General features: G+C 42.1%; 1 protein-coding gene across 3 annotated transcripts; it reads left to right on the top strand.

The window, feature by feature from the left end:
- Positions 1–28,489: 28,489 nt before the first annotated feature.
- On the top strand, positions 28,490–49,087 carry CYP24A1 (cytochrome P450 family 24 subfamily A member 1). 3 transcript variants are annotated; one of them, XM_055104799.2, is made up of 12 exons: positions 28,490–29,157; positions 29,382–29,572; positions 30,812–30,905; positions 32,788–32,884; positions 36,690–36,781; positions 37,957–38,068; positions 39,659–39,804; positions 43,399–43,565; positions 44,358–44,436; positions 44,936–45,133; positions 45,230–45,350; positions 47,576–49,087. In XM_055104799.2, exons 1-11 carry the CDS (start codon positions 28,900–28,902, stop codon positions 45,338–45,340), a joined length of 1,545 nt encoding a protein of 514 aa, XP_054960774.1. In that variant the 5' UTR covers positions 28,490–28,899; the 3' UTR covers positions 45,341–45,350; positions 47,576–49,087. The 3 variants fall into 3 exon arrangements, with proteins under 3 accessions (XP_054960774.1, XP_063457088.1, XP_054960775.1); XM_063601018.1 differs by lacking the exon at positions 44,936–45,133; XM_055104800.2 differs by lacking the exon at positions 44,936–45,133 and having other exon boundaries at positions 45,230–49,087.
- Positions 49,088–72,089: the final 23,002 nt, after the last annotated feature.

Raw genomic sequence — 72,089 nt, 5'->3', positions numbered from 1 at the left:
ATGGAGAGTAGGATGGTTACCAGAGGCTGAAAAGGGTACTAGGGGAGGGGGAAGTGGGAATGGTTAATGGGTATAAAAATTAGTCATCTAGAATGAATGAGATCTAGTATTTGATAGCACAACAGGGTGACTACAGTCAACAATAATTTATTGTACATTTTAAAATAACTAAAAGAGTGTAACCGAGTTGTTTATAACACAAAGGATAAATGCCTGAGGTGATGGATGCACGATTTACCCCGATGTGATTTTTTTTTTTTTTTGAGACGGAGTTTTGCTCTTGTTGCTCAGGCTGGAGTGCAATGGCGTGATCTTGGCTCACCACAACCTCCACCTCCCGGGTTCAAGGGATTCTCCTGCCTCAGCCTCCCGAGTAGCTGAGATTACAGGCTTGCGCCACCACACCCAGCGAATTTTGTATTTTTAGTAGAAGCGGGGTTTTGCCATGTTGGTCAGGCTGGTCTCAAACTCCCAACCTCAGCTGATCCATCCGCCTTGGCCTCCCAAAGTGCTGGGATTACAGGTGTGAGCCATGGTACCCGGCCCCTGATGTGATTATTACACATTGTATGCCCATATCAAAATATCTCAGGTACCCCATAAATATTTATGCCTACTGTGTACCCACAACATTAAAAATAAATACATAAATGTAAATAACAATAATAAAATAAAATCAGATTGGTCCAAATGCTAATACATGTGCTGCCAAGAAACCCTGAGAAGCCTGCCTCATGCAGGGCCCACTTATTCATCACCATGCTTCCTTAATGTCCAAGTGCCTGGTTAGCTAGTCACTGAGCTGAGAAATTGCACCAGGAGACAGGGGCTCCAGAGACAGAAGGGCTAGGGGGCACTGTCTCCTCTAACAGGTGATATGGAGGTAGGGGCTGGATCCCTTTGACTGGGCTCAAAGAAGCCATGGCTCCAATCGGATGCTCTATGAGGCTTTGGCTGCTCCATCATTATCATGAGATGGTGCACGCTTCTCCAAGCATTAGTTCCCCACACAGACCATACAAAAGCAGAGAGAAAAGGCACTGGGCAGAGAGTCTGCAGGCACAGGGCAGTGTCATTGAATCTGGACAGAGGACAGTGGCGGCTCCTGGCAGTCTTGGTGCTGACTCAGCTGCCTCTGATGCCCCTGGCTTCCCCTTGCTTTAGAGGTTTTCCTTCTCATTGTATTTCTCACCATTCTTGTCCCTCTCCTGTCCCCAGACCTTGCTATCCTTTGAGCTAATCTCTCTCCTAGCAGAAAAACTCTTCTGCAAGTCCGCATGGTACAGGGACTTTCAAGTCTTCTGCTGAGCATCTTCTCATTTCCTGATGTGGAGCATTTCCGACCTTTGTTTCTGGTCCTTTCTCCAGCTGGGGACTGTCCCTGGCTCTCCAGGGAGAAGCATAGGGTACAAGTGGAAGCATTTGGATCCTGCAGGTCAGGGAGGAGAATCAACAATGACCATTTGGAAAGACTTTCCCTTATGCCAGGTTGAAAACTGGCCTCCCACTGACTGGATCCAGGCTATGTTTTCTTTGACCCATGTGGTATTTTTCTTTAGTGGAACCAATATTTGAGATTTTTAGTTTTGCTTGAGCTGGTACAATCAGCATCCCGGTGACATTGCACCTGTGTTTCTGCATGATGGGCAGCTGCTGGTGCTGCTTCGGCCTGGCACATTCGGCCAGCAGGCTTTCTCCTGGGCCTGGCAGACCCCCCCTGCCCCCACACTCACAGAGCACACACAGGTACATGTAGGGCACCTGCCCATCCGTGTGCTCACCTGTCAGGCCCTCCAGGTATATGAACTTGTAACTCCCAGCCTTCTGTTTTAACATACCTAAATGGAGCATTTATGCGTGTGTTTGTTTGAAATTTGTACCATGCTAGGTGCTATTGCAAGCAGAAAAATAAAGCAGACAAGGTGCTTGGCATCATGAAGCTTATGGTTGGCAAACATATGACCAAAGTCACAGCGCCAGAAGCTGCAACCCTGGGGCGAGTCCAGGGGAGAAAGAGCTTGAATCTTGCTGGAGTGGTCCCTGAGGACTGTGGAATCAGTGGGATGTTGCTTGGACCAAGAAGGGCAGGTGCTCAGCATTGAGGGCATAACACTGAAAAAACAGACAAAACTCTTTGTCCTCATGTAGCTTACATTCTATCGATAGGAAAAAGATCATAACCAAAACATATAAGTAAATTATACAGTATGTTAGAAAGTTTTATTAGTATAAATGCTATTAATCGCTCCAACAAGAACTCATAAAATTATAATAAAAGACTGTGTGACTACCATCATGAACACTCCGTGAGGAAGATATAAGGACAGAAATGGTCAGTATGTTGACTGGAAAATGAAGAGAAAAAAAAAAAAACCTGTTTGAATTGGTATGTAAGCTACAAAAATTGTCCAGACATGTCCCAGTTTAATTTAGATTTTGTCACAAAGCGAGAATGAGGTTATCACATCATTTCCTGGCAGTACGCACCTGGGTGCCCTCCAAAACCTGCAACACCTGCTCCAGGCTCCTGGTTCTAAAATTTAAAAAGGAAACCTTGATCAGATTCCTCTTCCATGCTGGCCATGAGGAGTGAGAGGCAAGAAGGAGCAAATCCCCAGGATCACGCAGCAATTTGGTTTGGTGCCTGCAGAGGGCACCCGAGGAACATGACAGTGTTCCCCAGACTTGAATCATTCAAATCCACCTTCTGAATATTTTGCACTTCTTTTGAATCTTTAAGTACTGTCAGTTTGTATTTAGCTAAACAGTTTTGCAAATGGTTTTTCCATAACCCTGTTTGAAACGTTTCATTGTTTTCCCATTGCACTTAAATTTCTTACCAGGGCCTAGCCTCCCTCCTTGACCTTGTTTTGGACCATCTTTCCCCTCACTCACTGTGCTTCACCCTCTTGGGCCTCCATTCTGTGAATGCTACACGCTCCCTCCTGCCTCAGGGCCTTTGCACTTGCTTTTCCTGCTGCCTGTGATGCCTTTCTCCTATTGTTCAGCCAGCTACATTCTACCCTCTGCCTATCCTTAAGACTCAGCGTCTATATTACTCCATCAAGGAAGCTGCTATGATTTGAATGTGTCCTCCAGAGTTCATAGCTGAAATTTAATGGCCAATGTGGTTTTACTATGAGGCGGGGGACTTTAAGTCTGAGGACAGAGCCCTCAAGAATGGGATTGGGTCCCTTATAGAAGGGCTTGAGGGAATGAGTTTGTGTTGGTCCATTCTCCCACTGCTATAAAGAACTGCCCAACACTGGGTAATTTAGAAAGGAAAGAGGTTTAATTGACTCACAGTTCCACATGGCTGGGGAGGCCTCAGGAACCTTACAATCATGGCGGGAGGTGAAGGGAAAGCAAGGCACCTTCTTCACAGGGCGGCAAGATCAAGAATAAATGCAGGAAGAACTACCAAACACATAAAACCATCAGACCTCGTGAGAACTCACTCACTATCACGAAAACAGAGTAGGCGAAACCGCCCCCTTGATTCAATTACCTCCACCTGGTCTTTCCCTTGACACACTGGAGATTATGGGGATTACAATTCAAGATGAGATTTTGGGTGAGGACACAGCCAAACCATATCAGAGTTCATTCTCTTCTGTTCTTCTACCGTTTAAGGACATAGCATTCTGCCCTGCAGAGGACACAGCAACAAGTTGGCATCTTAGAAGGAGAGGCTGGACCTCTCACCAGCCATTAAACCTACAGGTGCCTTGATCTTGGATTTCCCAGCCTCCAGAACTGTCAGGAATAAATCTCTATTATTTATAAATTACCTAGACTCAGGACTTTAGTTGTAGCAGCATAGACTGACTAAGACACAAGCTTTCCTCAAACGCACCCATCTCCGGGACAAGAGCAGCATCCGCTGCCCCCTAAAGCAGCTTTCTACGCCTCCCTGGTATATTCCCTTTTGAATTCTGTGTCCCTGTTAAACTGAGAGCACCAAAGGAAACAGATCATGCCCGTTTTCTTCATCTCTGTTGTTGCGGCACTAACAGGAAAGTAGGTGCTTAACAAATGTTAACTAATGAATAAATCAATGCATGAATAAATAAGTGATAATGTATTTAGAGATTAATACAGTAATATATAATACAGCGTAAGCTGTTGAGGAATTCACTCCATTACAATGTACAAGAGTCCATAACTTATTGCATTCTTTTTGTTTTGTTTTGTTTTGTTTTTTGGCTAGGCCTAGTACTTACGCAAATTGTGATCATGTGGACTCATTGTTCGAGCAACACTCCTTTCTTCAGCAGATGGCACTGTGACCCCAAAATCTGGCATGTTATTTTTCTCTCTGCAACTCCTGAAGAATTGGCTACACGCTGCAAAGCAAGATGACACAAACCCAGGAAACCACTGCCTTTGGGCCAAAGTAGAATCATCTTTTGCTAGTTTGAATTCTTAACCGAATTTGTACCTGGCTAAAAGTACAGCATTTTTAAAAGCCCTTCAACGTATACAATGTTTTTAGACCTTTATAAAACAGACCATTAGTTAACCAACCCTATAAAGGAGGTAGTATTATCATTATTACACACAGATGGCATAACTGAGGCAAGAGTACGGGACACAATGTGCTCGAGGACACAGAGCTAGAAACAGTAGAGCTAGAGTTGAAACTGGCACCTCTTGCATTCCATGCTCTTAACCTTACATTACATTGCAGCAGAAATGGAAAGAAAGGGAAGGGTGGGACAGAGATTGCAATGGAGGAATGAACATAACTTGGGAACTCCTAAGTTATGAGTTTTTCGCAAGGTACAGAGAATAAAAAATAACACAAGAATTTTACTTCTTGTGAAAAGAACAAATTACAGAAGCTATTTTTGACAATAGTGAGTTTTTTTAGCTTATCCTTAAAGTAAACAAAAGTTTAGAGTTAATCATAACATATGTATACTATTATTTTTTAAGTTGTTCCTGCATCCAATGGTGACATAAACACATTGGCTCCAATAACAGAGTGAGATTTCATTTCCAGGTAAAGATGCTACCTCGAGGCAAATTGAATGCTCAAATCTTTCTACAGGTAAAATCTTGTTTTAATAAAAGGCACTTCCACGTTTGTGTTTACACAATGAGCCTCTTCCCATATTCGGTCAGGTGTTATCTGAGCATACTGAAGGAGAGCTGAGGTCCTGGCTACAATGAATTCCATTTGACCTAATAAATGTTGAATTGCCAATGTAATCACTGATTCTTGTAGCAGTGTAGGACATGGATCCTAGGAGAAGATTTCAGTACTTTGCGAGCTGCCACTTGCTAAGCTCCGGAAAAGCTGTCTGCGAAGACATGAGGAGGAGGGGCAGTCCCTAAATTGTCAATGGCCTTAAAAAGAGGCTGTATTTCTCTTAAGCATTTAATATATACTTTGGGTTCTTAAACTAATTTTGCAAATTAATTCAGTTCAAACTATAGGTATAATTTTCATTTTGTAGGTGGTGAAAGGAGGCTCAGGACAATTGGGTAATGTCTCTAAGTTTCTATACCTTATATAACTGTTATCTGATAAAATAAGGATACAAATCGTAGTTATTCTCATCTACACTGTATTTTCCCATACCCATAAAAATTAAATATTATACTTCTCAAAAAGAATCCTGCCTCACTTCCTTTAGAACTAACTTAGTTCAAACAAATTTCAGTACCACCCAAGTAATTATGCTATCTAGTTATGTTTGTGAAACAAGTCTACATGTATTTTTTGCATAATTTGACAAGATATATAGGACAATATAGCAATGAAAACTTTTCTCCTTTTTATTTTAAGATCCCACTCCCCAAAGGGGGGGAATTGTATTAAAAGCACTTGAATAATGCATACATAGGGAATTAGTCTATATAATGCATTACTTTAATAGGTTTATATCCAACTGTAACTCATCATTACAGACTTTATTTTGTAATAATCTCTTTGCTGATGGGGAATGGGAAGCAAAATTGTATTTATCAGACTCCACATTTGATTGGCTGCCCAAGAAGAATTACTTCTCCTGAACATGTGGTGCTTGCCTCCCAACACCCATTTCGTGCTCTTCTAGCAATAGCCCTGATTTCAATGTGAGGACCCTCCCCTTCCTCCCTATCAGTCCATGTGATCTGGGTGGACTCTCATACCACCTTAGTGGTGGAGCCTAAGAACAGCCGTCAGCCATTCAGCAACTCATGGTGACATGACTGTTCAGGAATAAGCACAGAACCAAACTGAGGCCAATCAGAGCCTCAACTTCTGATTCCAATGGGAGCCAGAAGCCCTCTCTTCCTATTTGCTGTGAAGCTGTAGAAATGGCAGTTCTAGCATAGTGGCTGGTATCTTGCCATATCAGGAGTGAACTCATTTAAAAACGGAACCAACACAGAAGTGAAACTGAGGAACAGGGAGAGATAAAACAGGGCCTGATAAAAAGCATTCCCCTAGTCACACTGAGAACTAAGCTAGCTCTCCCCTTGAACTTTTCAATGACTTGAGTCACTGAATTCATTTGCTTAGGAAAGTTTGGTTTAGTTATCTGTCACTTAAAATCAAAAGAGTGCTCACTGATACATCACGGCTATATTAACATCTGGACAGAGCCTGAGACAAGGGCTTGCTGCAGGGAGTTCATGGTGGGAAGGGATCCTGGGGAAGCTGGAGGAAAAGTGAAAAAGGTGAAGATAGGAAGCTGTTCCAAGGGCTGCCACTGGGCTGATGACCCTGTGGGCCGCTGGAGCTTGTTCCTCCTGCAAACCCTCTGGTCTCCAGCACCTGTCCCTCAGAATTGTCCTCACTACAGAGACAGCATTTATCCACCCAGCCCCATTCAGCCAAGGGTTGCCCCGGTAGGTGTTACCTCTCCTGCACTTTCAAGTTTGGTCTTGCGCTAGATGGCTGCAGGTGCTGCCTGTGGCCAGTAGAAAAGCCCCAGGACATGAGGTACTACTGAGGTCAGGTTCACCTGGCCACAGCTGTTTGTCAACTTAATGCCAGAGCAACAAGATAGGTCAGGAGGACATAAGACAAGGCATCAAAGATGTCCAATGCTATTAAAATTCATTAGCATCACTGCACATTTGTTCCCTAAGATTAGACTTTATACATTTTGATAAAACTGGACAAGAACAGGGTTGAATCTGATGAAGCCCAACCAGGACTTAAATATTGATGTCTTTCACACACGATACTTAGGACCAAATAAGTCCTCTTAAGGGAATTTTCTGCATCAAAGTCTTGGTGAATTGTCCTGCTGCAGAACCGGGTCAGACCAGCTGCACGTGGGGAGGAGAGTTTTCCCTTGAAGTAAACGGATGGCCCCTGCTGTTACTCATTGCTGGAAAAATCAGCCTGAAAACAGCAAATGAGAGCAAGAGAGACGAACCTTCGATTCCGGTAAAGGAACACTCTCACCTTGACCCAGAGTTTAAGGGTAGGGTAGAAACATAATCCTGGCCTTGGCCTCTGACTCATTCATGCAACACATAGTTACTGAATGTCATCAGGAGCAACCACAGACTGTGAGGCCCAGTGCAGAATGAAAACCCAAGGCCCCTTGTTCAAACACTATTAACAATTTCAGGATGGCAACAGTAGAGCACTGAGTCATGTGCGGGGATCTTCTGAGTGCAGGACCCTGTGTGACCACACGGGCTGCATGCCTGCAAAGTCCGTCCTGTCATCTAGGTGTCACTTACTGTGCTAGGTTCTGGGCATACACTGGCAAACAAAACAGATATGGCACCCACACTCAAAAAGCTTAGAGTCTAGCCTGGGGTGTATACGGTTCCCTCCATCAGTCTCTTTCCCAGATATCTTTCACAGCATGAGCACTCGCTATAGCGAGTTTGATTCACTATATGTATATATATATTTATATATGTAATGTATACATAAATATCTAAAATATATATTTATTATATACATGTATACACATATAATATTTATATATATTCCATTTGTTTATATATATAAATATAGATATTTATTATATATTTGTTCCATCCTTATTCTCTCTGGGGGCACTCATCCATGCTATGCCCTCTGTCCTCTATAACTATATAAACTAATGTTTATACATTTATATTATATAAATATATGTAGATAAAATAATATATAATTATATATTATATAAATATATGTAGATGATATATATATAATTATATATTATATACACATAAAATTTTTCATGCAACTTATTCCCTAAGGCTCTGGAGTGCAGCTGAAGAATCAGTGATTACATTGGCTATTCTAATGCAGGGGTTATTGGCTATTCTAACGCAGAGCTATTCAAATGTTATCTGGCGATTTTGAAGAATGTCAGAAGTGTCTCCAGGAAGCAGGTGGATCTCTGAGGAGCAGCTTCCTATGGGATTGTCTAGTATAAATTTAACTATCAGCATTAACTGGGATGTCCAAGAGAGACACCAAAAAAGTTAGATTTACCCACCTGTTTGGGAAAGAAAAATTTCTAAGCAATTTGAGCATTAAGAAATTGAAAGCAAGAATGTTGTTCAAATAACCCACAGGTATTTGAATGATACTGGCTGAATATCACTCTGTTTGGGTCTATTTTTTATAAACCAAACAACCATTCACTGAGGTTAACTTACTTCAATGTTGAATGTTAATGTACTCTTCCCTCCACAGGTTTTTACCTGTCATATCTAGAGTTGTCTAGGATGCCACACCATGTATTCCAGAATAAGTCTTTCTGCTTCATTGGCTCCAGGTTTTGTCGTGGTGTCCTTCACCACCTGTGCCACTTTGGCAAAAACTTCCTATAAGACCTCAGAGACAAGGCTTGGCTGATGGGAGAATTAAAGGGCAGTTCAACCAGAGAGTAACTTACAGATACTGAGCAAGCTTAGACTTGACCTCAAGCCATGGAAGAGGCATGTTTCTTGATTGTTTCGTGATCTTCCACCTCAGCAATAGGAATCTCCACCTCTAGCCCCAGAAGCTTTTCCAGGGTCTTTGTGCCAAACTGACTTCCAAAATCCATTGAGTTTTCACTTATTATCTGGAGATTGGTCTATTGCTAAAATGATTACCCGTGGGAATGTGTAGGGTTTACGGTTTGGATCTGAGACCATAGGTCAATCACACTGTAATTCATATCAATCATTTTCTCAAAGTATAGTTGTCCAATTTTAATAAATGTCATATGGAAGGTTGTATTCTAGGTACTTTTAAATCTCTTCTTTCAAGGAACTCAATGTCTTGGAATCCAATGCTTCCGTTGGGTGTCTTTGCCTGCAAGAAATTGAAACTAATTTGAACTACTTTAAACAATGAATGGTGATTTGCTAAGCAATATATGGGGTGTCTTATGGAACCTTTAGCAACCAGGATTCTAGTTTTAGGAAATCAAGTAGATTCCTTCGTGTTGAGGCAATTGTACTTTTAAAACATTTCTGCAAATTCTTTGATATCCTCCCATCAAAAGCCTACTTCCCTTCCTTTGAATATGGACTTATCTGGTGAGTCCCCTCTAACCAAAAAAGTGCAGCAGAAGCAGAAGGTGCCATATGACTTCCAAGGTTGGGCTAGAAGAGGTCATCTAGTTTTACCTTGTTCTCTCTGGGGGCACTAACCCTTGGTGCCCACCTTTTGTGCTGCAAGGAAGTCCAGGCACCCAGAAGTGTTCCAATCAATGGTCCCTGCTGAGACCCCAGCTCTCAGCCAGTATCAACTGCCAGACTTGAGTGAGGAAGCCTTAAGGTGAATCTAGCCCCGGTCACCAACTCTCTGCAACTGCACAGGAAACCTCAGTGAGGAGATGAGAGTCATCTCCCAGCATGATGAGGTATGATAATAATAAAAGACTGTTGTTTCACACCACCAAGTCTGGAGTGTGATATATAACCAGAGCACCCTGGTAGCAATCAGGACCCCAGTATCAACTACAGAAGTGGAAGGGCACTAACTCGCTCTTCCCACTGCCAGCAGCCAGAGGGTGGGTAGATGACCTGGCATCGATGGATCCGCGGCTCTTAATTCTTCACAGCAGGATCCTCTGGTGGGGGGTTCTGGCCATGCATCAGTGGTGGGTTTCCGTTTTGGAATCCTCCCCACATCCCAAGCTTGATCATCCAGCCACACTTTTGCAAGCCTTTGCCAAATGCAATACAATCTTTATGGATGAGGATAGCCGGGCCAGTTTCTGTTGCTTACAACTAAAAAAAGTCCAAATTGCTACTTGATCAGAAAGTGCCTTTGGAAGAGATTGCAAATGGAAACCATTAGGACATCAGACCTTTGCCTCATTTCTCCTCTTTGCTGTCTGCTCAACTGCTTCAATCCTCTTTACCTCTGCAAACCACCTTCCTCTATTGGCTTTAGTTATGTGTGGAGCACAAATGGTCTCCCCTAGCTTCTGAGATTAAGAGGCCAGATCAGACGGATGAGCTGGATTTTTCTCAAATCCCAAAACAGTGCTTAGGAGTAAAAGTCTGATTTTTTGTAAAATTTTTCTCAAATCCCAAATCAGTGCTTAGGAGTAAAAGGCTGATTTTTTGTATTTTTAGTAGAGATGGGGTTTCACTGTGTTAGCCAGGATGGTCTCGATCTGCTGACCTCGTGACCTGCCCGCCTTGGCCTCCCAAAGTGCTGGGATTACAGGCGTGAGCCACCGCGCCCAGCCCATTTAGCATATCATAATCAATGCACGTTTAATCCCTTCCTGCTTTTCTAGAGCTTCCATAAGTTACTTACTTCATGTGAAGCATTTCTGCTGCCTTTCACATCTGGCTTTTCACGCTCACTTGCTTGTCTTTCCTTGTGGGATTCTTTGAGCCGTGATTCCATTCTGGGGAAGTTCTGTGTTGGAGTCTGTAATTACTGTCTTATACCTGGCATGCCCCCTGTGTGTACTTCACAAGATTGGCATGCAGCAGAGGCCACCATCTTATAAATGTCACGAATGATAGTTTCTTGAAAGTTGGTTGACAAATAAAATAGTAGAGGATAGAACAACTGGGATTGGTCTCTTGTGCCTTCATTTATTGTCCTAGTTATAAATTTCCTGGAGCCAAACATGGTGGCTCACGTCTGGAATCTCAACGCTTTGGGAGGCCAAGGTGGGACGGATTGCTTAGGCCAAGAGTTCAAGACCAACATCGGCAACATAGGGAAACCCCATCTCTACCAAAAATACATATATTTTTAAAATTAGCAAGCATGGTGGCACACCCCTATAGTCCCAGCTACTCCGTTGGCTGAGGCAGGAGGATTGCTTGAACTCAGGTGTTCGAGGCTGCAGTGAGCTATGATCATGCCACTGCACTGCAGCCTGGGCAACAGAGCAAGACTTTGTCTTTAAAAAATTAAAATTAAATATCCTTGTTCATTTTACCTGATTAGAGAAAAAGAATTGGTCTATTTTTTTTTTCTGAGACAGAGTCTCGCACTGTTGCCCGAGCTGGAGTGCAGTGGCGCAGTCTCAGCTCACTGCAACCTCCACCTTCCAGGTTGAAGCAATTCTCCTGCCTCAGCCTCCCAGGTAGCTGGGATTACAGGCATGTGCCACCACGCCCAGCTAATTTTTGTATTTTTAGTAGAGACGGGGTTTCACTATGTTGGTCAGGCTGGTGTCGAACGCCTGACCTCGTGATCCACCCACCTTGGCCTCCCAAAATGCTGGGATTACAGACGTGAGCCACCGCGCCCGGCCAAGAATTGGTCTATTTCTATCCCTTAGGCTATACCCATTAAGAGAGCAGAGGCTCATAGAAGGATGCTGTAGTTGGGAATATGGTTGCAGCAACTTCAAAGAGTTGCCAACTTTTTACTTTGCTAAGGAAGTGAATGAAATCAAAGAAGCCTAAATCTAAAATTAACAACATAAAAGCAAAGACTTTATACCATAAAAGAAAAGGGCAAGAATAGAATAAAAAACAATCATTTCCAATAAAGTTGTATGGATCAACTTTTCCAACTTTTCAAATCCCAGGCCACTGAAGCAGGAGAAAGCCCAGTGACCCTTTCCAGTGGGCCTGACTTTGGGATTCACTCCAGGACGCCATCTACTTTTCCAGAGTGTGGAGTTTTAAATGGGGCCAAAGAACATATGGATTCCATTAGAATTCTTTCCTCCTGCAATCAAAGAAGGGAGAACCCCTTCTGGTTTCCTGCAGAAGACAGAACATGTTCTCACATCTAAGAACCATGTCCTCCTGTGCCAGGAAGTTTGGCCAGAAGTGAAGCAGAGTCTTATATTACCTACATATATGTGCCAGGCACTCTGCTAAGTAGGAATACACGCAACAACATTTCAAGACTGGTAATATTCTCTTTTTTTTCTTTCACCAATAAGAAAGCCAAGACTGGGAAAGGTAATGCCACCTGCTCATAGTTATAGAGGCTGATACAATCTGGAGCTATGATTTGAATCCAAGATTCAATTGCTTAAGTCCACTCTCCAAACCATTGCTTTTCTCCTTAAAGATTTAAATAAGGATTTTGACAACCAGGTGACATACACATTTTCATTTTAGAGAAAAATTATTCTATAAAAGATGCTAGTTTTATTTTGGACCCTAGACTTGAGACTTCAGAAAATATAAACGGCCCTTTTACCTGAGTCATGGTAATAGTCTTATTGAATAACACAATATCTGAGTCACTTGGATTCATGTAGGAAAAAAACACATGGGAAGTTTTATTTCTGACTTACTGGTTTTCAAATCAAGTCACAAGTTTGGGCATGAGGATAATATTGTTTTTCTTGGCGAGATGAACCGATTGTGAGTGTAATATAAGTAAAAGTGATGGGGTTGACACTCCCAGGGACATTTTCAAAGGTGAAACTATGGACTCATTCATCACAAGTCTTCAGAACTTGTAAAGAAAACTTCTTCCTGTGGCATTCCATAAAATGACGATTTATCTGAAAGATAAAAGATAATTTCCCTTTGCTATCATCTCTTCAGATACTTTTCAACATCTGAGTTTTATTTCTCTACATCCATATGCAGCCTTGGCCTTGGGTAGGTGGAGGTCTCATTGAGTTCCATGAATACTGAGACTCCTCTTCCCCTAAAAATACCTCCTGATCCACTATTGATGCCTCAACTTCTCTTACCAGGAATTTCACAGAGACAAGGCTTCATTTGAGGATACGCCTGTGAGAGAAACAGATTTCGAATGAGATCAATAAGGAATTTCAGATTATTTTATGAGAGGTGGTTTTGAGAAAAGAAAAGGTAAGTGAGCAAGTATGCATCAGAGGTGAGGATAATATGTTAATAGACGACATTTACAGTGTATTTACTACCAGCCAGGCACTGTTCTACATGCTTTATATGAATTAACTCATTTAACCATTTTCATAGCCTTAGGATGTAGATATTATCAAAATCTATATATTTTATAGATGAAGAAACAGACACAGAGATACTGAGCAATTTGCCCAAGGTTGTGTAGCCAGAAAGCTGGAAAGTTAGATTTAAACTCAGGTGGTCTGGATTAAATCAACCCCTTTTAACCACTGCACAAACCAGGCCAAGGAGATGAGGCCTGAGAAGTGCCGGATAGAGGCAAGAGTATCACAAACGGAATGTCGGCGCATCAAAAACAACTTCTGACTCTGAACTCTATGGGGGACATCCTGCCAGCTCTGTGTTAAGATTTGAAAAGAAAATGGACCATTCTCTTATTAATTTAAAAAAAAAAATCTGAACATTTAGAGAGTCTTTGTTAAAAGTCTGTTTACTGTCAGGGCTCAGCAAGTCCCGGAAATGAGCAGCTCAGGACCCTTTGAAGGTTTAAGAGAAGATGCCCTGAAACATCTGGGAAGAATACCGCCTCTTTTATTTATCATGTGGTTGCGATGGCCGCGTTTCTTGTTTATGAAGAACAGATGTCTTTCGCGGTTATGCAGCAATGGAATTTGTTGATGGATATTGAGGAGTCCGTAGAATTGATAAGAAGGCTGGACAACCAGGCCTGAAAAATAAGCAGGCGTCTAGGGAAATTAGGCAGCCAAACTGTGGCCAAAATTATACCAAAGGGAAAGTCCGGTTTGATTCATATTCATGGACACTATTACAAGCAATAACAGACTGCTGGCATTGGACGCTGAATTCTGTGGCTGCTGCCACCAAATGTATCTGAAGTCTGCAATGTTTCTTTGCACACTGAACACCTCCAGACAGAGCATGGGATTGGCTGAGGTTAGTCACATGATCTCTAGCCACTGGAGAGCTGAGAGCCCGGAGTTTTGAGCCCCTTCAGCTTCTGGAATTAGTGCAAATGTCTGTTTTAGAATTTCTCTAAATACTGTAGGTTCAAATGTTGGTCAGCGAAGGACTCAAGATAAATGTGTATTTTGGAGTCGTATTTGTCATCTAAATGTAAGGAAAACTCAATAATCAACAAAGGTATGGAAAGACACTATACTCAAGACAGAAAATGGGGGATTATGGTAAGAGCTGAATAAAGACAGGATTTAAATTCTCTGCTCTCGGAATTTTCTTATTTGCAAAATGGTGGTCAACCTGGTATATATCTCATGACTTGTGAAGATCTAAGGAGATGGTGAGAGCTTGGAAATTCACAACTTTAAAAAATTAAACCTAAACATTAGAAATACTATTATATATGAATTCCCCATTTCCACTAGAAGCAGAACTAACATGAATGAAGTTATGTAGCAGGGAAAGTGCCTTAAATTAGGATGGACTGAGAGAGATGTAGTGTTGAATTCTGAAGGACACCCAAATAATTGCTCTCCCTGTGAAACTGCGTAGAAAATTCCACTCACATTCTTCAAACATCCTTGAAAATGTAACACCTTAGGCACTTTTTTCTCTAAAGCTAACCAGGTGGCTGTGATCCTTGGAAGTTGCTTCTAGGTGCGTGCTTTTCAAGATATTATATAAATATTCCCTTCAGTAATCTTCTTTTAGGCTGGGCGTGGTGGCTCACGCCTGTAATCCCAGCACTTTGGGAAGCCGAGGCGGGAGGACTGCATGAGGCAAGGAGTTCAAGAACAGCCTGGCCAACATGGTGAAACCCTGTCTCTACTAAAAATACAAAAATTAGCTAGGCTTTGTGGTGCACGCCTGTAATCCCAGCTACTCGGGAGGCTGAGGCACGAGAATCACTTGAACCCGGGAGGCAGAGGCTGCAGTGAGCCGAGATTGCACCACTGCACTCCAGCCTCAGCAACAGAGTGAGACTCTGTCTCACACACACACACACACACACACACACACACACAAAAAGTAATCTTCTCTTCTTCTCTCATGGTGGAGGGTTCTAAAGACATATACATATAATTATGGTATAAAATTATACATATAAAAATGCCACCTGGCCAAAATTTCCACCACAAATTAACCTGCTCAAAACATCTACCATAAACATTTCTTATGAAACTAAGGAATTCCCTTTTCTCTGGCTTCAGTTAATTTAGTTTTTAGTAATTTACCATTAGTAATTTACTGATATTTATGTGCCAATATTTATTGATGCTTTATATTCATGATCTTATTTAATTCCTGAAGCAATTCTATGAAGTAAGTACAGCCATTTCACAGAAGCCAAAATTGTGTCTAAGAAAGATGGGCTCACTTGCCCAGTCTCATACCTTAAAAGCAGGTTTCTCTCACTCTGGTCTTAACCACTACTTATGGAAAATGTAAGTAGCAGAACTAGAGAGCAAGTGGAATTCTTGCAAAAAAATCAGGAGGGTTTATGGAGTACACCATTAAGGGAGGCTGTGGTCTTTGTGAGTACTGAGTTTATTATTCACTCTGACAGATTCCCTCACCTACCAGGGCTCAAATGCTAAGGCCCTCAGGTAGCTACCATCGTCTTTTCTCCACAGTCGAGTATGTTCTGGAAATGGAAAGCTGCCGAATGTCCACGCCACTGGTTATCAACGCATTCCGGCTTGGGCATTATTTAAATGTCCTGTGTGGGTGTTTACCTTCCATCAAGTTGTGTTCGGGAGGAGAACTCTGTAGGGAGTGAGTGTCCTTTGGTAATTAGCACCCCGCCCTGCCCCCGGTTATTACTGAGATTCTTCTCCAAGGTCCGGAAAGCTGTCTCTATCTGTGCCACTGTGGACCCTGGGACTTCAGGCAGGACTGGGGGCCCAAGCTCCAGAACAGGGCAGGAAATTCCCTCTTGAGCCTCCATCACCCTACAAAGGCCCCTCTGCTCAAGGGAGCTCCCACCTACCTCTCCCTTTAGCCCTTGACTGCCTGGAGAGCTGGGTAAGAGGGATGGCGAGCTCTCTGACCACCATGCACAGAGGCCCCCCCCCTGCACGTGGAACCCACATCTCGAGGCACGATGGGTGGAATGAGTGTGGTTGACATCACTGGGTTCTAAAGTCCAGGCTCTAGACAGGCATCGCCATATTGGCCAGTGATTCCCAAACCTGGCTTCCCCTCGATTTCCCAAGTAACTTTACCCAAATTCTGGCTCATAGAGACTCCAGACAGTCTCATGGAGTAGGTCTCAGGTAGGGGCTAGAAATCAGCATTAATAAAACAAAACACTGCCCAGGTGATTCTAGGGGCTCAGCTTTAGTTTAGAACCATTGACATCTGGCATTTGATTTGAAGAGAGATTTGGGGAAGATTTTCCTCTTAAAGGGTGGTGAGCAGCGAAAGTAAAAAGATCAAGCATCTGTTCCCTAAACAACACTTTTCACCAGAGTCAGGTCCCAGATTGTGAGGATACCACCTTCTTGCCACAGGATGCATAGACCTTTTTGGGTCCTGTATCAGACCTTGAGAAGGGAGCCAATGAAGCGAGCCAGGTTTGGCCTTTTGAAGGCAAGGTGACATATCTCTCATCCTAGAAACTGAAAATTGATTGCACAGGTACCTGTGTTGGATTATTTTAATAATTTCTGCAGAATTAGAAGGCTGTCTCCCCGCATAACACTTTTGCTTACTCATTGGTCAGCCCGAGCATGAGATACAGTCGGTTGTTCTTCAATTATAAACAAGAAAAGTGGGGATTAGGTGGGGAGGAGAGGCAGCCAGTCTGACATGGGCTGCTGCTATTGGCAACATGGACTAATATTAGTACAGCAGGGTGGGGATGCTGCTAGGAGATTGAGAAATTCCTGTTTCATATTTTCCTGGAAACATAAGTTCCACTATCTTTTGGACTGAGAAGCACAGGTTATTACAAAAACAGGTTGGAAATGGCTTCACAAACATTCTGAATCATGTGTGCCATTAAATCATGAGTGCAGGGGGCGTGCATGTGTGGAAGATGTGTTTGTGGGAAGAGGTGCATGTGGGGGAATAGATATGGGTGTGTAATGTGGGTGCATGTTCGTGTTGGTGAGGAAAGTTGCATGGAGGTGTGCTTGCATGTGGGGTTGTCCATGTGAGGGCATGCAGCACGGATGCCTGGGTGCACGTGTGGACGTATGGGTGTGTGTGCATGGGGGTGGGTCTGGGTGTGCCTATGCCTGAGGAAGGATTGAGTGTGCCTCATGGTTGTTACAGATTTCCCACATAAAGGGAGCACACTGAGAATCTAACATGCTAGTGGAAATTTGAATATCTGAGACTTCAGTATGTAAAATAGAATTTAATCTTGCTATATGAGACTTCTGGAGATCCTAATCATGTTAACCTTCCATCAAGAATGAGCAGCACAATTCTTGCCAGTTTATATCCTTTCACACAATCACAGCCCTGTTGAAAGACCCATTTTATCTCAAGTTTCTCTATGGAAGAGCTTTGCTGATGACAAATTCTTTTCCAGTAGGTTAGGGAGAAATCCAAGTCCCTGAGAAATCTTGGGGTACTGAGTTGGAATTTTCCTGGAGTTGCCATCTAAGTGGCCTTAAATTAACTAGGGCTTGTGGTCAGGTATTTTTCACTTCTGAGGAAAGTGTCTGATTCAATCCAAGCTTTTTAGCGTTGATGCAGTCATTCAATTTTCCTGTCTGGGAACAAAAGGTAATTGCTGGTGACTGATATTGGTTTTAAAGACAGCCTAGGTAAATGGGAAAATTTTGGGGTACTTTTTTCCAACTCTTTTCCTGGATTGGTGTCTAATTTTTTTAAAGGAGCACCAAGCAATCCTCAAAACAAATCTTGCTTTAGTTTCCTTTTACAATATTGGATAAAGCACCCTTAGGGCATGCTGTTAGGAGGATGCAACTGGAAACAAAACAAGAGGCCTGATGCTGTTCCCAAACTGCTGGATTAAGTGAAAAAGCAGACGAGAGTCCCAGAAAGGCTAACAGATGTTCTTCTGGCTGAAAGAAAGATAAAGTGGATCTTCAATGGGAGGGAGCAGCACCAGAAATGTTCAATAAATGGCTAAACATAAAAAGTTATGCTTCCTGTAATTCCTGTAATTTTCTTAAAAGAACTAAAGCAAAATTCAAAGCATTGTAAGCTGGAATCTACAACGTAAGTAGAAGTAAAGGATATAATAACAAGAACACACAAAAAAATGGGATGTGTAACTAGAATTGTACTGTTGAAGGCCATGACATCTTTTGACTCTAAATGGACTTTGATACATTCTGAATGCAAATTATTTACCCTAGACAACCAAAAATAAACAAATAAGAGTTATAGCAAAGAAGACAATCAAATAAATAAAATGGAATGCTTAAAGATTTGATTAACCCCCTCCAAAAAGGCAAGAATAGAGCAATATTCTAACAGCAGTAGTACCAACAACAACAGAAGGAATAAATGGAAAACAACCCAGTTGATATTTGTAGAACACTACACTCAACAACTGCAAAATACATTTTCATTTTCAGTGCTCAATGGCATATTCCCCCAGATAAACTAAGTGCTGGATCGAAAAAATAAGTCTCAATATATTTTAAAAGATTAAAAGATTTAAGAGTATGTTCTCCGGTTACACTGGAATTAAATTGGAAATCAATAACCATACAAGATAAGATATCCATAACAGTGTCCAAATATTGGGAGCTTAAGAGCAAAACAGAATGAATAAGTGAAGTCATAAATATCATAGCAAAAATCTGTGAAATAGTAAACAAAGAGAAATTTCATAAAGTTGGATCTTTGAAAAGATGACTATAATAGATAAACCCAAGGTAAGACTAATGAAAGAAAAAAAGAAAAGAGAAACACATACAAACAAAAACAACATCAGGAATAACAGAGGGGATATAATTACAGCTTTAACAGACATTAAAAAGATAATAAAGACATATGATAAACAATTATATGTCAATGATTCAATGTCTTAGAAAAAAATGGACAGATTTCCTGAAAAATCACAACATAAAAACTGACTCAATAAATAGAACTCTGCACCTAATAGAATGGCTAAAATTTAGAAGATCACAAGGAGTGTTCGGGAGGATGTAGAGGGATCAGAACTTTCCTATGCTGCTGGTAGGAATGTGAAAACGTACAATCACATTGGGAAACAGCTCAACAGTTTCTTAAACAGCTAAACACCCAACCACAAGAGGAGCCAGCTATTCTACTCCAAGGTATTTACCCAAGGGTGGCACAACAGGAATAGGGGTTACACAGCCAGATGAAGCCAGTCATAGAAAATAGTTATTCTTTTTCATATCCAAGTCATGGGCGTGCATTTTAAGCCCTACAAGTTATGAATATTCTTTGTGGAAAGGCAGGGATACAGGCAGTCTCAATGTGAACAAGGGTGATGGCTCAGGAGTCAGGGATCCCCGGGGGTTCAAATCACAACTGAGTGCTGTGTGACTTGGTGTCCTCCTGAGTTTCATGATCTCGGCTGCATCTTTTTTAGAAGTTTGGTGGGAGATTTAAGTGAGACGAGATGTGACTGGCATGTGGACTCTCAATCTACGTTAACTAGTCATTTCATTTTTCAGTACCTCAGAGTTGTTGGACACTTTGCTAATGACTCAGGCAGGCCACGTGTATTGAACATGTGTTCATCTCCAATAGAGATACCTAAAGGGAAAGACAAAGTAACAGATAGCTTGTGGTTGATTTGTGAGGGAAGTATATGTGATAAACACAAATAATACCAGATTAAAGCACGTGACATCAGATGGGCCATATATTATCAATTGAATAATAATAAGAGCTAATTTAAATAAGAGCCTACCCTCTGACAGCACTGTGCTAAGTAATTGACTTATATTATCCTACTTAATCCTTACAATAACGCTACGAGGTAAATATTGCTTCCCCCAATTTAAAAAAGAATCTTCAGAGAGGCTCACACAGCTGAAAAGTGAAAAAATGAAGGTGGCAACCTAATCTGGAGCCCACGTGTGTAGCCACCACATTATGCCTCCAAACCAACAATTAAATATATTTTTGAAAAGCATACTGGATAGAACATCTATGTAAAATGAACAAAAATAAAGAAATAAAATACTGTTGATTTCAGGACTGGGATCTCTAGCTAGGTCCATGCATAATTATGCTCCATTAAATTGCTTGAGGCCAGAAAGATTATACCCTTTCCTAGTCCCAGATAATGTTTCTTATCATTAAAAATAAATAAAATCCAAATAGCAATATATAGGTTAGAATTACTATATCAGTCAGTATTCTTCAAATCACAAGAGGAGAAACTCAGATCAAAGTGGAATAAGCAACATGAGGAATTTGTTGGCTCATGTACAGGAAATCCAGAGATGGATGAATGCCCTGAACGATGGCATGAGGATCTGACATTCCCTTCTCTTCCCTGTCCTCCATCTCCTCTTTTAGTTTTGCTCTCCTTTGTGCTGGCTTTGCCATGAGGCTAGCCTTCTCTACTTGGTGGCCCCAGCAAATCAAGGGCCTCAAGTAACCTTCCCAGGGGAAAGAGTCTTCTGTTTCCTAGTTGCTCCAGCAAAAGTCTCCACATTCACTCTGATCTGACTAACCTGGAACATGAGTTCATCCCAGATGGATGCACTCAACTTTAGCCAAGAGGAAGGAATGTGTGGATTGGTCCTAAATCATGGGCTTTGCCTTGTAGGGTGAGATTAGCCTATGTGAACCACTCAGCAATCAGAAGACGAGATCTTGGTTGCTGGACAGGTAAAACCCAAGGAAGTTCATCACACAGACTCCAGCTCTGTTTCATTTTAAACACATGATTTGAGAACAAGTAGATTCCTCAGGGACAAGAACAGAGGCTAGCCATGTGCTTCTAACCTTGCAGGTGCTCAAGGGTGTCTGTGCTGTGTTTGGCTGATCAAATGGCCTTCAAATAACTTCTAAATGTAATCTGCAGTGTTTGAGAAATTGACCAACGTTTACATTCTTCTTATGCTTAGCCCATAGAACCTTGTTGCACCTGTGAACTGGTGGAAATAAAGAAGGTAATCCTAATGACGTTATTCAGTTTATTTCTTATTTTAAGAGCTTCATGTCTATTTAAAGTCTCTTAACTTTCACACCTGTGCCACTAAACAAAATGATCTTGAAAAAATAAAACACCTCTGCAACATGAAAGCATGCCAACCAGGAGCCATTTGATAATTAGATTTAGAGATGGGAGTAGGGAATATGACCTCTTTGTCTTTAGAATAAATATTAAATATATTTATGCATCTGATCAGCATCCTTTTTGTTATTCTCTTCGTGGTTCTCTTTACACCTTGAGCTCAAGATGCTGAGAGAGGCCCCCTGCCTCTTTTCCTCCAAGCCTTAGTGAAGCTGACCATTTCCCGCAATTTAAGTCTGAGCTCAAATGTTAGTTTTATGCCTACCTGAAATTATACTATTTCTTTGTTTACATGTGTGTGATCTGTCTTCCCCAGTAGAATTTGAGCTCCAAAAAGCTAGGTGCCTGGTCTGCTTTGCCCATCACTGTATCCCTAGTGCTAGGAATGGTGCCTGGCACATAGTAGATGCTCAATAACCGTCTCTGGACTGATTCCACTTTCAAAGAATTCTAATTGGACAGAGTATAAAACAAATCAATAAATCACTGGAAATTCACATTACATTATTTTTCAATGGAAAGTCCCATTATTCTAAAGGAATCTGTGAATATTCACATAAACAGGTAAGATCCCAAATTATTCCATGCAAGCTGCAATAGGGCTGAACTCTGAGAAACTTCCTCCTCAATGCTGTGAACACCACTGTTTCATATGGCACAAAAATCAGAAGGAGGTTACATCGCTGTTCTCTGTTGGTGAAAAATCAAGTAATAAAATCTGGATTGTGAGGGGTGTTTGGCAATTGCTACTGCACAAAGACTGCATAAGTACTCTGCTAACTGATTTTTTTTTTCCCAAAGATAAAAGGATACTTCCAGACTTTTCTTGGCTTGGAATTGTTTTGTTCGCCACTTTATGTTCATAAACAAAAAACCGGATATCCCTATTCACTCCTGGAGTTTACTCATCTAACCACAGAGGTACTTTCCACCAGGTGCCTTTAGGTGCCAATTTCCTATCAAGGTGTATGCTTGTTGGTTCATATTAAAGCTCTGGCAAAAATGCATCCTAAGCTCAATCATGCTGCAGAATGCTGTCCAAGTCAACACCAATAAGATGCTATGTGGAGGCAGGATTTTGACATATAGGAGCAGAGCAAACTATACTTTGGGTCCAAATGAATCAACAATAATAATCCTGTCATGGAATTTCCCCAGTTTTCACTCTGATGGTATTAGCCAAGTCATATCATGCAAGAAAGGATAAAATAGGTATCTATGTGATTATGTAATTTTAAAACTAAATTATGAAACATGTATGGCACCATTGGAACATTTAAAAAATCAATGGATATTTTTCATTAGCTGGCTTCGCTTGGCTCTAAATCAGTAGTTATACTATATCTATATCTTCCCAAATATTTTACACATATTAATTCATTTAATAAATTCTCTGTTTTCATGTGGAGATAACCCGTTAAAGAGTGCACATCTGTCTCACACAGATCTCTATTTTACTAGATATTTTGAAAATAGGAAAAAAACAAAGGAAAATGCTTCTTTATATATAAGGTTTGCAGTTAGACACACCTTTTTACCAGGAGCTAAGTTTAACAGAAAGATAGACTCAATTGAACAAGTACAGTTATAACAAGTAAGGCACTTAATCGCTGTTATTTTTGCAATAGTATTATTTGACAAACATTTCTTGAGTATACCTAAACGGATCTGGGCATAGCTATAGGTGCTAGGAATACAGCAGAGGGTAAGACAGACAGTCTTCCTGTCCTCAGGAAGCTGGCATCTTGAAGCAAGCTAGACTTTAAGTTACAGGGCAGTAACTATATAATATTATTATAATTATAATACTATAATAATATGTAAGAGACACTGTTATGATTTCTAGTTTATAGATGAGGACAAGGTAACAATGGTAATATGTAACAGGGTAGATTCAACCCAGGTCTGGCTTAAACTCTGTAAGAAAGTGAGGTTTTGTCATTATAAAATGGAAAATAACAAAACTTACCTTACAGCGTTGTTGTGTGGGTGGAGACAATACAATGTCTGCCACACACATAGTAGTTCCTTAATAAGTTATAATTTGTAGTAATGGTGGAATGATTCATAAACTTGAGTGTGCATACTGTATTTCTCATCTCCTTTGCAATAAAGCAGCTCTTTCAGTGATAAATCTGTTGAAAAGTTCCCCCCACCCCGCCCCACCCGGAACTGCATTTTAAAGCACTTAAGGTCCATTTTTCCATACCTGTAATATAACTTTAATTTACCAACATGACTGAATTCTACTCAGAAATTATCAATCAAGTACAGAGGCCAAACAGATTTTAGTGTAGACAATCGTGTTTTGTCTAATATTTTTAGTATTTATCTTGACCTTCCTGAGACACAGGTATAGTAACCTCCAATTTTACCATTAAGGAAACTAGACTCAGAGAAGTTAAATGACTTGCCCAAGATCACACAGCTAATGAGTGGTGAAGCCATGCTTTCAGCCCAAGCTTTTGAGACCAAAACTATTGTTTTTGCCATATAGAACTATTTTCTAGATGACCCACACATAAAGCCCTCCAGGATTCCCAACGATTTCCTCAGAAAACAAAGAATACATTGATACTAACCTTTCTCCTTTTCACTTGGGAATGAGGAAATAATCAATAATCAATTTCCCATTATTTGCTTATTGGGTGCTGGCCAACATAAACAGCACTGTGTCATCTGCTTTAGGAGAAACAAAAACAAAGACAAAAAAAAAAGGCCTATAATTTCAAGAAGGTTTGTCTAATTGGGCAAAGAACTCCAAGACACATGTAATAAAGATTATGACCTTAATTATTTGACAGCCCAGTTCCTGTAGTTCTTAATGACATTAACAGTGAGCACGTGTGCTAGGGACTTTCAGTGCTTTGTCATCCTCAGAAAAACCCTATGGAGTGGGAACTACCATGATCACCATTTTTTTTTTTTGAGATGGAGTCTCACTCTGTCGCCCAGACTAGAGTGCAGTGGCGCTATCTCGGCTCACTGCAACCTCGACCTCCCAGGTTCAAGTGATTCTCCTGCTTCAGCCTACCAAGCAGCTGGAATTACAGGCACCCACCACCATGCCCAGCTAATTTTTGTATTTTTAGTAGAGACGGGAGTTCGCCATGTTGGCCAGGTTGGTCTCGAACTCTGACCTCAGGTGATCCGCCTGCCTTGGCCTCCCAAAGTGCTGGGATTACAGGTGTGAGCCACTGCACCCGTCCTGATCGCCACTTTTGAGAAGAGGAAACTAAGGCCGAGAGAGAGACGAGTAAATTGTCCCTGGTTTTTCTAGCTGCTCAGTGGCTGAGCTGGGATTTGAATGCACCAGCATTTCATTGCTAATCTTCCTTTGGCTTTATTCAAGTACACAGTTTCTTGAGTCAGAGACATCTAAATTGCCTCCCTTCTGTGGACTTTGAAAAAACCAAGGCATGCAATACAGTAAAGCTACAAGGTCATATTTGCTGGGCACTGTACTGTGGTAGGAATTTTATTTGCAGTGTTCTCACAGCAACCCCATGAAATTGGCTATTGTTACTACTCCTGTTTCCATGAAGCTTGAACTTTACCATGAGGTTGGAACCAACACTGTCCATTTAACAAATGTGGCAAGTAAGTCCTCCAGGTTTCCGCAATCGGAAAGTGGATCTAGTACTCACGCCCCAGTTTAGGCAAAGTTTTTTGTGTTTGTTTTTTTTGAGATGGAGTCTTGCTCTGTCGCCTAGGATGGAGTGCAGTTGCATGATCTCAGCTCACTGCAACCTTCACCTCCCGGGTTCAAGCAATCCTCCTGCCTTAGCCTCCCGTGTAGCTGGGATTACAGGCATCTGCCACAACATCTGGCTAATTTTTGTATTTTTTAGTAGAGATAGGGTTTCACCATGTTGGCCAGGCTGGTCTTGAACTCCTGACCTCAAGTGATCCGCCTGCCTCACCCTTCCAAATTGCTGGAATTACAGGCGTGAGCCATCATGCCAGGCCTAAGCAGTTTTAAGCACAAAACTATATTGCTATTGCATATACTTGAAAGTGTTTTGTATTTTCCAGTGCAGAGAAACCAGCCCTTGAACTCCTACAGGCTCCTCCACCCCACCCTCATTATACATGTGTACACAGGTGTGTGAACTCACACACACATGTTGTCATGGGTGGTCCCTTGGTATGAGGGCTGAAGTCTAATTATCCATTCCAGGACTTGGTAAGATTTCCCAGAGCAAAACAGAGGGCCTGAGCCTGTCTCAGTAATGATGGCAGGCATTTATGAGGCATTTCAAGATCTCTCATTAGTAATTCCTAGCAAGATCCCTGTCCGGATGACTCATAGAGGCTAAGTAGTGAGTGAAGGATGAGGACAAATGAGGAATAGTGAATTCCTGGAAGCGGGATCAAAAATAGTCATTTTGAATTTAATCATACTTCTCAAGGACAGGTATGTATTGGGGTCAATGAAGTTTCAAAGAACTAGTCTTGCTTTCCTCTGCAATCCGGTCTAAAAATTACTGGGGATTTTCTCCACTGAACATGAGAAACCAATATCCCTGAAACAGGAATTTTCTTTTTAGCTATCATGTAACTAATCATTGCCCATATATTTAAATATCTATTTAGAGTATATAAAGCTATATAGCATGAAACTCTTAGAAAAACCTAGCAAATCTGAAATTATTTCCTCTTCTCCTTGTGCATATCTGCCAAAAGAGAAGGAAAAGAAAGAATAATTGGGAAAATTGCTCAATAGTTGAAATAACAATAGACCATTCACTGTGTCCAAGCACCTCACCAGAATCAAGGTACACAGTAGTGAAAAATATAGACCTTCTGTTTAGAGCTTTTTTTTTTTTTTTTTTTTTTTTTTTTTGACAGAGTCTTACTCTGTCGCCCAGGCTGGAGTGCAGTGGCGCGATCTTGGCTCACTGTAACCTCCGCCTCCCAGGTTTAAGCGATTCTCCTGCCTCAGTCTCCTGAGTAGCTGGGATTACAGGCATGCACCACCACACCCGGCTAATTTTTGTATTTTTGGTAGAGATGGGCTTTCACCATGTTGGCCAGGCTGGTCTCGAACTCCCGACCTCAGGTGATCCGCCCACCTCGGCCTCCCAAAGTGCTGGGATTACAGGCGTGAGCCGCTACACTCAGCCAGAGCTATTCTTTTTCACCACCGTCAGCACATAAAACGTTTGCCTCACACTGCCCCACACATACTGACATGGTAGGCATTCTGATCCCCCCCACTTTCCTCTTGGTGATAATTCGCATTTAAGAAATACTTCCAATATTCTGAGACACTCTGGTTTAAGAAAAAGTGACATAACATAGCATGATGTATATGGGTGTATTATTTAGGGCCCAGCCTAGAATCAGAAAATATTGGGTCTGAATCCCACCTGAGCCAATAGTAATGTCTGTGACATTGGGCAAATTATTTAGCTCTGTAAGAGTCAAGGGTTTTTTTGTTTGTTTGTCTTTGATTTTTTTTTGTTTTTTATTTTATTTCATTTTATTGACATTGGGCTGAGATGCGAACTAAATGGAAAAAATGATGTAAAATGTCTAGCTCAGTGCCTGACTTATCATAAGCCCTAGAAAGCTTTCATGAGAATATTATATAACATATGGAATCTACATACTGTATGCAATCTATACTATATTATGTATATTTAGTGTGTATTGCATATAACATAATCTATAGTGTATGCTGTAACATATATACCATACAATGTATATATAAATATGTATAAGATTCATAAAGTTTAGTATATATCAATAGCTATTATTTTTATTAACATAAACAGTCATTAGCCCCTCCAGACAAATCAGAAATGATGGTGTTAAAGCTTAAGTTGGACTGCAAAAGATTTTTAAGAAACAAACTAGAGGCTTACAAAAGAATTTACCAGGGAAGGATTTGCCAACACTCGGGGCAAAAATGACTGAGACACGTAACTGAAAAGCAGGGCGAGGAAACAGAATGTCCCTCCGCTCCTCCCTGGCTGGTGGTAGTTTTGTATTGGATCAGGTTGAAAGGATTCGAGCCACTTTAAAACAATCAACAAAAATCTCCAACTTCCGTTCCTGAATTAGCAAAGTGAGTTCTACTCTTGCCGGCCGCGATAACTCTAGAAATTGTGTATGTTTGTCACTGGACCTGCCTAGGACGCACCTTGGGGGAGAGGGGGAGTACTGGGGGCGGTGGTTTCAAGCTCTGTGTGCCCCTCCTTTGCACAAGGTAGTCGGTGTACAAGAACAGAGGCGGGCAGTGGACACAGGGGAGGTGGCCCAGCCCGAATTCAAGCATCGTTGGTGCAAGCCACGCTCTCAAGGCGCATTTCCTAACTTCCTAAAGAAGTAACAACAGCAACTAATTTTTATTGACTGTTGACTATAGACAAGGCTTCGTTGTTGCCGCTTTACGTGCATTAATTCATTTAATCTGCAAAACAACCAAACATGAAACAGCAGGAAGGAAATTCTACAAACTCCCCTTCTTGCTCAAGTTAAGAAAGTCTCCTCTTCTGGTGCATTTCAGTAAGACTCAAATCCTCCCCACCCTGGGAGGCGCAGAAAGCCAAACTTCCTTCAAAAAAAAAAGGGGGGGGGAGGAAATACACTTCAGTCCAGGCTGGGGGTATCTGGCTCCCCGGGAGACGCGCGGGCTCCCCGGGGCCCTGGCAGACGCCGGCAGCTTTTCTGGGCCCGCACTCAGGGACCTCGCCCGCCCGGCATCGCGATTGTGCAAGCGCCGGGCGGCAACCACGGCCGCCGCTGCCGGCTCCTGCCCGCCGGGGGAGGGCGGGGAGGCGCGTTCGAAGCACACCCGGTGAACTCCGGGCTTCGCATGCCTTCCTGGGGGTTATCTCCGGGGTGGAGTCTGCCGCCCCCACCCCACCTCCCGCGCCCAGCGAACATAGCCCCGGTCACCCGAGGCCCGGACGCCCTCGCTCACCTCGCTGACTCCATCCTCCTTCCACCCCCCTCCCCTGGGTCCCGCGTCCCTCGGAGTCTGGCCAGCCGGGGGCCACTCCGCCCTCCTCTGCGTGCTCATTGGCCACCCAGGGCATGCTCTGTCTCCATAAATGCATGGTCCCTGGGCATAGGAACATGGAGAGGGACGGGAGGAAACGCAGCGCCAGCAGCATCTCATCTACCCTCCTTGACACCTCCTCCCCGTGGCTCCAGCCAGACCCTAGAGGTCAGCCTTGCGGACCAACAGGAGGACTCCCAGCTTTCCCTTTTCAAGAGGTCCCCAGACACCGGCCACCCTCTTCCAGCCCCTGCGGCCAGTGCAAGGAGGCACCAATGCTCTGAGGCTGTCGCGTGGTGCAGCGTCGAGCATCCTCGCCGAGGTCCTTTCTGCTGCCTGTCCCGCCTCACCCCGCTCCATCACACCAGCTGGCCCTCTTTGCTTCCTTTTCCCAGAATCGTTAAGCCCCGACTCCCACTAGCACCTCGTACCAACCTCGCCCCACCCCATCCTCCTGCCTTCCCGCGCTCCGGTGTCCCCCGCTGCCATGAGCTCCCCCATCAGCAAGAGCCGCTCGCTTGCCGCCTTCCTGCAGCAGCTGCGCAGTCCGAGGCAGCCCCCGAGACTGGTGACATCTACGGCGTACACGTCCCCTCAGCCGCGAGAGGTGCCAGTCTGCCCGCTGACAACTGGTGGCGAGACTCAGAACGCGGCTGCCCTGCCGGGCCCCACCAGGTGGCCACTGCTGGGCAGCCTGCTGCAGATTCTCTGGAAAGGGGGGCTCAAGAAACAGCACGACACCCTGGTAAACACCTTTTCGCGCCCGACTCTCTTTCTCCTCCCTCCTCCGCCCTCCCAGTGGCGCTCCAAACCCTCCCCGACGTGCGCGCCTCGGGCGCACGGTGCGCTTCGGCGTCTGGGCAGCGAGGGTCCCCGGTCCCCGAGGAGGAAGGAGGCGGGAGGAGGGAAAGCGCTTCGGGCACGGCGGAGGATGCGCGCTGACACCGCGCTGTGCCCGGCCGGCTGCAGGTGGAGTACCACAAGAAGTATGGCAAGATTTTCCGCATGAAGTTGGGTTCCTTTGAGTCGGTGCACCTGGGCTCGCCATGCCTGCTGGAAGCGCTGTACCGCACCGAGAGCGCCTACCCGCAGCGGCTGGAGATCAAACCGTGGAAGGCCTATCGCGACTACCGCGAAGAAGGCTACGGGCTGCTGATCCTGTGAGTCCAATCCGAGGGACCTGGGCATGCGGCCAGACCTGATGAGCCTGACGGCGCCTGGAAATTGTGAAGAGGCGGAGTTAGAGTTCCCTGGGGTTGGAAGCTTCTTATGTAGGGCGGATACCAAAGCCCCTCTCCCGTGCCATTGCAACCCTGAGCTCTTGTACAGATTAGAGTCGGTCCACGGAAAAGCCGTGCTGTGCACCCGGCACCTGCGTTCTCTCTGGCAACAGGGAAGGGCCACACCCTCCCATCAAAGAAACGCCAAAACAGGGTTGTACAAACTGTGGTGTTCAGACTCCTGGGCAGGATGAGGTTCTGAAGTCAGCGTACCAGGCAAACATCTTATACAAACAAAATTATCCCTTAAAACTCCCTGAAACACCTTGTAAGCTCAAAAGCCAGGAGTTAGCCTCTTTGGCTTTTTACAGTGACATTTTCTGCAGAGGACTGGGGGACATGCCTTATTTCTACTTGTAAAGGTGGAATAAGGAGGGATATCAAAGTTGTGTTTTAGGTCGATAAATGCTACGATGGGATGTGATTCTTCTGCTTTTTAGTTGTTAGCATTTAACAAGTTAGCACCTTTATTTACCCCCAAACTGTAATGCCTAATAGTTATATTTTCCAGGATATAATGACTGGAATTAAAAACCCTATTAATTCGCGGTGCTTCACAGGCTGTATGGTCTGCTATGGGGCAGGTGCCTACAAGTGCACAATCGCAAAAGGCTTTTTATTACTCCAGTGACTCTCTGGCTGTATGTTATTATTTGGAGGCGATGGCAAAATTCTAAATCTGAGATATTTTGTAAATATGAAGCCCACACCAATGAGTTGAAAGAAGACAAGATTCTTCCCTCAAACAGATCTGAGTTGCTGGTGATGGGGTGTTCACATGCCCCCTTTTACCGCTAGGAATTGTCCCCAGGCCTCCCAGCCCCACTCCCTGCAAGGACAGCTCAAAATCCCTGAGCCCAAATTATCTGGACTTCAACTTTCTGGTGCAATCTTTGACTAGGAGGAAAGGTGCTTTTTCATCCTATTGTCAAACTATTGTCAAAAGATGATCACTATTTTATCCCAAATATTCTGATGCTAATATTCTCTGGCTATTTCTTGGCATGATTCTCGGTGTTTGTTTGATTTTATGGTTCCTGAAGTTGCAGCTGGAGGTATTTCTGCATCTCCTTCTTTTCTTTTCAATGTGCTCTAAATGTATTCCTGCTTCTCTCACAGGGAAGGGGAAGACTGGCAGCGGGTCCGGAGTGCCTTTCAAAAGAAACTAATGAAACCAGGGGAAGTGATGAAGCTGGACAACAAAATCAATGAGGTCTGTAGGCTGGGGCCAGCTTTCCTGGGGCTCGTGGGGACATAGGGATATTGGTGGAGCTTCAAGTCACAGCTACAAAGTACAAAGGAAAAAAGAATGCAATTCGGGTGATTCAAAGTGGGGGTCTTCTCTTTCTCTCCCTTCCTTCCCACAGCCTCCTCCCCACCAAACCCTTATTTCTCCCTCCTCCACCCTCTTTTAAAGTCATATCACAATGAGGGAGCAATGGAGAGTGTGGACTTTGGTATTCTACAGCCCTGGATTTGAACCCCGGCTTTCCACTCCCTGGCTATGAGACCTGGCTATAGACCACTTACCTTCCCTAAGCCTCGGTTTCCCCATCTACAAAATGGGAGTAACAGTTCCCACCCCACGGGTTTGCTGTGAGAATTAAATGAGATAACCTTGTAAAGTTCTTAAGTAGTGATATTTGAGCTGGGTTTTGCAGGAGGAGTCTGAAAGCAGAGAAGGTGGGGGAAGGCATTAAGGCAGACAGAGTAGCCTTCTGAAAACAGGGAGGCATGAAATGACATGGTGTGTTCAGAGAATCGGTCATTTAGTGTAGCTGATGTGAGGCTTTCTCTGAAATGATACTGGATAGGTCTTAACAATATTTTTGTATTATACTAAGGTATTTGGACATTATCCCTTAGCCAGCACAGAGTCAAAGGGAATTTTAAGCATAAAGTAATCTCTTTTTACTTCTGTTCACTTTGGATGTTTATTTTGAACTGGATGCGTCCCCAGATGGGATCATATAGGTGAAGGATTGCAAACTCAGAAGCTTCCAGGGGCCACATGACTAATATAAAATAATAAGGCAGACCCAGTAAAAATTTCAGGAAATGTGATAGTGCATGCCCCTCCTAGGAGGGACAGCAGCCCCAGTTCCAGCAAACGAATGCCATGTCAGAATGCAGACCTCATGTCACCAAGTCTCATAATTATTATTTACATTTTTAAACTAGTAGTGGTAAATCCATATGTTCATATGAAACCTCTTGTTTTTTTAATGGTAACAAATTCAAAGAACTTTTAAATGCACTATGCGGGCAAATTAAACATGCAAACTAAATCCACACATGTGGACTTTATGGCCACACCAGCTCATGGCAGGGTCCAGGATGGCAACTTATCAGCTCTGTGTGCATAAGTGAGTGACTTGGCCTCTTTAAGCCTCAGCTTTCTCATCTATTACATGGGAAATGAGTAACGACAGTACTTACTACTACTTGGTTGTCAGAGGATCAACCAATACACTTCGTACAGTGTTTGGTACCATATGGACCTCATTAAATGTGAGGCATCAGTTATTGAAAACTCTGGTTTATGAAACTGGCATCCAAAGGTCTTATGTGACTATCCCAAGGTCATAGACTACTTAGGGAAGGAGCTGTGTCCAGAATTGGTAGATCTTCTGGTTCCAAGTTCAACATGCTTAACATAACCACCAACCAATAAAGAGACGTTTGCTTGCCCTGATGTGGAAGGGCACACCTCAGGATAGCTGCTGCAACACAGTCTTTGAGATGCTGGGCCAACAGGGACAGTTAGCTGATTCCTTTGTGGCTTATTCCCCCGTTCTGATTAGGAAAAAAAAAAAATGTTTTCCTTTTCTTAAATTGCCAGAATTATTTTTAGATCAAAAGCTGAAACTTAAGCTTCAGGGTGGCTTCAGGAAAAAAATAACCCAGGATGAGGTCGTTAGGGGATAAGGTGGGTTCCCAGGGAGAATATATAATTAGTGTGACTTCAGGATGAATAACATTATGGCCAGTGAACATGCGATGTAGCAAGACCTGAAGTTAGCTCAGTGAGCTTTAAAGTTTTGTTTTCCTTCAACGGCTTTAAAATGTGTCTTTTGCGGTTGTTTTCTTTGAAGGTCTTGGCTGATTTTATGGGCAGAATAGATGAGCTCTGTGATGAAAGAGGCCACATTGAAGACTTGTACAGCGAACTGAACAAATGGTCGTTTGAAAGTAAGTTGTCGTCACAGACTTGCTCACTGATTTTGCAGGTGATTTTGTGGATAAAGCATGGCTCTTTTGACAACTCTTTTGTAAACAGGCATTATTGCTGCCTAGGGAAAGGCCAGAGCAGCCCTTTTAATGCTTCTTTTAGGTGCTTAAGTTATGCCTTGAACTATGGATTGTTAATGAGTCATACAACAAACATTTGTTGAATACTTGCTGTGTGTCTGGCACTGTGCTAGGTACTAGGGATATGACAATGAATGAAATGCATAACCCCCGTACCCTTGGGGAGCTTATATGCTAGACAAGGTGATAGTCAACAAGTAAACACATTTTAAAATATACTTTTCCAACGAGTAAAGGAAAAGAGAAAGGGAGTTAAGAAAGAACATGAAAGGCAGGCACGGTGGCCCATGCCTGTAATCCCAGGACTTTGGGAGGCTGAGGTGGGCAGATCACTTGAGGCCAGCCCAGGAATCTGAGAACAGCTTGGGCAACACAGCAAAACCTTGTCTCTACAAAAAATACAAAAATTAGTCACGGTTGGTGGCGCATGCCTGTAGTCCCATCTACTTGGGAGGCTGAGGTGGGAGGATTGCTTGACCCCGGGACACTGAAGCTGAAGTGAGCCTTGATTGTACCACTGCATTGCAGTCTGGGTGACAGTGTGAGACCCCGTCTCAAGAAAGAGAGAGAGAGAGACAGAGAAAGGAAGGAAGGAAGAAGGGAGGGAGGGAGGGAGGGAGGGAAGGAAGGAGGGAGGGAGGGAGGGAGGGAGGGAGGGAAGGAGGGAAGGAAGGAAGGAGGGAGGGAGGGAAGGAGGGAAGGAAGGAAGGAGGGAGGGAGGGAAGGAAGGAAGGAAGAAGGGAGGGAGGGAGGGAAGGAAGGAAGGAGGGTGGGAGGGAAGGAAGGAAGGAAAAGAAAAAGAAAGGAAAGAAAAAAGAAAAGAAAGAAAGAAGAAAAGAGAGAGAGAGAAAGAAATAACATGAAAGAATGAAAGAGGGGCAAGTCCTTTTTAGTAAGGAGACATTTGAGGTAAGTCCTAAAGGAAGGGAAGGAGCAAATCATGAGGGTACCTGTGGAGGATTGTTCCAGGCAGCAGAGAAGGAAGTGCAAATGCCAGGAGGTGGAAGCATGAGCGCCGAGTTTGACGAACTTCAAGCTGCTGGTGTGAGTGGATCACGATGAACAAGCCAGGAGGAAGGGGAGCCTGTGAAAGGAGATGAGGTCAAAAAGAAGGCAGGTGTCCAACAGGGCACAGCTCATAGGTCCTGGCAAGACTTTACCTCTCATCTGACTCAGATGGGGCAAGTAAGGGAGGGAGGACATGACCGCTTTCTTCAAAGATTACTCTGGAAATAAAGGGCAGAGCTCACTGCCCATGGGAGTGCAGGAGGAGAGCAGGCAGCTGTGATCAGGTGGGACAGCACCTGGCTGAGGACATTCAGGGCTGTGGGAGAATCTGAGAGGGCCACCTAAGCCGGACATGGCCAGGGGTCTCTTCACAGAGATGGTACCCCTCAGCTAAGTCCTGATGGTTGAGTAGGAGTTCACCAGGTGAAAAGGGAGGAAGGAGAGTGTCCCTGCAGAAGAAGTGCAGAATGACAAGCATATCCTGTAACAGAGGCTGGAAGAGGGCGAGCAGCCAGCTCATAGAGGGCTGTATGAGCGGGAGTTTGAATTTTAGCCTGTAAGTAACCGGGAGCTGTGGGAATGTATTCAGCAGCAGTGTGATATGGGCAGATTTGCTGGGAGGATCACTGTGGCTGCTGATGGGAGGGATAGAAGGAAAACCTATAACACTTCCATAAATTCAAGGTCAGAAATTGCCATAAATAGATAAATATAAGTAACTTTTTTTTAATTACTTATTTGAGACAGACTCTCACTCTGCCCCAGGCTGGAGTGCAGTGGCGTGATCTCGGCTCACTGCAACCTCCACCTCCTGGGTTCAAGCGATTCTCCTGCCTCAGCCTCCTGAGCAGCTGGGACTACAGGTGCACACCACCATGACTGGCTGATTTTTGTGTTTTTTAGTACAGATGGGGTTTCACCATGTTGCCCAGGCTGGTCTCGAACTGCTGACCTCAGGTGATCCACTTACCTCGGCCTCCCAAAGTGCTGGTATTGCAGGCGTGCGATACCACGCCTGGCTAACTTTTGTGTTTTTTAAGTAGAGATGGGGTTTTGCCACCGGTTGGTCTCAAACTCCTGACCTCAGATGATGCTCCCACCTCGACCTCTGAGAGTGCTGGGATTACAAGCATGAGCCATTGTGCCCAGCAGAGTAACTAATTATTTTTAAAGTTCATGTACCATCCAGAGCTATCTCACATATTCCCAGTGGTGCACCTGCCAACCACTGTGGAACACAAATACGGGGAAACCTTGAAAGGCTGGGAAGAAATAAGTAGAGTTTGGAAAACATGGAGGTAGTTGGAAAAGCTGTGAGTGGGTGCTGACTAAGCTAATTGACTCTCACTCCTCAGGTTTATGATTTTAGGCCATTTGTTTACCTTTTTAATGCTAGTTTCCTACTTTATAAGTCAAGAGCCAATTATCCACCACTAAAAAGGTGGTTGCAGTAATCCTGTATAATTTTTTTTTTCCAGACTGTGTCACTCAGGCTAGGGTGCAGTGGCCAGTGGTACGATCTCGGCCCACTGCAACCTCGGCCTCCTGGGCCCAAGAGATCTTCCCACCTCAGCCTCCAGAGTAGCTGGAACTACAGGCACATGTAGCCATGCCTGAATAATTTTTTTATTTTTATTTTTTTGTAGAGACAGCGTTTTGCCATGTTGCCCAGGCTGTTCTCGAACTCCTGGGCTCAAGCAGTCTGCCTGCCCGAGCCTCCTGAAGTGTTGGGATTACAGGTGTGAACCACCACGCTCGGCCCTGTGTCCTTTTTTAAAAAAAAAAGGTTCCAAGAGATAATTTTTAGGACAATGGGGAACATTTTAAAATGGGACACAGTAGAGTTTTTATGGAATGGTCGCTAAGGTTCTTAGGGATGTTAATGACATTGTGGTTATGTTGGAGAATGCTTTATTCTTAGGACATTACTGCTAAAGTATTTAACGGTGAAGTGTCCTGAGAGCTCAAAATTATTTTCAGGTGCTTCAGCACACACAACCACATATACACTTGTATGCATACATACACACAAAGAGAAAGAAATGGCAGCAAGATGTTGATGAGTTCGGGGGATTCAGGTATTCATTTTACCATTCCTTCAACTTTTCTCTAGGTAAAAAGTTTTGAAATGAAGAGTTGAGAATTTTATTTGTAAAAAGGTTCCTTCTAAATAAAATGATGAAATGGAAGAAAAAAAAACCCTATATGAAGTGCTAGCCCAGTACCTGGTGTGTAATGGGTGTTTAGAACATAATTATTCCCTTCCCTTCTCTTCCTCTGGTGAATGGCTTCCAATTCATTATGTCAGGAGATAGAATCCAATAAGTGACTCTAAAAACACAGCTGGGTTAGAGGCATAGGGCAGACCCGACCCTGCAGCACCTTTGCTAGGGCCCCTGGATCTCCTGTGTGACTTACATGACTCAGGACAGTGGATCTCTGATCATGACATTCTAAGGTGATGAGTCACTGGACCCAGAGATAATTTCTAGAAAAAGAAAGTGATGGTGTCCCCTTTCAGACTCTGCTTTTCCTCAATATTCTTGGACTGTTGCCTTTTCTCAGAAAATCCCACACTTTTAAGAGGCGTAGAATTGAGTCTTTAATAACCAGATAAACATAGACTCCAACTCCAGCATTGCTGTTTGTGTAAAGTGATGATTATTTTAAATGACAGGTATCTGCCTCGTGTTGTATGAGAAGAGATTTGGGCTTCTCCAGAAGAATGCAGGGGATGAAGCTGTGAACTTCATCATGGCCATCAAAACAGTAAGCAGCCTCTTTAAGAAAGCAGTTTTCTTGATTGATGTTTTACAGATCGATTTTTACAGAACTTCACAGTGATTCCCAAAAAATGGCATACACACATATTTTATTTCAACAGTTAAGTGTTCATTTTAATGTGCATTATATATTTTAGTATATTTATGTGCATATATGCGGCTGTCTCCAACTTTTTGGCACCAGGGACCAGTTTCGTGGAAGACAATTTTTCCATGGACAGGGCAGGGTGGTGGGGCAGGGGAGGGAGGATCATTTAAGTGCATTACGTTTACTGTGCACTTTATTTCTGTTATTATTATATACTCACCATAATGTAGAATCAGTGGGAGCCCTGAGCTTGTTTTCGTGCAACATGAAAGTCCCATCTGGGGGTGATGGGAGACAGTGACAGATCATCAGGCATTAGATTCTCATAAGGAGTGTGGAACATAGATTCCTCGCATAGGCAATTCACAATAGGGTTCACACTCCTGTAAGAATCTAATGCAGCCATTGATCTGAGAGGAGGCAGAGCTCAGGTGGTAACACCTGCTGGCCCGCTGATCACCTCCTGCTGCGCGGCCCCGTTCCTAACAGGCCACTGACCAGTACTGGTTCATGGCCTGGGGGTTGGGGACCCCTGGATATATGCACGTAACATAAAGAAGCACATTAAATCCATTATTTCTTTGTTTAGGCAAGGCTAAAATAGCTATTTTAATTAAAGATCAGTTGATTAAAAACACTTTTTAAAAAGAGCCCAAAATTTTTCAGATTTTATCTTTTTGAATAGTTTGGGTGGCGTGTGGATAGGATAAACGCTGTGAAATTGGTTTGGAAATCACTGAAGTTTGGAAATTATTAGAAATTGAAGTGAATATGAAAGTTATAGTTTTTCCTCTTTTTTTTTTTTTTTACAATTAGGTCATAAGATTACAATTTTTATCAAACACATCCAGTGGAAAATCATCCCCCACATTACCTTCAATATTGAAAGGAGGTGGAGGTGGGGTACGGGCATTGCTCCCAGGACCGGTGCAGAGAGAGCCGGGGGTGTCCTTGTAATTCCAGCCTTTTAAAAAGTGCAGGGTGCTGCGGTTTAGAATGTTCCTCTTCCAGAACGAACATTGTCTTTGAGAGAAGGAGAATTCAGAATAAAAAGGCATTTGCATTTCTCTCAGATGATGAGCACGTTTGGGAGGATGATGGTCACTCCAGTCGAGCTGCACAAGAGCCTCAACACCAAGGTCTGGCAGGACCACACTCTGGCCTGGGACACCATTTTCAAATCAGGTAAAGGGCCGCCCTTCACAACCAGCCAGAACCAGCCCAGCACCCCCGTGTCTGGAGCTTCAGAGAGGAGGTCTGGAGTGATCTGAGCCTCATCACCACATTTAGGTTTTGCAAACACAGGTGTTATTGGGGATTGCCCCAGCATACACAAATTCTAAGTAACAAGCTTTCTGTAGTCTTCTTTGGGAATTAAGAGTGGTTAAAAGTAAAATCTGGCCAGGTGCAGTGGCTCACCCCTGTAATCCTAGCACTTTGGGTGGCCCAGGCGAGCAGATCACTTGAGGCCAGGAGTTTGAGATCAGCCCAGTCAACACGGTGAAACCCAGTCTCTACTACAAATACAAAAATTAGCTGGGCGTGGTGGTGGGCACCTGTAATCCCAGCTACTCAGGAGGCTGAGGCAGGAGAATTGCTTGAACCTGGGAGGCGGAGGTTGCAGTGAGCCAAGACTGAGCCACTGCACTCCATCTTGGGAGGCAGAGTGAGACTCCATCTCAAAATAAAAAAGTAAAATTTATAGAGTCAGGGACTCCTGAGTTCAAGTTCAGCTCTGTCACTGGTTGTGGTGGCTTGGCCAAATGTGCAATCACCTTTTCATCCTCAGTTGCCTTGTCTCTAAAATGGACTAATAATTAATAATAATAATAATAAGAGAACCTACCTCAATGTAACTGTTTCTGGGTCTACTACAGATTACAGTTAACATAAAAACCTGGCATATCACAGTATCTCCGTGGACTAGATCTATTTCTGCCACATGACGAAGGGGAATATTTGATGCTAGGCATTGTTCACTTATACATTTAGTTAATCCTCACAACACACCTATAAGGTAGGTCCTTTTATTAGCCCTGAGAGGGGTACCTGAGACACATAGAAGTTAGCCAACGTTCCCAAGATTGCATGCTAGGTGATGGCAAAGCCAAGGTTTGAAGCCAGACAAAGAGCTTCCAGGACTCGAACTCTAACTGCTGTGCCATATGTGATCAGCATGATTATTACCATATAATGAGCCTGGTGGTTGTTTGCTTAATAGTGAGGGAGGTACACGCCTAGATTTTATGTTATAAATATTAGAAATTTTTACCATTATTGTCAACATGGATGGACACTCTACTTGTGCGTATGTATGTGGGGTATGTGTGCTTAGTAATATCTGGATCCAAGTTGGATTCTGAAAGTGAACCCAAATCCTACCTTCTTTTACACTTTTTTCTCCCAAGATCTAAACTCTTACTACTCAAAACTATGACCTGCAGCCCAGTGGCATCAGCATCACCTAGAAGCTTATTAGGAATGCAGAGTTCCAGGCCTACCCAAGCCCTGATTCAGATTCTGCATTTTGAGAAGATGCCTAGGTGACTCCTATCCACATTAAAGTTTGAGAAGCCTTGCTCATGTCGGTATTGAAAAATCCTTGCCGACTTGACAAGAAGGCAATAATATAATTAGTGTGTGTAGCAAATTGTCAGTGTTCCTGAAAAGACTATTTAGATATTGCAAGAAGGAGTTTGGACTGAGGTTTTCTTTTGTGATTTTCCTCATCCCAATTTTCAGCTGACTTCCTCTCTTTCTTCTCTGCTCTAATAGTCAAAGCTTGTATCGACAACCGGTTAGAGAAGTATTCTCAGCAGCCTAGTGCAGATTTCCTTTGTGACATTTATCACCAGAATCGGCTTTCAAAGAAAGAATTGTATGCTGCTGTCACAGAGCTCCAGCTGGCTGCGGTGGAAACGGTAAGGGTGGGCTGGATTTGAGTTTGCTAAATGAACGGTCTGTACAATTTTTAGATGACAGATTTTAAATAGTAATTCATCTCATTCATTTCACTGGGATTCACTAGCACCAACTCCACAAAAATGAAAAGTCTCATACTAGATGCCACGGTGCCTCCGCGCACGGCCTCATACTGGACGCCACGGTGCCTCCGCGCACGGCCTCATACTAGACGCCACGGTGCCTCCATGCACGGGCTTCTGTGCTTAAACTCTGGGTAGGAGGAGACTTCATGTGCCCCAGTGACAAAAAGCCAGAGTAGGATGTGATGAGTGCCATGATGTCCATGCAAACTGCTACGGGAGTTCAGGAGCAGTAAAGTTCCCTGCCCTGGCAAGATACAGAATCCGGATTTTTCAAAATTGGAAGTATTTTGTTCAGTTGCACATGTTACCCCAAAGTGCCTAACTGTGGCTGTTACTTACTGTAAAAAAAAAAAAAAAAAAAAAAAGGCATACTCTCTTTCAAGCCAATAATATTTTTATCTGCTTAGAATTGTAAACAAAGTCCCAAAGAGTCTGGGACAAGTGGATTTCAACTGAAGCGAAACGGCCCATTGTAAAGACCAAAATTCTGTCTCTGATGTGGCCGATACTCCCTAGGAGATAGCAGATACTAAGTGAGACCAACCCCAAACAAATCCTGCCATAGGCATTCAGGTAGGTTTAATCGACTTGGATACTAGTTCGAGCTGTGATGGGAGTGGCGCACGCTAACCTCCTCCTAAGTCCAACATTTCATGCACCTTAAAGTCTCTAAGCAAAATGTAAAGCAGTTGTTTATTTTCCACGTGCTTCCCCTTCTGTGCTGTTTCTTGCCTAGAGTAAAGGTAGGGTTTTCTCTATCAGGAGATAGCGAGGTTCTCATTTCTCCTCTTGCTCCACGAGGCTGTTGAAAGTGGGAATCCATCCTTGCTCACTTTCCTGTTGAACTGCTTACCCTGGGTGGCTCCTTCCAGTGATCAAAGTACAGTGTCACCCATTATTCTTTTATTTTTTCAACTGGAACGTGACCTCTCTGAGGGCAATGGCTTAGAGTTGTCCACTGCTGTGTTTCCAGGACATAGAACAGTACTTGGCATCTAGTAGCGGCTAATAGATACTTGTTGAATAAATGAAGGAATTCAGGAACTATTGAGTGCCTACTGTATACCTGGGACTGTTCCAGGTTCTTGAGAGACCACCATGAACCAGAGACAAGGGTTCCCACTCTCATGGAACTTGTATGCAAGTGGGGAAGACAGACAGTAGCCATGTAAACAAACAAATGTGGTCACTTTAGATAGTGATGTGGATTGTGGAGGATGCCATCAGGATGGTGTAATATAGAGAGATGGAGATGATTAAAGGGGAGCCCTCTCTGAGAAAGCAGTACTGGAGCTGACTCTGGAATAATGAGAAGAGCCAGCCATAGAAAGACCTCGTGGAAGAACACTGCAGGTAGAGGAAACGGCCCATGCAAAGGCCCTGGGGCAGAAAGAGGGATGGAGCTACAGAACTAGTAAATGTGGTCAGAGCTGAGACTGGAGAATTGGATGGGCCATGTTAGCCAGAGCCTTGTGAGCCCAGCCTGGGTAAGGCATTAGATTTGATTGCACCTGTGATGGGAAGCTCTTGCAGCATTTTAAGCAAGGGAATCACCTGATCATTTATGTTTTTAAAAGTGGGCTCTGGCTGGTGGATGGAGAATAGACTTAGCCAAGAGAGTGGGTGCAGCAGGCCAGTCAATGAGCTCGGTCTGTTCCATGGAGGTCAATCAAGGATAGTTTGTGCCCCTGAGGTTTTCCAGGCCACTTCCCCTCAAATCAGCTGCTGCAGCTTAGCCCCTGCAGTTTTCCCTACAGGCTCAGACTGTCTTACGTGGCTTTGGTAAAAGCTACAGTCATCTGCCTTTTGGAAACTCTATTTGGTACTTGCGGTGAGGGACTCACTGATATGGTTAAATCTGTTTCTTTTTTTGGTCCTGGCTATTCTGAAAGTCACATTTGGAAAATCAGAACCATTTGAAAGTGTATCTAATTTGATGGCTACACCCTCTTCCTGTTTTGTAAATTAGACTCTTATAATAATGGCATCTACAGTTTATTTGCAGCCGAGGCTGCCAGTCCTCTGACATGAAGAAGACTGCCTTGGAGGCATCTTCTTCCAAAAATAATAAAATAACCATCATCTCTGAATGGTCTTGCACTTGGTGCTCATTTGTGTGAGTGGCACATGGCACTTAGCAACAGCGTCTTCATGTCTGCGGAGGTGGACACAATGATCATTTTCAGGAAATATTTGGCTTAAATTAGCGAAGTACGGCCTAAAAAATAAATACATATGACTACTAGTGGTGAATATTATGTAGCTTAAAGCTACATTGGCTGTTTCCACCAATATTTTTTCTCTAGTCATTGCCTGTGCAGAGGAAATAAAAGATGCCACTTAAAAGGGTGTGGGCCTTTGTCAGAAACTGTAGCTGGAGTACTCAACTCAATGTTTGAATTTCTTATTTTTGGTGTTGGCACCCTCGTATGAGGGCTGTTTACATGTGGTTGTAACCCTGAGTGTAGGTAGTGCCTGTTTATTTTTGTGGTGACTTTTTAGGGTGTGGCCAAAGGAACTTTTAAATTTCAGAAATGCCATTTATTGTCCATTTCCACTATAACATTCTCTTAAAGCCTCTCATTAGCAACACCCTGAGGATCACCATCCCTCTCTGTTTACTCCATTTTTATATGAATGTTTTCTATATCAAGCAACTTTTAATTAAATGTTTATTTTGAGATCATTGTAGATTCACATTCAGTTCTAAGAAAAAATAGAAAGGGATCCCTTGCATCCGTTACCCAGTTTTCCACTAATAGTAATGTCCTGTCTAACGAGGAAACGTCACAATCTGAAAATTGGCATTGATTTAACCCACTAATATTCTCATTTCACCAATTTTACATGTACTCATTTGTGTTCGAACAATTATTGTGTCAAACTGTATTTTAGGTCAGGCACAGTTGGCTCATTCTTGTAATCCCAGCACTTTGGGAGGCCAAGGCAGGCAGATCACCTGAGGTCAAGAGTCTAAGACCAGCCTAGCCAACATGGTGAAACCCCATCTCTACTAAAAATACAAAAATTAGCCAGGCATGGTGGTGGACGCCTGTAGTCCCAGCTACTCAGGAGGCTGAGGCAGGAGAATCACTTGAACCCAGGAGGTGGAGGTTGCAGTGAGCCGAGATAGTGCCACTGCACTCCAGTCTGAGCGACAGAGTGAGACTCCATCTCAAAAAAAAAAAAAAAAACTGTATTTAAATGTTCTAAAGCAGCTGATTAAAGGATTATACTTTGATTCCCTCAGTAAATAATTTAAAATATATCCTTAATTGATATGTTTTATGAAATAAGTCTGCTTTTTTATATATTGGATTTGTCTAAAGGCATAGCTATAAGGACGCGTGAAAGAGCTTCACTGATACATTTGCAGAATCAGGTGGTGGGCATCACCTTTTTTTCAGCTAATAGTGGTTTAATGCAGTTATTTACAAAAACTCAAGTTTATGTCCATTTGGCTTGCAGACAGCAAACAGTCTAATGTGGATTCTCTACAATTTATCCCGTAATCCCCAAGTGCAACAAAAGCTTCTTAAGGAAATTCAAAGTGTATTACCTGAGAATCAGGTGCCACGGGCAGAAGATTTGAGGAATATGCCGTATTTAAAAGCCTGTCTGAAAGAATCTATGAGGTAAGAGCCTATCTCTGAGCCAATATAAATGTGTTAGAACACTGTTCTCGTAAACACAAAACAAGTGGTCCCCTACTCATGGGCGGCTTCCCCTAGCTAATTAGAAACAATTATCACACTGCAAAAAAATCTTTGGAGCCATATTTCTTTTCTGGCACTCATTTCCTAAATCATTTGGGCAAATTCTATTAAATCTTGGAAAGTCAGTGCCCTCCCCTTTAATTCAATAATCTTGCTACTCTAATGAACGCTGTAAGCACTAATTAAGATAGGGGCATGATTGAAGGTTATGAGATGGAAGCTCACAAAAGAGCTATATTATTATATAATAGGACATAGAGAAAGCTTTGCTTTTGAGCCTCTGGTATAAAACATTTTTTGGAAATTCCTTTTACATCCTTTTGGGAAAACAAAACTCACAACATTTTAGGATTAGAAGGATACTGTCAACTTTGTGAAGAGTAGATTGGAGAAACATAGAACAAACATCACGCTTCAAGGGCTAGCACGGAAACATACACATTTTAGTCTGGAATGAAGGGGGAAAACCAACGTTAACAGTTTACTAAACAGCCTTGCACTGGGGTTTTAACTAACTCAAGAAGATGAGAGGAACAAGAGATACAATTATTGAGAAGAAAAAAACAACTTCTTTAGGAAGATCTGTGATCATGCTGCCTCTTTGAGTATGCACTTGGGCAGCATTTATTTAATCCAATCTGCGTTCCCATTGACACTTCAGAGAGAACTTAGACTGTGCTCACCTTTACATCTTTGATTTTATCTTTTCAGGCTTACGCCGAGTATACCATTTACAACTCGGACTCTTGACAAGGCAACAGTTCTGGGTGAATATGCTTTACCCAAAGGAGTAAGTAGAATTTGTATATTCTACACCTTACAAAACCTTGGAATATACACTTTGCAAATATTCACCAGATCTCCCTAGACTTTGTAGTGGAAAATATTCATTTTGGGAATACAGAGATGGTAGAGAATAGTTGACATGTTGCATAGTATAGAATTAGAATTCACGGCTATGGAGACGGAGACCTGGATTCAGTTTCACCTTTATCTGTGTTGTCTTGAGTGAGTTACATAATCTCTGTGAGCCTCAACTTCGTCTGTAAAAGGGGTTTAATAACAGAATCTGCTGCACAGGGTTGCTGTGAGTATGGTGCACAGTTTTAAAGCCCTTTACCTACTTATTACCTGGCACATTTTAAGCACTCAGCGCATGTTGGCAATCATCATTATTATAAATTTGTGGATTTGACTTTTGATTTGTAAGGTGACAACTTGTGTCAATTTTGCCATTCAAAGGTCTCTTCTGGTTATTTTAAATACTATGTGTCTCTGCATGTTTTTAGACAGTGCTCATGCTAAATACCCAGGTGTTGGGATCCAGTGAAGACAATTTTGAAGATTCAAGTCAGTTTAGACCTGAACGTTGGCTTCAGGAGAAGGAAAAAATTAATCCTTTTGCGCATCTTCCATTTGGCATTGGAAAAAGAATGTGCATTGGTCGCCGATTAGCAGAGCTTCAACTGCATTTGGCTCTTTGTTGGGTAAAACCTTTACCGGTTTCTGCAATTATGTTCTGTGCTATTTCACAAGGCAGAAGAGAGGGGTAATATCTGTTTTTGTGTGCGTGTGCATTACAGATTGTCCGCAAATATGACATCCAGGCCACAGACAATGAGCCTGTTGAGATGCTACACTCAGGCACCCTGGTGCCCAGCCGGGAGCTCCCCATCGCGTTTTGCCAGCGATAATACGCCTCAGGTGAGCATCTAGGCGGTTCATTATCCTCTGCAAGGTAGTGCGAATGACAAGGGATGAGCTTTGCTGGGAAGTCAGCCAGACTGGGGTTTGAATCCCAGCTCACCTCTAACTTGCTGGGTGACCTTGAGCAGTTCCCTAAACTCTCTACTTCCTTTTTTTTTTTTTCATTTGTAAAATGATGACCCAAAGAGAGTGTATCACAAAAATTTAATATGAATACCAAGTAGTTATTCCTGAGCCTGGCATCAATTAAATGTTCAGTAAATGCTAGCAGCTGTTCATGGTTTTTGCATGTGAATAGTAAGGGTTGGCAAACTTTTTCCGTAAAGGGCCAGTTGGCAAATATTTTAGGTTTTGTGGACCATACAGTCTTTGTCACATCCTCTTAATACTACCTTGGAACATGAAAGCAGCCACAGGCAATTTGTAAACTAATGAGTGAGCTGATGTCCTAGCTTTCTATTGCTGCCACCGCAAATTACTAAAACTTAGTGAGTTACGCGACACACATCTATTATCTTACAGTTCTATAGATCAGAAGTCTGATGAGGCTCTTCCAGGCTAAAATTATCGTGTTGTCAGGAGGTTCTAGAGGAGGCTCTATTCTCTTGCTAGTTTGGGTTGTTGGCAGAATTTAGTTCTTCATGGTTACAGGACTGAAGTCTTTATTTTTTTGCTGCTGTCAGCTGAAGGCGATCCTCAACTTTGAGAGATTTCCCATATTCCTTGGCTCATGAAACCTTCCCCAACTGAAAGCCAGTAACAATGGTTGGTTGAGTCCCTCTCATGCTTTGAATCTCTCTTTCTTCTTACATTGCTTCTGTCTGACAAGATATTATCCAGGATCATGTCTCCCATCTCAAAGTTCATAAATTTAATTTCATCTGGAAAGCACTTTTTTTCATATAAGGTAGTATATTCACGTGTTCCAGGGATTAGGGCATTCACATTTCAAGAGGGCTGTTATTCTGCCTACAAAGTCTGTGTTCTGATAAATTTTATAAAAAACAAGCAGTGGACTGTATTTAGCCCTAGGGTCTAGGTTTGTGTTATGCAACCACATGTAATATAAATGCATATATTTATCAGCCTGTATTGAACACCATAGAATATTTTTTCTGCAGTATGCCATTCAATATTTTTTCTGACAATAGAGGAGTTCTCATGTTCCCTCCACAACTTTTGCCATGTCCATATACCAACCAGGTGCTATTTATTTCAATACTACTGAGTTATTTCCTTTAAATTAACATAAGCCAAATAGTATATGTTGGCCTCATCCTGAGTAATAATTTCCTTAATGAAATTAAGAGTTAGTAAGTCTAGTTATGTTCTCCTAATAGACATTAAAATGAATTCAAAACTATTGAAGTGATCAAAAGTTAGCCTAAGAAGGCCCTAATTTTTTTTTTTTTTTTTTTTTTTTTTTTTTTTTTTTTGAGACAGTGTCTCACACTGTCACCTGGGCTGGAGTGCAATGGTGCAATCTCAGCTCACTGCAACCTCCGCCTCCTGGGTTCATGCGATTCTTCTGCCTCAGCCTCCCGAGTAGCTGGGATTACAGGCAGGTGCACACCACCACACCCAGCTAATTTTTTGTATTTTTAGTAGAGATGGGGTTTCATTATGTTGGCCAGACTGGTCTTGAACTCCTGACCTCGTGATCCACCCGCTTCGGCCTCCCAAAGTGCTGGGATTGCAAGTGTGAGCCACCACCCCCGGTGGTGGAAATAAGACATTTGTAACATATGGCTTTATAGACTGACATGTCGGTGTTTAAACCCAGATTCTATCATTGTGTTCTTTTAGCAGCACCTCCTAGGATTTTCCTAGAAAAAAATGCTGTTTGCCAATGGCAAGTTAAGGAGCATTTGCTTATTGGTAGATTATTTAGAGAAACATGCAATTACAGATAAAATTTCTGAAGAAGGCCCAAATGAATACATTATTATTCCTCCACCAAGTGTCTGATGCTATTATGAAATTTGTCAAATTCTGAGCATCCCAACCAACAGAACTGAATCAAGTAGGGTAAGGAAAGTATTCTAGCTGAACTGTGACACCCTAGCCTTCAGCAAAGAGCATGCATGTTTATCACAGTAAGCCACACCTTTGGCATGAGCCCATGGCAATTTAAGTTTTAGCATTTTTTCTTTGGCTAATAATTTGTCTTGTTTAAATACACTTCTTTGATATACAATTAGGGTATACCTTTTTTTTTTCAGATTTTTTTTTTTTTTTTTACCAAGACCAAAACAGCCATTTCAACTTTTCTGCAAGAATGGTGCTTATGGCTTCTACATTACCGGAAAGCAAACTTCAAACACCGCACCATACAACAGCTTATAAAGAATATTTAGGCCCAGGTGTTGATACTTTTTCTTCTGCAAAATTGTTCCAGAAGCTGTACTGTCTTTCTAGATGGTGGTATTTGCTAACATCATATCCAACTCAGGGAAGCGGACTGAGTGCTGGGATCCAAGGCATTCTACAGGGTTCACTGCTGGTTTACACTTCACCTGTGTCAGCACCATCTTCAGGTGCTTAGAATGGCCTGGGAGCCTGTTCTGTCTTGCATCTTCCATGACATGAAAGGGAGGCTGGCACTTGGCAGTCAGGTAGAGGTTACAAACCGTTTCAGGCCCTGCCTACCACATTCACTGTTTGAATCTTTAATTCCCAAGAATAAGTTTACATTTCACAATGAAAGACCTACAACAGCTAAATTTTCTGGGGCTGGGAGTAATACTGACAATCCATTTACTGTAGCTCTGCTTCATGTACTACTTAGGAAAATGTCCCTGCTTAATAATGTAAGCCAAGCTAAATGATGGTTAAAGTTATCAGGCCTCCCATGAAATTGCGTTCTTCCTGCATTGAAATAAAAACATTATTAGGAAACTAGAGAACACCTCTATTTTTAAAAGGACTTTAACGAAGTCAAACATCTTATAAGACTAGTGATTCACTGGGGCATTATTTTGTTAGAGGACCTTAAAATTGTTTATTTTTTAAATGTGATTCCTTTATGGCATTAGGGTAAAGATGAAGCAATAATTTTTAAATTGTGTATGTGCATATGAAGCACAGACATGCATGTGTGTGTGTGTCTGTGTGTGTGTCCGTGTATGTGTGTGTGGGTTCTAATGGTAATTTGCCTCAGTCATTTTTTTAATATTTGCAGTACTTGATTTAGGATCTGTGGTGCAGGGCAATGTTTCAAAGTTTAGTCACAGCTTAAAAACATTCAGTGTGACTTTAATATTATAAAATGATTTCCCATGCCATAATTTTTCTGTCTATTAAATGGGACAAGTGTAAAGCATGCAAAACTTAGAGATCTGTTATATAACATTTGTTTTGTGATTTGAACTCCTAGGAAAAATATGATTTCATAAATGTAAAATGCACAGAAATGCATGCAATACTTATAAGACTTAAAAATTGTGTTTACAGATGGTTTATTTGTTAATATTTTTACTACTGCTTTTCCTAAATGCATACTGTATATAATTCTGTGTATTTGATAAATATTTCTTCCTACATTATATTTTTAGAATATTTCAGAAATATACGTTTATGTCTTTATATTGTAATAAATATGTACATATCTAGGTATATGCTTTCTCTCTGCTGTGAAATTATTTTTAGAATTATAAATTCACATGTCTTGTCAGATTTCATCTGTATACCTTCAAATTCTCTGAAAGTAAAAATAAAAGTTTTTAAATATTTGAGTGACTTCCCCTCTTTATTGCCTTTGTTACAACAAAATAAAAACAAATTCAAACTTTATTTTACTAGTAGAAAATTTTCTCATATGGCCTACAAGCCCTATATCACAAAATTTACCCTTAGATAAATCTAGACTTTAATAGCAGTTTTACTGAAAGTTTATTCTTGTAATTGCAAAATAACTTTCCATTTTGTTGCTGCTTAAATATTTCCCAAGTCCAGTTACTTCTATCTCTACCCCCTTTCCAATCACACAATCAGTCACACACTGGTTGTGTGATTGAAAGGGGGGTAGAACAGCCTGGGAGCCTGTTCTCTCTTGCATCTTTCATGACATGAAAGGGAGGCTGGCACTTGGCACTCAGGTAGAGGTTACGAACCATTTCAGCCCCTGCCTACCACATTCACTGTTTGAATATTTAATTCCCAAGAATAAGTTTACATTTCACAATGAAAGACCTACAACAGCCAAATTTTCCGTGGCTGGGAGCAATACTGACAATCTCTTGCCTGGACCACTAATATCTCTAGCCTCTGCAGGAGCTCCCAGCTGATCTCAATCCTCTCTTGCTTCCTTCCCCTCTGTTCTTTGCACACTTGCCTTACTGGTCTTTTCAAACCCAAACCTGATCATGCCTCATCCTGCCTCTGGGGCTTCCCATTGCTCTTACGTAAAGATCCGATTCTGCAATCCACACTTCCAAGCCCTATCAACTGAGGTCCCACTGATCCCCCCAGGCCTCAGCCCACATCATCCACCCCCAGAGGCCTCTGGAACCAGGCCACAGTGGCTTCTGCCAGTTTCTGCTGTTCCTTAAATGCTAGCAAGAGGGTTCTTCCCACCGTCTCCCTCCCGGCATGCTCTTTCTCTGCCTGTTCTTCTCCTACGCACCATCTACGTCCACCCAGCTTTCATTTCCTGAAGGAAATCTTCCTTGATGACTTAGATCCCACAGGGGCTGTCCCCAGCACCGGGATTCATTAGGGTTGTGATTCCCAAGGAGACCTGTGCGACTGTGGGGACAGCAGGATGAGGAAGGGAAAGAAGCCAAACAAGCGTGTGGTTTTGAGTGAAGTTCCAGCCTCAGCCTGATCTCTGGGAGCTCTGGAGTGTACATTGCAGCTCAGTTTGTTCTCCTTGTGCCCAGGGAGCAGGGCTTCCACACTCCTTCAGTTCAGGCTGCACCTTGGGGTATAAACTCTAAGATACTTCTAGACTTTACATGTCCAGGCAAAATGGCTATAGTGGCCAGAAGGTAGTCTTTGAGGAAGGCTGCAGGTGCCAGCCATGAGGAGCAAAGCATGAAAAACCTGGGCGAAGGGCACAAAGACCAGCAAATGGGTGTGAGGAGCACAGGGTGGAGCAAGGGCCACGTCTGCTGCCCCTCACCTCCCTGAGCAGGTTGCCTGGAGCCGACACTGACATGGCCAATGTGGTCATGATGATAATAATATTTATTGACTGATCTTGCTGCCCCAGTCTCTCCTCTGAGCACTTGCTACATATGAATTCACAAATCCTTGTCACTGCCCTGTAAGTAGATGTGATCATTCTTCCCATTTCACACCTGGGGAAACTGAGGCACAGAGGTGCTCAGTAATCTCCTTAGAATCACAGTTAGTATGTAGGGAAGCCAGGATTCCAACAAAGATAGATTGGTTCCCGGCCCTGTGGGATGCACGTCATGTACCGCTCATCTCTACTAAAAATACAAAAAATTAGCTGGGCGTGGTGGCACGCGCCTGTAGTCCCAGCTACTTGGGAGGAGAAAGGCAGATTCTCCTGAGGCAGGAGAATCGCTTGAACCCAGGAGGCGGAGGTTGCAGTGAGCCGAGATCATGCCACTGCACTCCAGCCTGGCGACAGAGCAGGACTCTGTCTCAAAAAATAAATTAATTAAATAAAAGTATACAAAATTGATGGGATTAGAAAAATCACTATTTGGCAACTAGATTTGAACCAAACCAAATGTATCAAATTTAATCTGTGGATTTGTAGTTTCCAGTATTTAGGGTAAAACCTCCCATGATTAGACCATTGGGTTGATGGAGTTCACTGTATTTTGTAATTGTCCTGGTGATTCTCCATCAGTCCCAAGAAGACTCTAAACAGAAAAGTAAATTAATTTCCTGTATTAGCATGCTAAAAGACACTCCCACCAGCACCATGACAGTTTACAAATGCCATGGCAACATCAGGAAGTTCCCCTATATGGTCTAAAAGGGGGAGGAACCCTCAGTTCCGGGAATTGCCCACCTGTTTCCTGGAAAACTCATGAATAGCCCACCCCTTGTTTAGCATATCATCAAGAAATAACTACAAGTATACTCAATCAAGCAGCCCATGCTACTGTTCTTCCTGTGGAGTAGCTATTCTTTATTCCTTTACTTTCCTAATAAACTTGCTTTCACTTAAAAAAAAATTAATTTCCCATAAGTCTCTTAGGGTCTGCTCCACAAGTAGGTAAAACTGATCGTGTTTGTATTTTCAGATGGTGTAATTGTCTCATTTTTCCCATTTGGGTCCAGCACATTTCTTTTGACAGGTTCTGCCCCGGTAAAGGGAGTTGTTTGACTTTTGCCTCTCTGATTGAGGAAATAAGAATTCGGACACCATCCCTGCTCTATGCTCAGCACTGAGCTACGTACATTTCAAATTTTCTAATCTTCATGAGAACACTTGTGCATCGCGTATGTTAATGTCCATTGAATAGCTAAGGCTCAGAGAGGTTAAGTAAACTCCCCATGTCACACAGTTGGGAAATGACTCCTCTAGAATTAAAACCTTTAATAAAAATTAAAGAAGTTAACAACTTTAAAATCTAGGGGTTTTTTGGCTGGGCACGGTGGCTCATGCCTGTAATTCCAGCACTTTGGGAGGCCGAGGCCAATGGATCACCTGAGGTCAGGGGTTCGAGACCAGCCTGGCCAACATGGCAAAACCCCATCTGTACTAAAAATTAGCTGGGCATGGTGGCAGGTGCTTATAATCCCAGCTACTTGGGAGGCTGAGGCAGGAGAATTGCTTGAACCTGGGGGGCGGAGGTTACAGAGAGCCGAGATCATGCCACTTCACTTCAGCCTGGGCGAAAAAGTGAAATTCAATATCAAAAAATAAAATCTAGGATTTTTCCTGCTATATCAGCATGAAGTTTAAGGGGTATGGAACTCACAGGTGTTTCATTAGCAAGAAAGCGCATTGGGGATTTAGGTTTGAAAGTCAACCAGAGTAAAAATTTCTTAGAGTTACAGTAAACTTTACATCCCTTCAATTATCTGTAAAGTATACCATAAACACATAGTTTCATCCCTCATTAACCCATTTATGCCAGAGGTTGCAAATTTTTTTGTGAAAAATCAGACCTTAGCGATGACCTTAAGCAGTGGGATTTCAATAACTCCCAGAAGCTTAGCGTTCCACTAATGGAACACTAGGCATAAATGGGTTTTAATCCACAGAGGATTCCTTCCGGTGTTGGAAAAACTTTCTGCTCTAGTGGGTGAAAACAACCTAAAGTAGTTGGCTTATGTCTAGGGGCCATGTCACATGAAAAATGCACTTCCTCAGATGCTAGAACCACACCAAGGGCATCAGGAGCTCACATTTTGAGATGTGCATGAGAAATAAGGCAAGAGGTGGATCTCGTTTCTCATCTTGCTGTTCTCATTGAGTGAGGGTGTTGGAATCACCTGGGCTACATCCTTCCATAGTCATCTTTCCACTCCAAGCATGGATGGTTGGATGTGCCTGGGTTAAGTGTGCATATAATGCAACCTCACTCCATCCCCTGTGTAAGTAGTTTCCCTATAAATAATTCCTACTCTCCAGGGGAGCAGTACCTGGTCTGTAGAATCCCTGCTACAAACGTTGAGGAATTCCTTTGATCTCTCCATTTCCTCCTTCATTTTTTTTCCTTTCTCTCTTTTTATTTTTCCCTTCCTCTCTCTCAAAAAAATTATTTGGACATCACAAAAGCCAACTGGACTGAATTCCATATATATTATTGTGTACTGGTTTCCCACAAATATCCCTGGAAATTTTGTTAAAGCTAAAATATGGAGTCAGCCTTGAGGGAGACAGAATAGGGACCAGAAAGGTGTCATAATAAGCTACGAGCACTGAGCAGCGTGTGTTACTGATGACAATCACAATAGCCCTGAGTCACTAAGCATCTACCCTGTGACAGGCACTGTATGACCTGGTAATCTAGAAGACCTTGGAGAGGAGGATTTACAACTTGGCACAAGTCCTGGGAAATTTGCCTAGCTTTATTGGTTACCATAAATGGTGGTTGTAAACATTACAACTAGGACAACCAGGTAAAAGGAAATATTTAATGAGTGCCTATGAAGATCTGTAAGCCAAGCATCATGGGTACAGGGGCAAACCAAAATAAACATGTCCCTGCTCTTACGCCATCTGTATCCTACTACGGAGGATGGGGAAGAACAAGGGGAGGAAATGTCAATCAAATAATCACAGAAATGCATATAAACTTGCTATTGTGGTGAGCTATGTAGAGAGTTTCACCATGTTGGCCAGGATGGTCTCGATCTCTTGACCTTGTGATCTGCCCACATCGGCCTCCCAAAGTGCTGAGATTACAGTCGTGCTGTCAGGAAGAATTAATTATTTATAATTTATGTCTATTTATGTCAGTGTGAGCTTGCAGATTCTTATGTTTTTGAATGGGTTATAATTTTTACACTGTCATTATTCATTTTGATATTCAGATTGCCCCAGATTTGGCTAATGGGAGCCTCTTTAAATAGGTTCCTGTGCATTGTTGCTGGTTTTTTGTTTGTTTGTTTGTTTTGACATGTTGTTACCATTTTTGAGCACTTCGTGCTTTCTGGAACAATAAAATATTCCAGGCTGATCTTGTACTTTACCTGCCCCACTGTGGAATCATCTATTTCTTCAAGAAGTCCTAATTTGTTTCAGTAGAAAAGAACATTTAGATATCGAGATTTTGGCTCCTGGTGCTTGTTGCTACTGGGATGTTACTCCTTCTAGGCAAGCTCAGCATTCAGAGTTAAGATGTGTGTGTGTGTGTGTGTGTGTGTGTGTGTGTGTGTGTGTGTGTGTGTGTGTGTCTGTGTGTCTGTGTATGTAGAAAGAGAGAAAAAGAAGGACAAAACCAAAGTAGTAAAATGCAAACGCTTGAAGAATCTGGGTGAATGGTATATGGGAATTCTTTGTACTGTTCATGTAACTTTTCTGAAATTATGTCAAAATAATTTAAAAGAAAAATAGGCCTCCATCTCAAAAAAAAAAAAGAAAAGAAAAGAAAAATAGGCAGTGTATCGAGGTGGTTAAGAACTGGACGCAGGCCGGGCACAGTGGCTCATGCCTGAAATCCCAGCAATTTGGGAGGCCAAAGCAGGTGGATCACCTGAGGTCGAGAGTTCGGGACCAGCCTGGCCAACATGGTGAAACCCTGTCTCTACTAAAAATACAAAAAAATTAGCTGGACATGGTGGCATGTGCCTGTAATCCCAGCTACTCGGGAGGCTGAGGCAGGAGAATTGCTTGAACCCAGGAGTCAGAGGTTGCAGTGAGCCAAGATCCCTCCATTGCACTCCAGCCTGGCAACAAGAGTAAAACTCTGTCTCAAGAAAAAAAAAAGAACTGAGTGCTGGAAGCAGATAGATTGGGTTTAAATCCCAGCTCCTCTGCTGTGTGGCATTGGGGAAGTGATTCTGACCTCTCTGTGCTTGAGTTTTCTCATTTATGAAACCGAAATAATGATCAAAACATATTTCATACAGTTGTTGAGAGAATCAATGGAAACAATGCACTAAAACTCTTAGAAGCTGTCTGGTACATGACGAATTCTCAGTAAATAGCAGGTATTTAAAGATTTACTAACATTTAACAGTTGTGGGATGAGATGCACCATCTCATATTTCTGGCTTCTGTGAAAAAACAGAGGTCCTGGTCTGTGTGGCCCCTGAGCCCACAAAGCCATCAGCAGGAGCCAATCCTTTCTCGGGCAGGGCCTGAGCTTCGGTCCCCAACATTGAGTCCTGACTCAGCCTCTACTCTTGATAGCACCTGGCACGCCTCATTTTCTTTTTTTTTTTTTTTTTTTTTTTTTTTTTATTATACTTTAAGTTTTAGGGTACATGTGCACATTGTGCAGGTTAGTTACATATGTATACATGTGCCATGCTGGTGCGCTGCACCCACTAACTCGTCATCTAGCATTAGGTATATCTCCCAATGCTATCCCTCCCCCCTCCCCCCTCCCCACCACAGTCCCCAGAGTATGATATTCCCCTTCCTGTGTCCATGTGATCTCATTGTTCAATTCCCACCTATGAGTGAGAATATGCGTGTGGCACATATACACCATGGAATACTATGCACGCCTCATTTTCAACGTCTATTTTGCACGTTCTAGAAATCTATGAATTTTTTTCCTTTGGTTTTTAGGGCATCTCACTGCATTTCTCTAAAAAGCTGAAATGCACAAATATCTGATTAGGGCCACTAATCTATTTTGAGTATTTTAGTCCTTTTCTATAACCTGTCCCAACAATTTCTCCCACGGCCTTGCCAAATCTCTGGGAATCTTCTCATTTTTCAATTAGGCTTAGAGAAGTTAAGTATCTTGCTCAGGGAAATGCAGCAAGCAGGCTCGGACTGAAACCCCAGTCGGTCTGACTTCATAGTTCTTGCTCATTTCCCTGCACTTCTTGGTGCTCAAAGAACCTAAATGGGTCAGTCAATGAATCTATCAGCAAGTATTCAGGAGAAAGCTGTTGGTTGAAAGCCAAGGTGCCATTTTATGATTTGGCCTAATTTGTTGAGCTTTTCCTAATCTCCTGGGTTGGACGTTGACCTAATAAGTGATTAATGTCACTTATGCTTCTCCATGATTGTTTTGTCCTCTCTCGAACCTTCTTTATCAGCAATGAAATATTTGCAGAACCCTTAGTCATCAGGATGCCTTGCACCTGAGCTTGTCAAGTAGCATCAGCTCCCAAGTACCAATGCTTTAGAATTAATTAGAAGATTTGCACAGAGGAAACTGTCTCCTCCCGAATCTGTTGTGCTTCCATAAAACTGGGTGTGCCATATATTTTGCACACATTGAGCAGAAAGGTAAAGTGATGAGGATGTCCCATATTGCCGGAGAAAAGAGATCAGGAAGACAAAATAAATATGAAGCTGAGAGTTGACGACATACTTGAAAAAGAAATGCTTTGCTTTTTCATCTGCATTTGTTTTCTTTTTAATAGACCAATTTTCCGCCTTCATTTTATGTATTGTTAATGCTTTCTTTCTGTTATGATTGGCCCAGATCTCTCTACACCAGGTGAAATCTATTGGAGACCGGTAGCTGTCCTCTGGATTGTGCCAACACCAATTGATTGGTGACAGTTGCCTGAAACACAGTATCGAGAAACATTCTAACGTTGAGTCCAAGCATGCCGGGAAAGAAGATCATGATCAACAGGCCAAGGGTGCTGGAAAAGGGATGTTCAGCCTGTGTTTCATCCGATATACAATATATTCTGGAGACCAAACTTGTAGTAGGATGGTGCAAAAGTAATGGCAAAAACCACAATCGCTTTTGCACCAACCTAATAGATCTGTAATAAGAATAACTTACATTGATTAAGGGCTGACTGTGTGATTGGCACTATATTAAGTGTATTACATTGATTTTTTTTCAGCATTTTATTAAGGATGCTTATGTATAATCACAAGTTATATACAGGATGAATTTTCAAGGTACACAGACAAGTAATTTTTATTACTGGTAATATGTATGTTTGCAATTATCTTCTGGTAATACTAGTTATTTCTAAAGTTCTGGTGCTACTATAAAATTTACTTGTAAATCAATTGGTTCAAGTTTAAAAAGATGATCCCTAAGTAAAATAATAAGTGAATGATATTTTATGAGGCAAACAAAGCTTTGTGTAAATTCCTCCCTTTAAGTGTGGCAGAGCCTGTGGCTTGATTCTAACCAATAGAAGATGTCGAAGGTGATGAGATGTCACTTGGTGATTACGTGAGAAAGGATTGTAATAGTCATCTGTTTTGATGAAGCAGGCAATTGTGTTGGGGAGGCCCTCGTGGCAAGAAACAGAGGGCAGCCCCCTTTTTTTTTTTTTTTTTTTTTTTTTGAGACAGAGTCTGGCTCTATTAGCCAGGCTGGAGTGCAGTGGCACGATCTTGGCTCACTGCAACCTCCGCCTCCCGGGTACAAGAGATTCTCCTGCCTCAGCCTCCCAAGTAGCTGGGATTACAGGTGCTTGCCACCACACCCAGCTAATTTTTGTATTTTTAATAGAGATGGGGTTTCGCTATGTTACCCAGGCTGGTCTCCAACTCCTGACCTCAAATGATCTGCCCGCCTTATAGAGAAACAACGTAGCTGGATCAGAAATATAGAAACAGAACAAAAGAACAAAACAAGTATGCTTCCACTGTATTCTTAATAAGATTTCCAACACTAATTCCACCCTTTTTTTTTTTTTAACTTAGAGCTTCCGGAAAAAGAAGCTGAGTCTGACTTTGGACAAACATTAAGTCAATTTGCCAAATCTTTCCAAGGTTCACTAGCGAGTGACCTGGAAAAAAATTCATATTAAGACTTTAAGAGTGTAGAAATGCCGGAAGAGCTTAAAATAGTTAACTTATCAACTAACCTAGAATGAATTTAGGATAAGCTATTCTAGCATACTTTTTGTTGGAAACAGAAAAAACAAAAAATTAGAAAACAACTTCGTTTGAAGACACAACAAATCAACTGTAAGGGTCAATATCAAACTTCTTAGGTAATAAATGATTATGGCAGTTATTCATATTTTGGCAGATCCAATGAAATAACATTTTATCTCCAAATTTCTGAATGACTTTCATCAAGAGATCTTGGAATTGTTACAATGATCTTCTAAATTGAACTGGGTAATTTGCCTTCTTTTCCTATTTTCAAAAGTTTTTAGATTATCAGTACTGTAAAATTAGTTGAAAAACTCACCTATAAAAGTATACCAGTATGAACAGGTCTGGCTACATAATTTGCGGGGCCAAGTACAAAATTAAAAGGAGGGATTCTTATTAATATATACCATAATTAATTCTATAATATATATTAATATATTAGTTAATAATATGTTACTATATTTTAATAATATAATTAACAGTTGATAATATAACATATATTATAATTTATATATGATAATATAACAAACTAATAATTTTAAGGCCAGGTGTGGTGGCTCACACTTGTAATCTCAGCACTTTGGGAGGCTGAGGCTGGAGGATCACCTTAGCCCAGGAATTCCAGACCACCCTGGGCAACATGGCAAGACTTCATCTCTACAAAAACTTTTTAAAAAAATTAGCCAAGTGTGGTGGTGCACACCTGTGGTCGCAACTACTAGGGAGACTGAGGTAGGAGGATCACTTGAGCCCAGGAGTTTGAGGCTACAGTGAGCTGTGACACTTGAGCCCAGGAGTTTGAGGCTACAGTGAGCTGTGATCATGTCACTGGACTCTAGCCTGTGGGAAGAGTGAGACCTTGTCTAAAAAAAAAAAAAAGAAAGAAAGAAAGAAAGAGAAAAAGAATTTTAAGATAGTAGCAGCAAAGAATTAAACCCAAAGCCAGCAAAGAATTAAACCCTGAGCAAGGTACTTCTAAGCATGGGGCCGCCATGTGACTACCCAGCTCAGGTCCCCACCGATGGAGCCAGCGCTGGCACAGGCCTGCAGATGTTTGCCACCACTTCAGTTCCTTCATGGTTACTGGTTTATTTAGATTTTCTTCTACTTTCTGTGTCAGTTTAAGTAATTTACATTTTTTTCTAGAAAATTCTCAATCTCACTTACACTTATAAACCTATTGGCACATAGTTGCTAACTGTATTCACTTATGATTTTTTAAAACATCTATAATTGTAGAAGTTTTTGCTTTATTCTTAGGATTTTTTTGCTGTCTGTATCTCAACAAAAGCCTGTTTTTAGTTTTTTCAAAGAACAAAGGTTTGGCTTTTCTTTTTCCATATCATTAGTTGATGCTTTGATTTCTATTTTTTTTTTACTTCTATTTTCTTTTTGTTTATCCTTCTTTTTAATCCTGGATCTCTATCACCTTAGAATTAAAAGTAGGGCTTGGGTGATGGGTACACCAAAATCACCATTAAAGAACTTACTCATGTAACCAAATACCACCTGTTCCCCAAAAACCTATGGAAATAAAAAATAATAAATTAAAATATAAATAGGATTTGGAACCTTTCTCTTTATATATTACTTGTTTAAAAGACATATTTTTAGTTCCAAAATTATGGATGCAAATCATACGAATTAGGAAGGATCAAGAGCCTGGCAATGAGAGAAGACATTATCAGTTCCAGCCACAGCTGTTCATGATAAGCTGTCTGCAACATGTTGCCACAGCTTCCAAATTCATACAGACCCATTCCAGGGGATAACTGCCATTAACCTCACAATTGCTTGCACACATGAATATTGCTTAAGGGCAAAAATTTCACTGTAAATATAAACGAAAAATAAATTTAAGAAAATAATCATCTTAAAAAGCTTGATGTGAATTATTGAATTCACAGCTGTGAGTGGTGAAATGCCAATAAAACTTCATTCACAAAAACAGGTGGTTAGCCATCGTTTGCCAATTGGATTTTTAAAATATTATATAAAAATATTTACCCTAGCGGTACTGAGATTTTTGGCACTCTGCTAAATTTTGCCCCCAGAATGAGTGCCTCACTGGCTCTGGTGAGACAGCTGCACAGGCAGCTGGGAGATCGCTGAGTTCCACCAAACGCCACCTTGCAACTTAAATAATTCTAATCCCAACCTCAGCAAAATGCCAGAAGATCACAAATCATGGGCTTTGAGACTCATTCCCAAACCTTTAAATGGCAAAGATGTGAAACAGAAAAACAGAGTGATTTGACTTGAAAAAAAAAAAAAACTCACTCACTCATGTAATCATAACATCTATTTCTTCAATGAACATTTGTAGAGCGTTTACCATCAGCCACTCATTGTGCTAAGCACATTACATTGTTATCTCTTGTAATTTCCACAGCAACCGTATCAAACAGGTGCTCCTGTTGTTCCCATATTTTAAAAATCAATGCTTAGAGATGTTACTTGGCTAGAAAGTGGCAGATTTGGGCTTCAAAGTCAAGGCTTCCTTAGGCTATACTCTCAACAGGTACTCCATCAAATGGCTTGTGACTCTATTAACTAAGCAAGATGCTTTATTCTGCAAGTCTTCATTTCTCCACAAAATCAAAAAGCATATCCTTCACCATTCTTCTTGTACTCACCGGAATACAGGAAAATAAAATGAAGCCATTCAGTGTAGATACAATGTAAGGTACTTATATCAGTTTTCTGCAGCTACATAAGAAATTACTAATGACTTTATGACTTAGAAGAATGTATCACATACAACAGGGGTCACCAACCCCCAGGGCACAGACCAGTACCAGTCTGTGGCCTGTAAGGAACCGGCCACATGGCAGGAGATGAGCTGCAGGCAAGCGAGCATCACCACCTGAGCTCCGCCTCCTGTCAGATCGGGGCAGCATTAGATTCTCATGGGAGTGTGGACCCTATTGTGAACTCCACATGTGAGGGATCTCGGTTGTTGCTCCTCATGAGAACCTAACTAATGCCTGATGATCTGAGGTGAACAGTTTCATTCTAAAACCATCCCCCACCACCCCACCATTTGTGGAAAAAATTGTCTTCTATGAAACGAGTCCCTGGTGCCAAAAAGGTTGGGAACCACTGGTCTACAACTTCTGAGGGCCAGGAATTTGGGTGTGGCTTAGCTGGCTAGTTCTGGCTGGGAATCTCTCATGAGGTTGCCATCTAGGTGTCTGCGTGAGCCGCTTTCATCTGAAAGCTCAACCGAGGCTGGAAAATGCCCTTGCAAGATGCCTCACTTAGGTGACAGACAAGTTGCTGACTGCTGTTCAGGGAGCCTTAGTTCCTCACTACATGGACCTCTCCATGGGGCTGCTGGAGCTTACTCACAACACAGCCGACTTCCCCAGTGAGAGAGATGAAAGAAAGAGAAGCATTCCCTCCAGATCAGGGTGTCTTAACCTCAGCACTAGTGGCATTTAGGGCCAGATAATTTTTCATCGTAGGAAAGCTGTCCTGTGCACTGTAGAATATTTCGCAGCATCCCTGGCCTCTACCTACTAGATTCTAATAGCACCCTCTTTCAGATGTGACTACCAAAGATGACACCAAACATTGTCAGATGTCCCCTGGGGGATGATATCACCCTCAGTTGGAAACTACTATTCTAGAATCCTCTTTCACTAAAATTTTTCTCTGCTGGGCTATGTTAAAGTATCCTGCAAACTCCACTTATTGAAATGGGAATTTTTAAAGCATGTATTCATTCCACAAACATGTATTGTCTCTTTGGAGACCTATATATACAACGTAAAAATTGCCTACCCTGACAGTCATGAACTTTCCAAGATATGTGGGAATGGGTTACTAATTGTTGGAGATTAAAATCTGCACCATGGATTAGCAATGGAACAAAGAATTGGCTTGCTGGGCCAGATTATGAACGACGGGAGCAACTGGGTTCATTGTAACAAAAGGGTACAGTTTATAGAATGCATTCCATTTACCCAATTCAGAAGGAATTTTACCTGTCTTTGAAGCAAAGCTTAAGGAATGTATAAATTTCCATTCCAGTGTTGAAATTGTTTTGGGGATCGACTCATTACTAAAATATTTGCCTTGCAATTCAGACAGTTCCCATGGATCTTGTATCACCAGTCAGAAAGTCAACTGAGAAAAATGACTTGTGGTCATGATATTACTGTTCAAACCATGTTGTTGGTAATTCAGTTTTAATAATGGCTTTGGGAAACATGTTTGCCTCAACAAGTTAATGTATTTTTATTTATTATTAAATAACAAGGAATCTGTTGATTAATGGGATGTGCGTGTTAGGGGAGGAAAAAACAGGATCTTTCCTCTGCCCACCACTAAAGCAATTCATTTGAATACATTGATGGAAACCGTTCAAATTTCTAGTAGTGTCTGACAACTTAGAGAAAGGTAAAGTGCCAAGCTGCGTAATAAGGGCTACACACTCAGCATAGATGTTGACATAAATTTTGAACGCTGTGAGAGCTGGTGCTCACATAGTCTTGTTCTCAGCTACTTTGCTAGAAGCTAGCCTAATGCCCGGCACATAGTAGATGCTCAAACATCTTAGCTGAATAACGAATGTTCTTTAAAAGTTCATTCATCTCATTTCCTAGAAGACTCACAAGAAATGAAATTCTGGAATAGATTTATATCCTGTTTCTTACCCTCCACCATGTTCCAAATAATCTCTTCACACCTTTTGCTATAAATACCTGAATCATCAGCTCATTCTTTGACTGTGAGAATTGATTAGATTTTGCGCTGTGATTGAACTTCGATGCCTCTGCTGAGGTGGCTCAGTGCTTGATTCACACAGCTCATGTAAGGATGAATAGTGAGCCTGCCAAATTCTACCAAGCTCAAGGGGAATTTTTTATTACAGGTCGAAGCATCTGGCATCCTAGTTATGCATGACCAGGGCTCAACAAGACCACCAAGTTCACTGTTCCTCCAACCTAAGCCAATTGTATGCTTGACCTCTCAGGAGTGTTAAGAGTGTCACCAAACTTTATGAAACACTTCAAGGAGTAGCTGTGCTCTGTATTACTAATAAAAGGAGTAATAGCAAAGGGAGTCATTGATAATATATACTGAGAATTTTTATGCTACCTATTATGGCTAACTTTTTTATAAGCAGCATCTCACTTTAATCTTCACATTAATCAAAGCTGTGAGGTATGATTATCTCCATTTTTCAGATGAGGAGACAGAGGCTTAGAGAGGTTAAGAAATGTGTCACAGGTCACAGAGGCAATAAGAGGCAGACCTGGTCTTTGAATCCAATATTCTTTTTGACTCTGGAGCACGGGCTTACAACTATGATGATTTATGTCCCTAAATGAGTATCTGAAAACAAACAAACAAACATCAAAATAGCAGACATCAGGTAAGTTTGAGTTCAAAGGTATGGAAAAACAAGCTGTCTTGATTTACTGATACAAGCAATCCTCACTTTAAATGGTACTGCATTAATGAAAACCCCCGCATACAGGAACCGCTCTCTCACTTAGCACAGCTCCATGGCGCTGTGGTCTCAATGTTGGTTTCCCCCAAAATTCATATGTTGGAGCCTAATACCCAATGTGATAGTGTTAATAGATGGGACTTTTGGGAAGTGATTCAGTCATGAGTCATAACCCCTCATGAATGGGATTAGTGCCCTTATGGAAGGAAGCCCGAGGGGGCTCCCTTGCCACCGTCACCATGTGAGGGCGTCTTTGAAGCAGGGAACAAGCTCTCACCAGACACTGGATTTGTTGGTGCCTTGATCTTGGACTTCCCAGACTCCTAAGCTATAAGCAATAAATCCTGGTTATATACAAATGACCTAATCTAAGGCGTTTTGTTACAGCAGCCCAAATGAACTAAGACACATGGTGAAGGGGTCAGGTGTCAGTCACCACACAACTGTGCACAGTGCGTTCCAGTCTGCATGGATTTCAGGTATGCACAAAGCAAGAACGAAGTATACAAAACAGAAGAAAACCAGGGTGCAGATCACCCAGGGGCACCTTCATTATCTCACCACGGAGTGGAAGGCATGGTATAACCAGCTAACGAAAAGTTCTCACATCTGAGATGGGTTGGCTGTCTGGAAGCTGATTCTGGTTTTGATTAGATTTCTCCTTTTAACTTCCATTATTTGCAGAAAATACCCTAAAAATAATTGTACCCAAGGATATGTCTACCTGCAACCGACTTTGTGATTCATCCCATTATATTTTGTATGTGGTTCTTATGTTTCCAGAGAGCCACAGTACATCACTGTGTAATAATTGACTATTATTTTGAAGACGCACACACACATACACATACATACACACTCAATTTTATGTATTCACTTGCTGACTTATTTTTCATAGAAGTTTGATTTTCCCTACTCTAATATTTGTTTTGTAACTTCGATTCCATGCACTTCCTCCCACAGTTAGCTACTAGGAATATAAGGACTAGCAGCTACTAGATTATTATAATAGTCACCTAAGTCAGAGGTCAAAAAACTACCAGCTAAATTTGTACTGCACCCATATTTGTTTTGACTTTCATAGTATTCCCTTTACACAAAGCATGTGTCTCCAGTTTGTCACAGGCCCCTAAACTGTAGACATTTTTTTTTACCCTGAGCCTACTTGATTGTGTTTCTTGCCCACAACTGTAGACATTTGATTTTGCAAACAAGGCTTAATCAAGCATTATTAAGAAGTAAGTTTGTTGAACAAATCCCAAAATATTAACCAAAGAAAAACATTAAAGCGGAAGGGAATTTAAAAGAAAAAAAAAGAAGAAGAAGAAGTCAAAAGTGTAGAGGAAAAATGAGATATTTTCTTTCTTTACTAAGAAGTTTATTATAAAATTTTTAATCCATGTAGCATAAATAATACGCAGAAAGGCAAGCTACTTTCTGTCATAGGTATGGGTAAATTTTTGGAGCCCCTCTTTTATATTAGCTTATTTGAAAAGTCACAGTGTCTTAGAAACTCAGGTTAAAACAATGCAGGGATGGATTAATCTAGTTACTCATTTTTGCAATTAGCCCTAAAATTTCAGCTGCTTTTTATTTTGAAAATTAACCACCAAATTATGGGTGGTTCTGCTTTGATTTTTATAACAATATTCATAACAATTTTAAGGATTACATTGAATCTTCTCCTTTTGAAAGTCTTTGAATCAATCTGTTTTTCTGATATTAATCTGAAAATGAAGCAAAAATGAAGATGGAAGTGGAATGTGAAGAAAAAGAAAGAGAAAAAGTAAAAATGGATAGGAAGGAAGAGAATGAAAATGGAAGGGAAAGAAGGAGAGAGAAACAGGGAGTTAACACATTAACTGACAAAGAAATATTTGCTCAACACTTACTATGTGCTGTATACTATGCTAGGAGCTAAGGAAGTGTTCATCAGTAAACAAAGTCGTAGCTCTCTTGAAGTTTATACTTTAAAGAGGTAAGGGAAAAAAACAAATAAATATAAAATGTTCCTAGCCATGATAAGCGTTATGAAGAAATAGAAAGTGGGTAAGGAAATGGAGAATATTGGTGGACAGGAATTGCTATTTTAGCTAGAGTGGGCAGGAAAGTCCTCTCTGACAAGGAGACATTTGGGCAGAAACCTGGATGAAATGAGGGAGCAAACCATGTGGATACCTAAAAGAAGGGCATTCCTCATTAAAGGAACAGTGAATGCAAAGGCCATGAGGCAGAAAGCACAGTTGGCAGGATAAAAAAGGAACCAGGATGCTCGTGTGACTGGAGTGGAGGGAATACAGGAATAAGTGGTACAGGATTCTGTCAGAGGTGGCCAAGAATGCACTCATGGGGAGCTTTGAAGGCCAACGAAATGAGCTGGCATTTTATGCTTATCAAGAAGGGAAGCTATTGGTGGATTTTGAGTTACATGTTCTGGTTGCTGGGTCCGGAATGGACTAGAGGTGGGCAAGAATAGAGATAGCGAAACTAACTGGGGGATGATTATAATAGTCCAGGCGAAGGTGAATCAAGGCTTGCTCCAGATTGACAATGATGAAGATGGTGATAGATGCTTGAATTTGGGATGTATTGAGGAAATAGAGCAAAGAGGATTCACTGATACTTGTATGTGAGACATGAGGAAATAGAGCAAAGAGGATTCATTGATACTTGTATGTGAGACATGAGAAAAAGAGACAGATAATCAAGGATGATGCCAAGGGTTTAGCTTAAGCAACTGGGATCAGAATTTGCCATTTTCTGAGACGGGGAAGACAAGAAAAGAACTAGGATATTCACGAAGGATCATCATGAGGTCAGTTTAGGGCATAAAATATTCAGAAGTCTATCAGGCATTTGAGTAGAGAGGAAGGATTAACATAATATACAAGCCTGGCATTAAAGAAAGAGATCAGGAATTGTTAGGGTATGTAGATATGGATGGTATACAGCTGCAAGGCTGGGTGACATCACTCAGGGCATGGAGCATCTAGAGACGAGTTTCAAAGACTAAACCCTGAGAAGCAATGGCCAGTGAGATGGGAGATGAAGCAAAAGGGAGTGCTGTCCTCAAATTAAGTGAAGAAACAGGTTCAAAAAGGAAGGAGTGGCCTACTGTGTCAAATGACACAGTTGACAGGTCAAGTAAGACAAGACTTGAGAGCTGCCCATTAAATTTGGTAATATATAGAGTGCTTTTGGCCATAACCAAAGAGATGTTGATGGCATGGTAGGTTAAAACCTTATTGAAGTGAGCTTCAGAGAAAGCAAAGGGGAAGGAGTAGAGCCATAGAGTAAAGACAATTCTTTTGAGTTCTGTAAATAAGATAAGTGGGATCAGCAAGTTTTTTGTTTCTTTGATTGGTTGGTTAGCTTTTATGATGGGGGTTATTAGATCCTGCTTCTATATGATGGGAATGATCAATAGAAAGGGAAAAATAGATAATGCAGGGGGAAACAGGTACAATTGCCGAAAGAGCCATTTGGCTGGTGGAAAGGAATGGGATTCAGCATACAAATGGGAAATTAGTCTAAGATTTTGGGTTGAATTTTGTCCCCCATCTACCCTCCCCCTTACAAAAAATGTTGAGGTCTTAACCTCCAGTCCCACAGAATGTGACCTTATCTGGAAATACAGTCTTTACAGATGTAATCAAGTTAAAAGGAGGTCATTGGGGTAAGTCCTAATCCAATACAATCAGTGTCCTTATAAAAGGAGAAATCTGGATACCAGGACAGACACACATACAGGGAAGACTATGGGATGAGCACAGGGAGAAGATGGCCATTTGCAAGACAGTTAATGCCTAAGCCACCAAAAAACAGAAAAAAGACCTGAACAGATCCTGCCCTAGCGTGTTTAGAGGGAGTATAGCCCTACTGACACCTTGATTTTAGACTTGTACCCACCAGAACTGGGAAACAGTACATTTATGTTGATCTAAGCCATCCAGTTTGCAGTATTTAGTTATGGCAGCCCCATGAAAGTAATTGATATGATTTGACTGTGTCCCCACCCAAATCTCACCTTGAATTATAACTCCCACAATTCCTCCATGTTGTGGGAGGAAACCAGTGGGAAGTAATTGAATTATGGGGGCAGGTCTTTCTCGTGCTGTTCTTGCAATAGTGAATAAGTCTCATGAGATCTGATGGTTTTAAAAACGGGAGTTTCCCTGCACAAGCTCTCTCTCTTTGCCTGCTGCCATCCACATAAGATGTGACTTGCTCCTCATTGCCTTCCGCCATGATTGTGAGGCCTCCCCAGCCATGTGGAACTGCTGGGTCCATTGAACCTCTTTTTCTTCCCAGTCTCAGGTATGTCTTTATCAGCAGTGTGAAAATGGACTAATACATTAAAACACATACATAGAAGCAAAAGCTGACCATCTGTAGTGACAGGTGAGAAGGTAGAGTATATGGGTATAGCTGGGTTGGTAATTTGTTGGTGGAAGTATGTAGAATTGTTCTTCTGATAGCTTCTATTTTACTTTGGCCAAGAATGAGACCAGGTATAAAAGAGATGAAGATATGGGAAAGTCACCCTAGGAAAACAATAAATTGCCTAGAGGCATGTAGAAGGATAGTCAGACAGCACTAAGGTTTCATTTGATGTCTGTGGTCATGAACTTCAAATGAGTTCACTCAGTATGTTGGTATGCTTTTCAATGGGTTAGATGTTAGCGCCATGCTTTAGATTTCTCAGGGCTGAGGTTTTGCAAGATTTGAACAAAGGAGGGTGATAGGGTGTGTTAGCAAGCCTCCGAGATAACCTGCCATGGTCCTTGTCTTCTGGTATTCATGCCCTTGTGTGATCTTCTCCTCTCCCACACTGAGTATGGATAGCCTTTAAGACTACTTAGATATTATGAAGACAATGATATTTGACTTTCAAAACTAGATCCTAAAAGACATAGTGACTTTCACCTTCCCTTTTCTTGGCTCACTGTCTCTGGGCAAAGTCAGCCACCATACCATGAGGACACTCAACAAGTCCTATGGAAAGACCCACATGACAAGGAACTAAGGCTCCCTGCCAAAAACCAGGGCTAACTCTCCAGGCATGTGAGTGAGTCAACCTGGAAGTGAAACCCCCAGCCCCAGTATGATCTTTAGATAACTATACTCATGAGATACCTACAGGCAGAATCACCCAACTAAGCCAGCCTGGTTTCTTGATCTACAAATGCTGTGTGAGATAACAAATTCTTCTTATTTTAAACTGCTAAATTTTTTGTTTAATTTGTTACACAGCAATAGATAACTCGTACCAAAGGACAGGATATTTTCAAGGGAATGATTTTAATGATAAACCATGGATAAGGAGATGGATAAGGAGGGAAGAGAGAACGTAGAGGGAGGGAAGAGAGGAAGTATAGGGAGTGAAAACACAGTTGGGTGGATTATGATTGAACAAGATCCCAACTTCTCACCATGGCCCGCATAACCAGCTCCCATTGCTTTCTGACATAGTCCCCTATCCCCCACCCTCTTTCTCATGGAGCAGAGCCACACAGATTCTGTTGATGTTCTTGTTGTTTCTTTAATAAACCAAGCTCTTCCCTGCCTGAGGACTCTTCCAATTGTGAGTCCTTTACCCAGAACACTCTTCCTCTAGATCATTCCATTGCTGACTCTTTCTTATCCTTTAGATCTCAGGATAAAATTCACATATTCAGAGAGAACCACCTCATCTAATGTGGCCATCACTCAACTCTCCCAAATTATGTTACACCATCACCCCTTTTTAGCCCCTTCATATCCCATAGCACTGTCTAAAATTATTTTATTAGTTTGTCCATTTGCCTACTTATCTAGCTCCTCAACAAGAATAGAATAGAAAAGGGACCTCGTTTATCTTGCTCACTTTTGTGTTTTCAGGCACCTCAAATAGTGCCTTCATCATAGAAGGATTATCATAAATAGTGACTGTGTGAGTGGACAAATAAGAAGAAGCAAATAGAATAGCTTGAATCTGCTTTACACAACAGCACAGAGTACTGACAAGGAAATGCCAGTTAAACTGTAACTGAGCACAGTGAGAGAGCAGCCTCGAGTGGCTGAACCAAAGACACCTTTCACTTTGGAGGATCCCAAACTGCCATTCATGACTCAGCTCCGGGAAGGAAGACAAGCACAGCTAAACCAGATCCTGGCTTCTGGATGGAAATGTCACTTCAGCCACAGTAACAAGTATTCTGATATGACAGGAAGGAGGTGGGAAGGAATCCTGCATGTGACCAACTCTCTATCCCTACACTTTATCCAATCCTATTTAGGGAGCTTCAGAAGCACCCCACTTTAGTTTGTCAGGACTTCTTCAGCCCTCTGAATACGGCCACATGGTGATGTCAGCGTTATCCGGGCAGCCATTTCTCCAGTTTTGTGGATCTTCAAAGAAAATTCCACTGAAACATGAGTGATCTCATATTCATTCGTTGCCATGTATTGCTTTATGTTCCATCCTAATTGGGCACTCTGAACCCAACATCAACACATTATTGGCAACTAAACCCACAGCAGCCTTGCCCCAATTATGAATTTATAAGCTTTTGACACACCACATGAGGCATGTTTAACCATTAAAGACAATCTCAGGAACAGTTGGCTCTTATTCTCAGCTGCATGTTGCTCCATGACTGCAATTGGGCAACTCTAGACTTCAAAGGATGTGAAACCCAACTCCATCTCTTCGTGAATCGCTATCCTTTCAGAGTAAATCCCAGCACATTGCAGAACCATTAAGACACATGTTTTATGTCTCAACCAGGGAAACAAATTCCTGTGTTGAAAATGAAACCATTTTCCCTCTTCCTGATGAAAGGTATGAGATCTTGTTTTGAAAACTGTTGCAGAGTAATCACAAATTCATCATCATATTTGGGAAGTGGGATGATTCATAACCAGTCATTCTTAATAAGTGGCAGATTTAAGTAGCTCACAGTCAATTGTATAACAATTGGAAAGACTTCATTGCATCCAGCCTGAAACCACAGCTCTCAGGACAGGTCCCAAGAGTCACTTGAGTGGTGAAAGCAACACTTAGTATTGGACACTGGGCACAAATATGCAAATGATGGTTAAAGGAAGTGAAGAAATACACTATTTATAATGTTTATCATTTTTTTGTTTTTTTTTTCCTCTTACTATATGTTGTAAGTAGTAAGCATTTATCTAAAAGAACCCTACCAAAAATCTTGTTTTCTTTTGATATTTAAGACCAATGCTCATATCCTGAAGAGGAAGTCCTGAGCAATTTTTCAAGTTTCAAAATTAAACCTGTCCTACCTGAATCTGACTCTTATTCACTAAAAAATAAAAAAGGACAGAAAAGAGCTCTCCATGATTCCAGTGGAAGTTTAGGGCCCTTATTAGGCTGAGAAAGGCTTCAAGAATCAGAGAGATACTGAGCAGAAGAGAAAGAAGAAGACAGAAGACAAAGAAGAGAAAAGCAGGAGAGAGGAAAATGAGGAGAAGGAGAAGTGCTGAGCAGAAGAATAAAAGACAAGCCATGCAGAAGCAAAACAAAGCCAAAGGCGTTCCTTTGCTGACTGCGGGTGGATTCACTGACTCTGAGACGCCATGTGGCTCTGCCTGGGATCGAGGCTCTTGAGAAAGAATGCCCTAGTTGGAGGAGCGTGTCTGGGATCACATCAGCCCATCCATCTCTTTGTCCTCCCAACTAGATCCGTCTCTGCCCTCCTCTAGCCCAGAGAGGCTGCCTTCCACATGGGCATCACTGGGCTCCAGCTCCTTTGCCAGTGCCTACATTCAGGCTCAGCCAATGGAAGCAGGCACCAGCTGGATATCAGAGGCTGAGAAGTGAGAGAGATCAGAGCCCTGCCTCTATTGCCTCTCTGGCCACATGTCTGGCACTGGCTTCCTTCCTCTAGGCTATAGCTCCTCCCAAAGGCCCCTCCTTCACTGCCTCAGTTTCACTTAGCATCTGCAAAAATTATTTCATCTTCTTGGCCCTTCAGGCTAAGCTTTCCTTATGACTTCCCGTGGTGGTTAGTCTTGGGTATCTCATCCTCCCTTGCTAGTTTTCTTAACCTACCCACGCCTTTAGAAATAGTAACTAAAAAAAATCTCTGGTTCTCCTCAAGGATCTAGAACCAGAAATACCATTTGACCCAGCAATCCCATTACTGGGTATGTACCCAAAGGATTATAAATCCTTCTAGTATAAAGACATATGCACATGTATGTTCATTGCAGCACTATTCACAATAGGAAAGACTTGGAAACAACCCAAATGCCCATCAATGATAGACTGGACAAAGGAAATGTGTCACATATACTTCATGGAATACTATGCAGCCATAAAAAAGGATGAGTTCATGTCCTTTGCAGGGACATGGATGAAACTAGAAACCATCATTCTCAGCAAATGAAAACAGGAACAGAAAACCAAACACCTCATATTCTCACTCATAAGTGGGGGTTGAACAGTGAGAACACGTGGACACGGGGAGGGGAACATCACACACTGGGGCCTGTCGGGGGTTGGGGGGTTAGGGGAGGGATCGCATTAGGAGAAATACCTAATGTAGATGATGGGTTGATGAGTGCAGCAAACCACCATGGCACGTGTATACCTATGTAACAAACCTGCATGTTCTGCACATGCATCCCAGAACTGAAAGTATAATTTTAAAAGGAAAGAAAAAAATCTCTGGTCAAACATCTGAATGGAATTCCGTTTTCTGCTGGGACTCTGAGCAGTACAGGAAGCAAGGACCTACCATCTGGTGCCCTCCTAGTAGCAGCTGCTCCAACTTTGGCAGATGTGGGGAACTTGAGATTTTCCACTCACTATCACCATCATCATCAGCACCCTGATCCGGATGTGGAAGGTATG

This window comes from Pan paniscus, chromosome 21, assembly GCF_029289425.2.
Source record: "Pan paniscus chromosome 21, NHGRI_mPanPan1-v2.0_pri, whole genome shotgun sequence".
Taxonomy (NCBI): Eukaryota; Metazoa; Chordata; class Mammalia; order Primates; family Hominidae; genus Pan; species Pan paniscus.
The sequence above is the reverse complement of the archived record's forward strand: the minus strand, read 5'-3'. Positions and strand labels throughout refer to the sequence as shown.

What these genes read in the sequence shown, in the direction of transcription:
- CYP24A1 (XM_055104799.2), top strand. Translation starts at nt 28,900, where the DNA reads ATGAGCTCCCCCATCAGCAAGAGCCGCTCGCTTGCCGCCTTCCTGCAG. An exon ending in GGCTACGGGCTGCTGATCCT is followed by an intron (nt 29,573 to 30,811) that starts GTGAGTCCAATC and finishes CTTCTCTCACAG; the next exon opens with GGAAGGGGAAGACTGGCAGC. An exon ending in AGCTGGCTGCGGTGGAAACG is followed by an intron (nt 39,805 to 43,398) that starts GTAAGGGTGGGC and finishes TTTGGCTTGCAG; the next exon opens with ACAGCAAACAGTCTAATGTG.